The sequence below is a fragment of the Sminthopsis crassicaudata genome, chromosome 1 (genome assembly GCF_048593235.1).
Source record: "Sminthopsis crassicaudata isolate SCR6 chromosome 1, ASM4859323v1, whole genome shotgun sequence".
NCBI lineage: Eukaryota > Metazoa > Chordata > Mammalia > Dasyuromorphia > Dasyuridae > Sminthopsis > Sminthopsis crassicaudata.
In genome coordinates, this window is record NC_133617.1 from 119,390,968 (window position 1) to 119,463,056 (window position 72,089).

The window sequence follows — 72,089 nt, forward strand, 5'->3', positions numbered from 1 at the left end:
TAGGACAGTAGTTGTGTGAATGGAGAAAAAGGGTCAAATGTGAGAAACATTGTGGGGATTGAACTGACAAGGCTTGCTAATTTTATTGGCTCTGGAAGGAAAGACTCATGAATGACTCCAAAATGGCAAATTTGGTAGTCTAGAAAAATGGTGGTTTTCAGAAGTAAGAGGAAGAGGGATAGATTTTGAAGAAGTGATGATTTTTGTTTAATACATTTCTTTAAGTGTATGTGGGAAACTGGGTGTCTCTTGAAGTTTTCTTCTAATCATGAAATCTATAGATGGTTTTCCCTAGGGTCACTCCCATGGTGATCAAGCAAAGGAGTCCAAATCACCTACCACAATCCCTCCCTAACATCTTTGAGGACCAGATGCTAGACAACATATGGAAGAATAATTCTGCAAAGGAGACCAAAGTCTCTTTTGAGTCCAGCTGTGTAAAAGCTTGTTTTGTGGTCTTGGCAGAACTTTTGAGTAGATTGTGGAGCATCATAAAGTCATCTTCCTTTGTTGGTGTTTGCCTACCATGTCTGATGAAACAGTTCTTTTGGGGATAAAAGAGTCAAAATGAATAATGATGTGTCAATAAATGAAAATTGAATGAATGTGTTAGCATTAATTTGTTACACACTACATGTGCTGCTCTGAAGAAATAGTGCTCAACCTTGGGGCCAGCTGCAGGCTTCCAGTGTGGTAGAGTAAGGAAGGACCCAAGAGGAATTCAACTACCAGTCCTCTAGCTGCTTTCAGGCTCCACTGACTTTTCTTTCTCTTTGCTTTCTTTATTGTATTAGTTTTCTTTTTAAGTGTTCTAGTATTGGAGCAGACTGGCCTCTGCTCTTTGTTTTCCATATTTCAGTCCTCTTGAGTCATGAAGCACATTTCTGTCTCTTATACTTTATGCTGCTGCTAAATCTCTGCTACCATCACTGTCTTTTCAACCCACCAGATTTCACACTTGTTTGCCAGGATCTATAAGAGGAAACGACAGCAGAATTTCTCATTGGCTTGGCTCTTGTCCACAACTGAGCACTTATTGAGTTGATGTCTCCCAGATACTCTTCTCTATTTCAGGTGTCTTTGTTTCACTAGGCTCAGCAGATTTCATACATCTGTATTATATGGTGCTGTAAAAGGTTCAATATGGAAATGTCTCCTTCCTTTTTCTTGAATTAATGAATTCTCCTTCACTATCCAGGCAAAAAGACTTTCTGTAAGACTTTAGCACTATAATGATGCAGATTATATCATAGGATTATAGATCTTAAATTGAAAGGGATTTCAGATGCCATTTAGCTCATAAATACTCAGCATAGTGAAGTGAATAGGGCATTGCACTTGGAGATAAGAAGACCTGAGGCTAAATCATTACTTTCCAACAATGTGACAGGCAAGTCATTTAATCTGTAAGACTGATCCTTTGATTCATGAGCCTATGATCCATGATCTATGGGATATGTCCTGGCATAATAACAAGAATATCAATAATAGCTATCATTTGTGTTGCATTTTAAGGTTTACAAAGGGTTTTATATATGTATAATCTCATTTGATCCTCATAATAATTCTGAAATGTAAGTGCTATTATCATGCCCATGAAATAAATGGTGAGAGTTTCAGTCACTTGTCCAGTCACACAGCTAGCCACAAACCAGCTGATGCATGAAGGAGAATTCTAACACAGCTTTTCCTAACTCCAAAGTGAATATCACCCAACTATGCAGTGAAGAGATAGTTTTCCTTAGAACTAGGAAGATATAGATTCACATCCTACCTCTGATACATTCTGGCTATTTAGCTTTGGGCAAGACATGCAAATGTTCACTATTCTAATCAATTCTTTAGCAATTTTAAAGGTCTGTCTAGGATATTCCTGGACCAGGAGTCTTATTTTATGAGTAGGAATCTGGAAGATGTCAAAGTTCAGGTTGATGAGGTTAAATGCCAGAGGAACAGACAGGATGGGAACAATCAGGTGGGTGCTCTAAATTTTTCAAGCAGAATTTGGCTCAACCCAGTCTGATATGCAAGGTCAAGAAATTCTCAGCAAGTGATCTTGGGAGGTAAGCTAAAACAGGAAGAAATAGGCAACCTATTGACTCTGGAATGTTCATCAAGCATGTTAGCTGTAGTAGAATTTAGTAAGCAGAGTTGGCAAACTATAACCCTACGACAGAAGAAATGTACTTTTTGCCCTATTTTATATCAGTCTTAACTGTTGGCAAAATGAAATAAAAAGCCTGACAGTATCTTTTTTTTTTTTCTTTTCTTTCTCATGGTATTGCTCCTTAAAATCAAAGTTGGCTTATCTCTTAGGAGAATTGGCTCCTTATCATATTGTCAGATATGAATTAGTTACTCTAGTAAAGGACCAATTCCAAGGATGTGCTGGATCCAGTATGATTATACTGGCTTGTGAGAACTGATTGTTAAATTTTTAGTATGAGTGTTTACATCTTGGAAATCAACAAATACTACAAATTAGGGAGTGACTGTTTTTTCATTTTCTAAACTTTTAAAAGTGATTGTCATAATGTTAATAAAGCAGATTAAACTTGTACTTTTGTGTCACTTATATACATTTATCAGCTAACCTCTAGGCAGTTCCTTTCAACCCTCATAACTCCTTTAGCTATTGTCAGCTAAGTGGGTTCCATGGTTCACTAAAATCACATATGAATAGTGAGATTACTAAGATTACTAAGATTCTCTATGCTCTCAGAAACTTACTTCTGATGCCTAACTCAAATGACATTTTTTCCAGTTGAGCTTTTTTGAAGTTCACATATTTTTGACCTGTAGGAAGCTTCTGGCACTGCTTACTATCCCCTCCAATAGGATACTTTCTCTTCCATTTTCTTTAAGGACATCATACTTTACTGGTTTTTATTAGAATGATCAAATCTAAGATTTGGAAGAGACAAAATAGGATGGCCAATACTCCTATTATGGTGTCCATAATAAAGGGTTGCCTTTGTTTTAAAATATTCTATGAGGGGAAACCCACTACCTTCTGAGATAGCTTATTTTAAAATTGGATTATTGAAATTGTTTGATTGTGTTTTTATAACATTGAACTTGAACCTGAATCTGTAATTTCTGATATTTAGGACCAAAAAAAAATAATATTATTTAACATTTATATAGAACATTAAGGCTTGTGAAGCACTTTATGTATATTACTTCATTTAATCCTGTGAGGTAAATGCTATGAGCAACTTGTCACTTTACAGATGAAAAAACTAAGACTAGGGAGACTTTTACAGGGTCAAAGAGTAAGCAATATCTGAATTAAAACTGAATTCAAGACATCATGACTCCAAAGGTAGTACTTTATACATTATATCCTTTTACTATCTTCCTTGCCCTCTATTAGACATGTTCAGGCTTCTTCTCTAAAATTTGGCAATCAGAAGTACACACAGTGCCCTATAATCTTTCCAGGGAAGATTACAGCAGGACTTTTACCTACTTTGTTCTTGATAATGTATCTCAGATGCACTCTAGGAAAGTGTTATCTTTTTAGGCTGCTGTTTCATGACTGTGTCTCATATTGAACTTTAAATCCACTAAAATTCCTAGATCTTTTTAATGAGTACTCTTGTTCAGTCATACTTTTTTCCCAGTCTATAATTGTGGAAATTGCTTTTGAACCCAAATGTAGAATTTTTCTTTTATCCCTATTAAGTTTAATATTATTAAATTCAGCTAATATTCTAGTCTGTCTAAATCTTTTTTCAATAATAAAAATAATGCATGCATATATATAGTATATATACACACTTATAAACACACACACACATATATATATATACATATATATGTATATATATACATATATATGTATATATATATATTTATATATATTTCACAAAGCTTTGCACAATGTACTTATGGATTAGGCACAGAGATGGTTCACAATTGGGTGTCTTTTGCCTTGGAAGAATGACTGAACATAGAATAGTCCTTAATTGTCAACTGGAGAAAATGTTTGTAGTTATATTCCCAGGATCTGCTCTTAACCATTTTTAACTAAAAAAAAAATCTGTACACAAACAAACAAATATATTGAGAATAGAGCCCCACACATAGAAGGTCCTATGTGTGGTGAGAGATCTATTGTGTAGCTCAAAAAAAAAAAAAAAAAAAAAAGAAAGAAAGAAAGATATCTTTTATCCCACCCTTCTCCAAGAGAGACTTTTATTCCTGCCAGGAGGAAGAATAGGACATTGGGCTCAGAGGTCATCATTCTGTTCTCAGATAGATAGGGTACAAGATTAGAAGTCATTGCTTAGTCTAGGAGATATGGTTGGGTTCCATCTAAGTTCTGATTGTTTTGTCATTTCTGGGGCAATGAAAGACCTTAAAATCTACATCCAAGGCTTGACCCCTTTCCAACCAAATATTAGTTCCACAATGAACATGCATAGTAATAGTAAAGACATCCATTTATCCAAATTATAGCAAAACAGAATTCAGAGAAATTATAGGACAATATTTATCAGATAATACAAAGTGAAGAAACTCTCCCTTTGGGATCAAAATAATTCAGCCCAACAAAGAAAGAATGTTTTAGATCCCAAGGATCTAAAGGAAACTCAAAAGGAAAATCTCCAACATTTTTAGAGAAGCAATCTGGGAACAGTGGCATGTGATATCTACTTTCAATACTGGAAGCCAAGAACATATGAAGTGACTTGACACTCAAAGAAAACTCAAGCTTAGAGCGACCCTTAAAAGTCATATAATAAAAAAAGAATAATTAAAGAACTGGGGCTCTCTTGACAACTGTTTCATCCATTCCTCCTGCCCTGAAGATATGACCTTCACTTCTATTAATAAGAATATATACACAGAGAGGTAGTTAAATAGATAGATAGATAGATAAATAGTTAGATGGATAGATAGATAGATAAGATTTTTTTTTTAACAAAGGGCTAAAGAAAGATCCTGTTGTTATGGGCCAGAACTTGAAACAAGGTGCTAAGGCAGTGCAATTGATAGAGACAATAATTATCTAATTTAGCATGGTGCTTAACAGTTCTCTAGTTCAGTACATGCACTTAGTACTTACTATAGTTCTACGAGATTCACACCTTTGATAAGAAAGCATACATAAGCTAGGAGCCTCAGCCAAGATTCAGTCAGGGAGATTCAGAAGCCAGAGAAGCCAGGCAGGAGCTCAAGCTCTTGGAACCAAGGTCAGACTGAAAGGCTCTCCAGAAAGCTGCCCAGCCTCAGGAAGGAGATAATAAAGGCTATGGACTATAAGAAAACTAACCGGGCCTCAGGAGATTTGGAAAGAGATAATAAAGGATTTGAACTTTAACCCCTGGCTGCATTTGTGGTGATTACTGAACTGAAATGAAGGCTTCTTCCAGAGACCCCAAGAAAACCTCAACAGAGAATATTACATTTTAGAAAGAATATAATATCCTGGAATATTCCAATATAATTTCCCCCTATTTAACATTGATCAATTAAGGACTACTCTGTGTTCATTTGTCTAGATCCATATGCATCCAATGGTCATCTATCTTTCTGCTTAGTCCACAAGTATATTTGTAAAACTGTATTAGTGAAATCTAAATACACATCTGCAACATTTCTGCTCTACTAGTTTATTTACTTTTCAAAAAAAGAGGAAAATTAAGAGTTTGAAATGAATTGATTTTGATGAAGCTATCCTGATTTTAATGATTATTGTTTCTCTTTCTAACTGTTAAGAAATCATTCTCTTAATAATGTATTTCAGAATATTTCTAGGAAATAAGAAATTAACTTTCCTATTCTGCAGCATGTGGAATCAATATAGGCCCATCTCCTATGGGACTACTCACATTTGTCAAGATATCTCCAAGACGACTGAAAGCAATAGTAAAATCATATCTGCCAATTCTTTCCGTGCTCTAGGATGAAGTTTATATGGACCTGGTGATTTGAATTCATTGAAGGCAAATAAATGTTGTTTGACCACCTTAGTAACTATATTAGGGCCCAAATATTAGAAGTTCTCATATTTCTTCTGTAAACATTTTGCCATTGACTTCTTTTCTAGCCCCTCATCCTCTTCATTCCCCTTTATTGGAGCTGTTCCCCAAGATTTTGTCTCTATTTTTTTCCTACTCTTTCTATATTCCCTCCTGACAATATCTTTCGTTTTCATGGCTTCAATGGCCATTATTCCTATATCCAAATATCCAATTCTTACCTCTCTTATACTTCATACCTGCATATCTAGATGCCTATTATAGAATCTCTCCTATTGTATGGCTTTCTAACCACTGAAACTCAACATGAAAATTGTCTTTAAATATTTAAAGGACTTGCATTTAAAAGAACAAATAGATTTCCTCTAAGTGATCTCAGAAAACAGAATTAGGAGCTTGGATGAAAATTAGAAAAGAAAAATTTAGAATTAATATTGGGTAAAGAAAAACCAAAGTTCTTTATAGATAGAATTGTCCAAAAACACAAAGGGCAGTTTTAATCAGAAATGGATTTCCCCCTACCAATTCATACAAAAGATTGTCAGGTATATTGCAGATGGGATTCTTATTAATTATTTATTCGATTAGATGGTTTTTGAGATCCCACCCAGTCAAGACTCTGTGATTCTGATTTTGTCCCATATCTCAAACTGTTTATGATCATTCTAAAAAATCTTTTTTTGACTTTACTATCTCTCTCTATAACACTGCTATTCTCATCTCATGTTTAAAGAAAAGATAATTTTTGACTCTTCATTTTCCTTCCCTTCTTATGACTAATCACTTAAACACATTAATCACAAATGTACTAAAACATTAAAATAATAGTCTAGTAGGTTATTAGAGATTTACAACACCTATAGTAAAATAATAATGGTAGCCAGGGAAAGGAGTTTGCTATGTGTCAATAAAATGATAACCATGGTCTGGGCTTGGTTAGACAGAGAAAGTTAAATAAGCTTGCACTGAGAGATGCATTTCAATATAGTGCTCGGAATTAGAATTAGGGGGAGAATGATAATGTTATTCAAATATTTAAAGGGCTATCATGGGATTATGCTTCTTCTTCCTGGTACCAGAGAATAGAATTATAAACTGTATGGGCAAGTCATTTTACTTTTTCAGCCTCAATTTCCTTGTATGTAAAACTGAGTATAATATCTGTAATATCTACATTAAACAGTTGTAGTGAGCCTCAAATAACAAAATGTATGCAACTTATAAAGCCTGAAGTACTATATAAATGTCTCCTCCTCCTCCTCTTCCTTCTCCTCCTCTTCTTCCTCCTCTTCCTTCTCCTCCTCCTCCTCCTCCTCCTCTTCCTTCTCCTCCTCCTCCTCCTTCTTCTACTTCTTCTTTTCTCATTTTCCTTTCACTCTTCTTTTTCCTCTTCTTTCTTTTCATCCTTTTCTTTTTTCTCCTCTTTAATATTATTATTTTATTATATTTTAATATCATTTTATTATATCATTGTTGTGATTATCATTATCATTATTGATGCTGACATTACTGTTGCTATCCCTACTACCACTACCACTATAATTACCATTTATGTGAAGTCCTAAGGATGATCACAAGATATGTAGAAGAGATTCCTATTAAGTTTGGGATTAGACTAATAATAATTAATAATAACTAGTATTTATATAACATTTTATTTTCTGTGAAATGCTTTACAGAGATCTCATATCCTCACATTAATCTGGTGGTTGGTGTTATTATTAACTTGATTTTTTACAAATGAAGAAATAGAAGTTAAATGATTTACCCAGAATCACACAGCTAATAAGTGGTTGAGACCATATTTGAACTTAATTCCAGGTCCAGAACTTTGTCACTGTGTAACATAGACCCCTAAAATCTCTGATACATAATTCTGTAACATTCCAGAAACAGGAAACAACAAAGACAAAAATATGGGTCTGAGGAATTATGGAGCATATTTAAGGAATGGGATATGGTCTATCCAATTCAACTAAATCAACAAGCACTGAAAGGGGAGAAGTTGTGACAATATGGTAAAAATAAAATGGCTTCATTTTCCAGCAGGACCTTGAAGGTTTAGTCTAGGAATATGAAATTAAAAGAAAGGAGCATAGGAGTATTGTATGTTATTTGTATGCATATGAGAAGAAATCACTTGCTACTATTTTGTGGGTCAAGGCCATGGCAAGTTATTTCTTGCCAGTAAAATACCAAAGGTAATGTCAATATGTCCATAGATTTGTATCCTGCCCCTAGGTCATTTTTTGATAATGCATGACTATCAGCTCAGTGCAAGAAAATCAGTCCCTTTATCTTATAGATGCTTTGGCCAAAGAACTATTTCTACTTTATGAAATCCAGTTGTTTGAAGCTTGAGACCCATGTGGCTTTTGTGCCCCCAGAAAGAGAAGCGTTTTATGGGGGAAAAGAACCAAAACAAAGATTGCTTTTTTAAAAAGTCCTTCTTCAAGACCTTGAAAGTGATTTTCTTTCTTTGATTATTTTGCTAGTGGCAAGAATTCTTGAGTAAGGAACAGTCACTGGGGATTGATTTGGTTCCCATTTATTCTCTATGTAGCATGCTTACCTGTGTCCCTGTGACTTTGGTTATTGATAAATATAAATCCTGGCTTTCCATCTGCTTTAGATCTATTTGAAACTCAAAATCACTCAAGCAATAGACACAGCAGAGATATTTTATCCTTCCAGGAATGCCTTTACTTCTCAAGAGGGGACTAGTTTTTAAGATATGCCTTAAAAAGAAGATTCATTCAAAGCTGAAACTAGGGTGGAACAAGGATTTTGCCCCAAGGGGCACTATATTCTGGGTGTATAGTATTTACAGGATACTGGTTGCATTTGTAGTTTTTTTAGCTGCTAAGGTAGTAAGAATATTTAGTTAAAGTAGAAAGCTACTAGATGGCAGGCTTTGGTAAGCTTTTCTCCCACTCCATTCTGACCTTTCCCTACAGTCAGTATATTGCTATGTCTAGTTCACTTTCCCTTTCCTTATACAACCCACTTATGGGAGCCTGTTCTTGTGATACTTGCTGTGGCAACAAAAATTTTTATTTATGACTTTGAGTATATATCTTTTTCATAGCTCTATTTTCTACCTTCCATGACTCTCTTTGTTTGATCTTGTACATTCTTGATGGTAATAGTCTCAGACCAAAGAAGAATGTGGAAATTTCCCTGTCTTGGTGAAATTACCTCATTTAAGAATAATTGGTATTCACAGAAGTAATGCACATTTTCATCTACCTAGTAATGAACAAATTAACAAGACACCTACTGAGTTGTGTTAACAAAATTACCAAATAGAAAAGGAACTAATTACTCTTCATTTTATCCAGAGGAACACAAAACTGCATTCCTAATGGGCTTTTTAGCTGACTTTGTATCTGCTTCAGTGAAAGGAAATGAACAGGTGCCTGGTGATCAAAGACGTCCTTGCTGATTATCTGAAAAGTAGTGCTTCTTTATTCAAAAGCTCAAGATTGCTTCAAGATTTCTCCTTTTTGTTATTTTCCAAGATAGCAGATTGTTATCTGTAAAACAATAATGAAAACATATGGAGATATATGTTAGTAATAGGATTCTTCAATCTTCTTGTGAAAGAGTCTTAGGAATACAATTGCTTATGAACTTATATGTGGTTAGATAAACAAATTAACAGTGCTTCTAAGGCCCAAGGCCCAAAAAGAATTAGACTACAGGCTGGATTTTAATAACTGATGAAAAATGAATGCCAGCATAAGTATTGTAATTATTTGTGTTTATTAATATCAAATACTTTGTTGCTGAGGAAACAACAATGACAGATAGTGTTTTACCAGCCAATTGTTTGGTGCTAAATTCAGTTATTATATTCAATTCAATTCAATTTGACAAAGACCTATTAAAGCACTTAATATTTTTAAGACACTATGCTGGGTGCTTTGGGTCCAAAAAAAAAGCACAGTGTAGGGGAAAGAAATGGACCCTGCCATCCCTAACTTACATTCTACTGAATCATTACAAAATATTAAAAATAAAACATATACAAAGTGATTGAAAGAAATTAAATTAATCCTACTTTGATTCCTAAAGCTAATATTCTGGATCCTTGAGTTGAGCCCAGGAATTGAGCTTTCCCTCTAAGTTAATTTAAAGAAAAAAGTTATAGCTCCTGGGATACTTCCAATATAAGAGAGGGAGATACAATCAATCAGTAAACTAGTATTTTCCACAATATCTGTTATATGCTAGATGATATATTAAGCAATGGGGATAAAGAGAAGCAAAAAAAAAAAATCCCTGCACTCAAGAAGCTCACTGTCTAATGGGGGAGGTAACATGCAGGCAACTATGTACAAGCAATATATTCTGGGAATATCAGAAGGAAGTAGAGCACTAATATTTAGGACTGGAAAGACTTCTTGAAGAAGGTGGAATGTTACTGAGATCTGAAGGAAGCCAGGGGACTAGTTAGGTAGAGATAAGAAAACTCAATGTTTTAAACAAGGGAGACATTCAGTGAAAATGCTTAGCCAGAAATGGAGTGTCATGGGTGAGAATCAACCAGAAAATCAATGTTCTTGGATCTCAGATCCAAAAAAATACAAAGAACTTATTGTAGGAGTAATAAATATTTTAAAACTTGAAGGAACTAAGAATTCAAAGAGGCAGGAAGGCAATAGGGGAGAGTATTATAAATAGGAGCATATAGACAAGCCTGTACTGGGAACCACTTGTGAGTCATTTTGACTATAGAAAATATCAGAGGAAATAATGTGAAATCAGTGTGACACTATAGTGTGAGGACAAATTGTAAAATATTTTAAATGTTAAACAGAAAAGCTGAATTTTATTCTACAGATAAAAGACAGTTATCCAAAATTCTTGATCAAGAAATGACAGTTACATTTGTGCTTTAAGAATATTGCCTTGGCAGCTCTATTCAGATGGGATCAATTAAGCAGAAGAGACCAGTAATATGGAGGCAAGGTAACTAGGATAATGAATAAAGATGAGGAGATCAATACAAGAGATTTGTGAAAAGATACAATCAATGACTCAGGAGTTACAAATCTTTGGCAGCATCTACTCATAAGGATGACACTAAGATTCTATTTTGGGGAGTGTTTATTATGTCTATCTGGAATTTACTCTGTAGAAATTTCCAAGTATAGTTTACATATATCATTCTACAAATATGATTAAAAGGGGGGTTCCCAGTTTTGCAAACCATACAAATATTCAAGGTGCATATTGCATGTTAGGCACAATCCACAAAGAATATTGGGTAAGATCACCTTTATTTCATTTCACAGGAAATAAGATGAAAAGGTTTCATGGAATCTCATTTACCAATACAGAAAATGGCACAAAACAAAAATAGTAATTTTTATGAACTCAGGAATTTCCTCTAGGTGTAACTCTGATATTTAATGAATTTCAGCTCTTTTACTGGATTCAACACAGTCCTTTCCAACATTCTAAAATTTTCTGTGATTTGGGCTCCTCTTGGCTGTCAAACACACTTTGTATTGTTGTATAAGTAATCACTGTCTTATGACATATGCATTGCTTGAATCACTTATGAGAATAATAGGGAGATTGAAAATTCTTTGTGAAATTTAGGTAGTGATGTTCAGAAGACATTGGAAATATGTTGCTGGGCTTTAAGAAAGATTAGATGTGAGAATCATCTACCAAGAGATTATCATTAAACATGGAAACTGATGAGGTCAATAAGAGAAAGTATAGAGAGAAAAAAGAGCTAAAGACAGAATTTTGAGAAATCCCCACTTTGTGTTCTAAGTTTATGTTTCAAAATGTAAGAGTTTTCTGTCTCTTTGTATCATGCTCTTGATTGTATCAATTGTATCAATTTCCATTCTGACATCAGTAAAAATTCTCTCCATCTTAATACTTTAAATGGGAAACAAACAATGTTATCCCTACTTTGACAATAAGAAATTAAGTTATTTCCTAGTTTATAAGCTATAATGTCATGTCATGGACCTAAGAGACCTGAAGCCCCTGGTGGTAGTAGACTTTGCAACCTACTAATGTCATACACTGTTAATCAGTTTTAAAACCTTAGTACAAAAAAGAGGCAAGGAATAATGGAAAGAACACTAAATCTAGTCAGAAGAACTGGATTTCAATTCTGATTCATCTACTTGGATGCCTTTGCTTATGTCAAAGTTATTTTGTGAGTCTCGGTTTCTACATCTACAAATTCAGAGGAATTAATAAAATTAGAGGATTTAGAACTGGAAGAGATCCTATACATCCTCTAGTTCTTTCTTAGGATCCTCAGCTTGGCTCCTTTTTCAAAGCATAGTGAGCTTTATCCTCTTTTCAATCACAATCATCTTCTCCTTTGACTATTCTCCTTGATTCTCCCATTATAAAATTTATTAGAAGTTCAATTTGCTTGGGTTCTGTACCATAAAATTACAGAATCATGGAATTTTATTGCTGAAAAGCACATGAGAGCCCATAAAGGCCATCATTTACCAAAATTCTTTCGAATATGTTTGTTGTTGTAACTTAATTGCATTGTTACTGACTAAAAAACACTTGTACTTTTTACCTTGTAGTGTTGCTAATAAGGAAAAAGCCCTCATAAAGTGTTAAGTTCTTATAAAATATCCATTCTTTGAACAAAGGATTCAAGTAATTATAAATATGATTGTATATATGTATACATACATATATATATCTGATAATAGCTTAGATTTCTACTATCATATTTGATTTTTACAATAACCCTGTAAGGAAGACAGTATAAACATTAACATCTTCTTTTAAAATATAAATACAGTGGGGCTTCATGACTTCTACACAGTTATGGAATAAAAAAAAATAGCAGATTCTTCTGAGTTCTAAAGGCAGAATTCTTTCATACCACTGCTGTATTTTTTTCCCCAGGACTCTCTTTTCCTTGTGATGGATAGAACACTTCATCCTGAAATAGGGCTGCCATGAATGAATGAAAAACATTTAATAATGTTACTCTATGCCAAGTACTAAGTGTTGGAGATGCAAATACCCTCTTTACCCTCAAGCAGCATCCTTTCTAATAAGGGGTCTTAGAAGAGAATTGCATCCCTAGTAGTCACAAAAATAGTGACGATAATCAAAAGGCATTCAATTGTTAATCTCTCTCTCTAGATATAATAGTGGTATTAATTTGATTATTATTCCCAGAGCTGAGAGAAGAAAGCAGGGAAGAAATGGTGACAGACAGCAAAATATGCAGGATAGATTTATATGAAGAATGGTCCAATTCTGACAAGAAATAGTAGGTTCTGTGAGTTTGTACTCACTCATCATAGAAGATAGAGCTAACCATAAGGATTTAATGAGAGTCTGGGGAATAGATGTAAAAAGGGGTATCTTTCTGGAGGTATTATACTATACCATTAGAGGTGGGAAGATGAGCCATGGCATAAATATAAACATGATATGTCTTTGGCTGGTTCCTATTACTGAGAAATAAATTACTGCTGTAGAGAATTTTCGAACAGAAAAATATTGCTTTCTAAGGATCTGGGTGTCTTGACTATACTTTATCTGGACTGTTCTTGAGTTTTGCTTAGCTTCATGGTCAGTCCTATCATCTTTTTTCTCAGTTCATTATCTCCTGTTTTATTTCTCATTGTCTTATTTTGTGCATTTCTTGCTGAGACACCTGAGGTAGCAGTCTTATTTTTTATATCAAGCTGTGGTATAACTTGTGAGATACATTATTGATTCTTCTTTTTAGACTCTCTTGGAGCAACCAATTTTAATTAATTGTGGTTACTTGTCACTAGAGAAACACATGGAAAATGGTTGGCTGATTAAAGTGGCTCTGGTGCCTTTGGAGTGATTCTGTTCCCAAAATATAAATGTTGGAAATGTTCTTGTTATCATTTGGCTTGATGCACAGCATGTTGGTATCACAAGAGGTAGTTGGTGTTGGGTGTGATTGTGACATTGTTAGGACCAAATTTCATACCCACTACAGCAGGTTAGAGGGCACCACTACTTTGCAGACCTTTCCTTTAGTCTGTTGCTTGATGCTTTTATGTTGCCAGACTTTGTCTCCTCGCCTGCCAAAACTGGCACATTAGCAGATTTCCCAAATAAATAAAAAAGACAGAGCATAGAGTTTAATGCAACATATGATAAGATTATGAAAAAATGTTCTAAAATGTCTTTCCAACAAAGCAAGGGCTATAGGAAGCTGGCATGAAGAAATTGTGTACTTTGAATGAGGGACATTATGACTAAATGGGAATAAACAAAATCTGGTGGGATTATTTTCCTAATGAAGATATCACCATAAAAGAGACATGCTGCATAGAGTGATGGGTAAAAGGAATAATAAGACTGAGAGAGAATAGCTTTAGGGATTTAACCATTTAAGAAATGTTTACTAAGATCCTGTGTGTGCCTTCTCTTAAGGATATTATACTTTTTGGAGAGACAAAACATATACAAAACAGAATTTTGTACACTGTATGAATATATTGACAATGACAATAAAAGTGAAAGTGAAATACTTTTAATTAATTCATTTATTAAACAAAGATTTATTAAATCTCATTACTGTATTAGATTTCAGGGAGATGCACAGATGATTAAACATCATTCTTATTTTCAAGAAACTTAAAGTCTAATGAGTAGAAATAATAAGTATATATATATATATATATATATATATACTCAAAAATATATATACTCAACTAAAAAAGTAAATCCTCCTTAAAGTAAATCAACTTAAAAAAGGTAAATCCTCCAAGAATTACTATCCTCATGCCTCATTGTTACTTGACTCTCTAAGTCTATGGCACTGAAGTACAAATACTGTCATGTTCTATTAAAGTAGAAAGTAAGTAGGGGCCTGATTTCTTACTGTCAATTGAGAACTAATCTTTCTATATTTTGATGCTCTAATCACCATAGGGTTGGACACCAGTTGATGAACTTTTTTTGACCATAGCAAATCACTGAATCATCTAATGAGATATAGAAAGGTCGTCATCAGTATTGATAAAGAAAGTACCCATATCAATGAGTTGTCAGTCATTTTAAGTTGAAGAATGTGATAATTATCTTAACAATGTTAGAGGACAAGTGCTTTTAGAAGTTCAAAGAAGGAAGAGATGTTGTTGAGGAGATGAATGAAGGTTCCTAAGTGAGAATGACATTTGAGATAGGTAGATGCACAAAATAGAGAGGGAGAGCTTTTCCAGAGAATGGTAATGAAAAGACCTGGAAAACATAAGGCCGATTTGTTGAACAAAATATTGATCATTTTGGGGGAGTTTATACCAAGGTTAGGAAAGAAAAAACTGAATCAGTAGAGAAAAGCTATATAATGAACATTGTTAACAATAACAGCTAGGTGACATAGTGGATAGAGTGAAGGGTCTATAGTGAGGAAGACCCAATTTAAAATCTGGCCTAAGACACTTACTATCTGTGAGACCCTGGACAAGTTACTTATCTTTGTTTGCCTCAGTTTCCTCATATGTAAAATGAACTGAAGAAAAAAATGGAAAACCAATCCATTATCTTTGCTAAGAAAATCCCAAGTGGGCTCACAAAAAGTTGGACATGTTTGAATGACAGGACAACAACAACTATGCCAATCATTATAACAGTAGATGAATAATAGAAATTTGTATGATGCCTTGAGGTTTGTGAAGATGCAATTTATTTGATGTTTTATGATATGTAAAAACATACATTATCTCATTTGATCCTCATAACAATTCTGTGACTATATTTGGAAAGGAATGAGGGTAATTAAAGGATTTTGACTTAGGAAATGATGACAATGCATGATTCTGGAATATAATTTGGTGATTGCTTGTAGGATGAAATTGCTTACAGGAAGGGGAACTAGAGTTAAGGAGATAGATTAGATAATATTGCAGTTCTTTCAATTGAGAAAGACTTTCAGAAGGTGAATTAAAATGATGACAGTGAAATTAAAAAGGAATGGATGGATGTGAAGAATCAAAGCAATAATGGATAAAGAAATCAATATGGAAAGTGTATGCTAGTTAGAACTATGTGGAAGCAAGCATAGACTGTCATAGATGGAAAGGGGCTTAAAGACCATATTTGTTCCAACTTTCTCATTTCACATTTGAGGAGATATGGGTCAAGGCATTGTTGTTATTTGCTCAACATCACACCAAAAGTAAGTTATAGGATTAAGGCAAGGATCTAGAACTTCTGATTCTAGTGCTAATTCTATGATCTCATGTTGCTAATCTGAAACACCTTTTGTATCAAATCTTCATAGAACATAAACAATCAGTTTGCCTTTAGGAAGCAAAAGACAAAGAGATAAGGAGATAAAACCCCAACAAATGTTTATTGGGATAGTGTATTGGAAAGTGTGGTTTAGTATAAAGAATGCTGGATTTGGAGTCAGATAACTCGAGTCTGAGCCTTGGCAACGCTACTCTTTCCCTGTGTAATCTTGGGCAAAATCCACTAACATTTTTTTTTATTTTTCTTTGATCCTCGGTAAAATGAGGCAGTTGAACTAGATTGCCTCTCAGGTTCTTTTCAACTTTGTATCTATGATATTATAATCCCTCTGGGGTTGGAGTCACATAACTTGGGTATGACAATCCTGAGTATGACAATTATTTGCTCCAAGTCTAAGAGCAAACACTGTGCCTGTTTCTTCATTTGTAAATGGAGATGATATAACATCTGTACCATCTGCTTCACAGCCTTGGTTAGAGGAAAGATCACTTAACCCCCAGTTTTGCTTCAGTTTTCTCATCTGTAAAATGGGCTATAGAAGAAAATGACTTCTGATTGAATCTACTTTAGATTTATGCCATAAAAACTCAACTGGGCCCTCACTGCTACTAGGTAATTAGGTAATCCTTTATTTTTTTTTCACATTTTTAATCTTGTTTTTAATTTATGGAATAAAACAAGCATGTCCATAATAAAATTTAATAAGAAAGATGATTGTATTTGAATCTATTATGTATGATTTGCTATTCCTTTTAAATATTTAATAAAGTTATGATGTGTATTTCTTTTCTTTTTTCTTTTTTTCTTCCTTCTGACTTCCCCTGCCCTAGAAATGGCTACCATTTGACAAAAATGCAACTCTCTCTCTCTTTCTCTCTCTCTCTCTCTCTCTCTCTCTCATATATAATATTTATGTATGTAAATTTATTTTATATATACATATTTGTCAGTTCTTTCTCTAGATGCAGATAGCATCTTTCTTCATACCTGCTCTGTACCAGACCAGAACCTAACCTGTGGGTGTCTAGAATCAAACAAAGCAGCCTAGAGACAGGAGAGTTGGGAATCAAACAGAAATTTAATTATTTCAAAGTGAGGAAAACAGATTTGTAGATAAAAGTTTTCTTGAGGAAGGCATTAGGCTTGTGGTAGGGATAAAGCTTTTATGAATGAAAACCACAGTCATTCTTAGGTCTTAAGTAAAGAGTTTCCATGGCAGGCTCATGCAGGCAGACTTTTTTGGGCTTGAGTCCTAAAAATAGTCCTTAAGTTACTAGAATCATTGAACCTCATGATCGATTATTCAGTGGCTATGAAACCAGAGCTGGCATGATAGGAAAAGTAATATAGCTCCTGATTTGGTTCACTTAGTAATTATAAGCATGGGAGCTTTTCAGTGTATTAGGAGACAGAATTGATTGCTTTCTGCTACAGTACATAAATTCTTCTGGTTCTCAGGTCCCTGGGAAATAGGTAAGCTCCAAATCTAAATGATTATAAAAATTATAAATCTCTTTTGAGAGGGACTTCTGGCCAAGATGGCGGCATGGAGGCAGACAACTGCTTGAGCTCTGCATTTTTCCTCAGGACTTATTTCATGGCAAGCCTCAGAGTTAATGCTTGATTGGAAAAGAAACCCACAAACAATCTCCAACAGAAGACATCCTTGAAATTTGCCAGAGAAGATCTGTGTTTGCTCGGGGGTGGGGACAAACAGACTGGGCACAGACTGAGGACAGGCAACCAGAGCAAGGCAGGCAGCTCACCCTGCTCAAACTGAAGGAGGGAGGGGTGCAATCTCTGCCATTTCTGCAAAAAGACCCCAGTGTGGATGTTCCACCTTGGCAGCAAACCAGGAGCAGTGGAGAGCACTTGGGACCGGGCCACCCCCACCTCCATCCAGAGTGACTCAGCACATTCTTAGAGGCTCAGAGCACAGACATAGTGCAGCCATCACTGTCCTGTTAGTGCCTCGCTGCTGTCTCCCACAGTCTGTAGAGGAAACTCGTTAACACCATCCAGCTCATTCCTTCCACAAAACAGAACAATTGTTTCTCTTGTTAATTTGTTTTCTTCAATTCCCACTCTGACAAAATGGAAAAAAAAATTAAAAGGGCTCTAACCATTGATAGCTTCTGTATGGAGAGAGAGCAGACTTAAAACAATGAGGAGACTAAAAGCAAATTGTCTCCAGAGGAATCCCCTAAAGGGGATATGATCTGCTCCTCAATACATAAGACTCTCATAGAGGAAATCAAAAAGGCTCTCACAAGACATCTAGAAGAGAAAGGGAAAAGGAAAGGGAAGCTTGGCAAGATAGTCTGGAGAAGTCATCCCATGCATTTAAAGACAGAGTGGATAAAGAAATCAAATCACTCAGAAATAAAATTAGTGAGTTGGAAAAAGAAAACAGCTCTCTAAAAAATAAAATTGCTGAAATGGAAAAAGAATTCCATAGAAGATAAAAACTCAATTGGACAATTACAAAAAGATATAAAAAAAAGTGAGTGAAGAAAATACATCATTGAAAATTAGACTCGAACAAGTAGAAATGAATGACTCAAGGAGAAACCAAGAGGTTGTCAAGCAAAATCAGAAAAACGAAGCAATTGAAAAGAATGTCAAGTACCTTATTGGAAAGACAACAGACCTGGAAAACAGATCCAGGAGAGACAATGTGAGAATAATAGGACTCCCTGAAAAATGTGAGGAAAAAAAGAGCCTGGACACTATTTTCCAGGAAATTATCAAAGAGAACTGCCCAGATGTTTTAGAAACAGAGGGTAAAATAGACATTGAAAAAATTCATTGGTCACCTACTGAAAGGGACCCTAAAATCAAATCACCAAGAAATATACTGGCCAAGTTCAAGAACCATCAGACAAAGGAAAAAATATTGGAAGCTGCTAGAAAAAAGCAATTCAGATATGGAGGAGCCACAATAAGGATAACCCAGGATCTAGCAGCGTCCACATTAAAAGAACGAAGGGCTTGGAACATGATATTCCAAAAGGCTAAGGAACTTGGTATGCAGCCAAGAATAACTTACCCAGCAAAAATGAGCAACGTTTTCCAGGGAAGAAGATGGACATTTAACAAAATAAATGAATCCCATCTATTCTTGATGAAAAAAACAGACCTACATAAAATATTTGATCTTCAAATATGGAACTCAAGAGATTTCTAAAAAGGTAAAAAGAAATCTTAAGAACTATACTTCTGCCATAAAAATATATAAAGAACATATGTATAATTTGTCCTAGAAACTAGAGGTGGAAAGGAAATTATATCATAAAAAAAGTGTAAAGTGGTGGTAGTACATCTCATGAAGAGGCAAAGGTAACCTATTATATCTGAGAGAAAGAAAGGAGGGAGATGAACATAGTGTGTATCAATAGCCATATTTGATTTAAGGTGAAACTTCTTCCACTTCATTGAAAAGTGAGAGGGAAGGAGTAAGCTGAGGGAAAGGGAATACAGAAATTGTGAGGAAAAGGGGTAAAATAAGGGAAGGAACTTTAAGGTGGGGGAGGGATACTAAAAAGGGAGGGCTGGGAAAATCAAGTGGTGTTCACAAGTTTAATACGGGATAGGGGGGTAAGAGGGAAGGAAAGGGGAAAAGCATAAGCAGGGGTTAATAGGATGGCAAGCAATATACAATTAGTCATTCTAACCATAAATGTGGATGGGGGAAACTGCCTCATAAAGAGGAAGCAGTTAGCACACTGGATTAAAAGTCAGAATCCTAATGTATGTTGTTTACAGGAAACACACCTGAAACAGGGTGATACATTCAAACTAAAAGTAAAAGGATGGAGCAGAATCTACTATGCTTCAGGCAAAGCCAAAAAAGCAGGGGTAGCCATCCTCATCTCAGATCAAGCAAAAACAAAAATTGATCTAATTAAAAGAGATAAGGAAGGGCATTATATCCTGCTAAAGGGTAGCATCAATAATAAAGCAGTATCAATATTAAACATATATGCACCAAGTAGTGCAGCATCTAAATTCTTAAAAGAGAAATTAAGAGAGCTGCAAGAAGAAATAGACAGCAAAACTATAATAGTGGGAGATCTGAACCTTGCACTCTCAGAATTAGATAAATCAAACCACAAAATAAATAAGAAAGGAGTCAAAGAGGTAAATAGAATACTAGAAAAGTTTGATACGATAGATGTTTGGCGAAAGCTAAATGGAGATAGAAAGGAGTATACTTGCTTCTCAGCAGTTCATGGAACCTATACAAAAATTGATCATATACTAAGGCATAAAAACCTCAAAATCAAATGCAGTAAGGAAGAAATAGTAATTGCATCCTTTTCAGACCACAATGCAATCAAAATTACATTTAATAAAAATCCAGGGGAAAATAGACCAAAAAATAATTGGAAACTAAATAATGTCATACTAAAGAATGATTGGGTAAAACAGCAAATCATAGACATAATTAATATCTTCACCCAAGAAAATGACAATAATGAGACATCATACCAAAATGTGTGGGATACAGCCAAAGCAGTAATAAGGGGAAGTTTTATATCTCTACAGGCCTCCTTGCATAAAAGAGAAAAAGAGAAGTTCAATGAATTGGGCTTACAACTAAAAATGCCAGAAAAGGAACAAATTAAATCCCCCCCAGACAAACACAAAACTTGAAATTCAAAAAATAAAAGGTGAGATTAATAAAATTGAAAGTAAAAAAGCTATTGAATTAATTAATAAAACTAAGAGTTGGTTCTATGAAAAAACCAACAAAATAGACAAACCATTAATAAATCTGATTTAAAAAAGGAAAGGGAAAAAAACAAATTGATAGTCTTGAAAATGAAAAGGGAGAACTCACCACTAATGAAGAGGAAATTAGAACAATAGTTAGGAGTTACTTTGCCCAACTTTATGCCAATAAATTCGATAACTTAAATGAAATGGAAGAATACCTTCAAAAATATAGCTTGCCCAGATTAACCGAGGAAGAAGTAAATAGTCTAAATAGTCCCATTTCAGAAAAAGAAATAGAACAAGCTATTCCCTAAGAAAAAATCCCCAGGACCAGATGGATTTACATGTGAATTCTACCAAACATTTAAAGAACAACTAACTCCAATGCTATATAAAGTATTTGAAAAAATATGGATTGAATGAGTCCTATCAAATTCCTTTTATCACAGACATGTTTTTGATACCTAAACCAGGTAGGCTGAAAACAGAGAAAGAAAGTGATAGACCAATCTCCCTAATGAACTTTGATGCTAAAATCTTAAATAAAATATTAGCAAAAAGACAATAGAAAATCATCCCCAGAATAATACACTATGACCAAGGGGGATTTATACCATAAATGCAGGGCTGGTTCAATATTAGGAAAACTATTAGCATAATTGACCAAATCAATAACCAAATTAACAAAAACCATATGATCATCTCAATAGATACAGAAAAAGCATTTGATAAAATCCAACATCCATTCCTACTAAAAACACTTGAGAGTATAGGAATAAATGGACTATTCCTTAAAATAATAAGGAGCATATATTTAAAACCGTCAGTAAACATCATATGTAATGGCGATAAACTAGAACCTTTCCCTGTAAGATCAGGAGTGAAACAAGGTTGCCCACTATCACCATTATTATTCAATTTAGTACTTACATGAACAGATGCTGAGTGAAATGAGCAGAACTAGGAGATCATTATACACTTCAACAATGATACTGTATGAGGTTGTATTCTGATGGAAGTGGATATCTTCAATATAGAGAAGAGCTAATCCAATTCCAATTGATCAATGATGGACAGAAGCAGCTACACTCAGAAAAGGAACACTGGGAAATGAGTGTAAACTGTGAGCATTTTTTGTTTTTCTCCCCAAATTATTTTTACCTTCTGAATCCAATTCTTCCTTTTCAACAATAACAACCACAAAATTCGGTTCTGCACATATATATTGTACCTAGGATATACTATAACATATTTAATATGTATAGGAATGCCTGCCATCTAGGGGAGGAGGTGGAGGGAAGGAGGGGAAAAATTCAGAATAGAAGGGAGTACAAGGGATAATGTTGTAAAAAAATTACCTATGCATATGTACTATCAAAAAAAGTTGTAATTATAAAATTAATTTTAAAAAAATCTCTTTTGAGAGTCCTTTATAGTTATAATCCCTTTAATACCTATCTTATCAATTAATTCACTATCTTCCTTACCTTCGTTATTCTTTTAAATCTTTTCATTTCTTCTCAAACATTTCTTGGCCATCTGAAAACTTTGCCTCATTTTCACAGAAAAAAGAGGCCATGCACTTCAAGCTTCCTCCCCTTTTCATCATGTGATTGCCTTCTGCCATTATCACTTTATTTTTGTATCACATGATGAGGTGACTTACTCCTCACCAAGGCTAATTCCTCTACCTGCACAAATGACCCATTCCATTTTATTTCCTGTAGCATGTTGCCCTATTTTTCTATCACCCTGTACTCTAACACCTATTTTATATTTCTCCCACTCTACTTGCTTATTTTGTAATGTCTACAGACATGCCCATATCCAGCCAATATTGAAAAGAAAACCTCAAAAAAACAAACCAAAAAAACCCCTGCCTTACTTGATCCTTTCTTCCCCCATATCATCTTATATCTCTTCTCCCTTTTATATCTAAGCTCTTTGAAAAGGCCATCTACAATAGGTACCTCTACTTTCTTTCCTCTTGCCTCTCTTTTGTCTTTTCTTATAATCTCATTTCTGATCTTATTTTACTTGAAACTGCTCTCTCCAAAGTTACCAATGATCTCTTAGCTACCAAATTCAATGGCTTTAATCTTCATTCTCTTCAATTTTTCTTCAGCTTTTGACACTGTCCCTCTCTTTCTTGATGTTCTCTTTTGTCTATATTTTCAGGACACCACTCTTTCCTGGTTCTCTTTTTACCTATATGACTCTTCTTTCTTCTTTTCTGGTACTCCATCCAGATGATGCCCTTTAAATGAAGGTGTCCTATAGAACTCTATATGGGTTCTCTTCTTTCTCCTTACTCCTACTTCACTTGGTGATCTCATCAATTTCCATGGATTTAATTACCATCTCTATGTTAATGATTTTCAAATTTCCCTATCATTTTCTAATATCTCTAATGATCTCCAGTCTTACATCTTCAATTATCATACAGATAACCTAAATTGGATTACAAGTAGACATCCTAAATTAAACATGTTTCAAACAGAACTTAGTCTTTGCCTCTAAACTCTTCTCCCTTCCTAACTTCTATTACTGTTGAGGGCTATACTATCTTCATTTAGTCCCTCAGTCTCACAACTTAGGAGTCATTCTAGGGAGATTTCTAACTCTCTTTTACCTACTATATCCAATCTGTTTCTTAAGTATATAATTTTCACCTTTGCAATATGTCTTTCATATATACTCCCATTCTCTCATCTGATGACACTGTCACTACTCTGGTCCTTATAAGTGAACTATCATAGTAGTCTCCTACTCTCTCCCTACTCCCATTCATTCTCCATTCTTCATTTATACTAAAGTGATTTTTACTAAGATCTGGATTGGATCATGCCACTCATCCCCACTGAGTAAACTCCAGTGATTTGGCATTAAAAATTCTTTATAATCCAGCTCTCTCCTACCTTTCCAGTCTTACTTCCCTTCACATACTTTCCCATTCAGTGATACTAGCTCCATGTTGTTCTGGAAACATTGTCTTTTGGGGGAGATGATAAATAAAAAATGACATACAAACACAATTTATAAAGAACAAAATGAACATGCTCTCAGAGGGAAGTTACTAGCATTAAGGAGAATAGAGGAGGTAGGGAGCAGGGGGAATAAAAACAACTCCTGAAGAAAACCAGGGGAACCAGAAGACGAGGACAAAGAACAAGAGTATTCTAAGTATGAGAGACAATTTGTGAAAATTTATGTAATTGGGAGGTGGAGTGTTGTGTTCAGAGAACTGCAAGAAGACTATCATCTCTGGATTGTAGAATACATGGAGAGGAGCAAGAAAGGTAGAGTCAAATCAATAAGCATTTATTAAGCATCTACTCTGTGTCAAGCACTGTATTAATCACTGGAGTTATAAAGAAAAGCAAACATAATCACTGCTCTCAAGGAACTAAAAGTCTAATGAAAATAAGTATTAAGGATGTAACTTAAAAAGTTAGAAGATAAAAAAAAGTCTTAAGAGAAAATAATCCTCCAAGCAAATGTGAAAGGCCAGATAAATTTAAAATGGCTATAATTCGACATACATTTTTTTAAAATATGCTTTAAAAAGAAAAAATGCTGGGAAAAGCCACCAATTAGGAATTAATGAAGTCTTTGTGGGAAAAAAAAACATAATTGACAAAAATGGGTCAGACCAGACTTGAAAATGTGAAAGTTAAAAAAAAAATTAACATGCATCCTAGGGCAGGAGGGAATTGGCAAACACTTCCTGAGACGTTTATAATTATTTCTGGAAAAAAAAAAGCCAGAGGGCTGAAGGAAATGTAAGATGAGTAGAAAATGCAAAGAGTCATTGATTTTTGGAAAAAATAGGTGAGACATTAATTCTGGTCTTGACTAGTAAGTATGACATTAGAACTTAGTAAAATCAAGGGAGGAGGAAACACCTGTTTCTACAGGAGCTGTAGGTACACTAGGAACCATTGTGAGTCTCCTAAAAAGAAATGGAAACTGCTCACTATCTAAGAGTAAATTAGGTATTTTTGAAATTACATTAACTCCTTCAGGCCCCTAGGGTGCTACTGAATACCCTGAAACAGATTATTGAATGGCAGCCAATGAAGTTGGTTAAAGGAGTTAATAATGTACATTACCAAATCCTAAGACTCAGTAGAGGGGGAAAAAATATAGTGGCAGGTGTTGCTAAAGGGTCCTGGTATATAATGGCGAGGCACATAAAAATAGTATTTGAAATATTTATTGTTGTTCTACATGAGCCATTGTCAAGATGATGGGTCAGTCCTTATATTCACTGCTCCCAAACTGAAGGGGAATCCCTTATTTTCATAGGGACCTTGTAACTAGAGCAGTAGAAAATGGTAGTTTTTGAGCTGGAGACTTTAGGTTCATATCCCATCTCTGAAGGCCACTTATGAGATCTTAGATAAGTCATTTATTGGGCCTCGATTTCCTAAGCTGAAAAATTATGGTGATTACATTCTATGATTTAAGGTCCCTTCCAGTTCTATGTATCTATGATCCTAGTATAGATTCCAATACTGTCACCTTAAATTTCACTTTGGAATGAATTGCCATAATAGATACAACCCATTTCAGGTTACTTTCTATTTCAGAGGATTAATCCAGGGCAGGGCATCTTGCAAGCAAAATTGCAGGAAGGTATCTGAGCCTATAATGAAACAGATGTTTATTCCAAGAGGCACTGTATGTTTTCTAAAACTGACTTATCCTTTTTTTAGTAAATGGGTTGGATGAAATCTGCTATCAGGAAGTATGAACATTTTTGTAGCCTATCTTGTCTTTATTGCCACAAAGATACCAGACTTCTCCAAGTCAAGTATTTAAGGTGAATAATTCTCATCATTAGTAGAAGCTTTCTTCTTTCAGACAAAATAGGCAATCAATTTAATTAAGAACAGTGGTTCTTATCCTAGGGTCTGTGAATTTAGATACATAGATAAATAGACGGATAGATGGATAATTGATAGATTATAAAGCTATATAACTATTTCAATGTAATTAATTTTCTTTGTGATACTATATATTTTATATTATGCATTTAAAAGTTATTCTGAGAAGGAATCTGTAGCATTCATCAAACAGCTAAAAGGTTCCACAACACAAAGAAAAATAAAGATTCTTTGGTCTCTGGAATCTGGCTAAAGAAAACAATAGGATTATATAGGTTTAGAGCTAGAATGCAAATTGAATATAACCTAGTCCAGATGTTCTTAATCTAAAATCCACAGATTATTCCCCTCTGTTCCCCCTGTGGACAAATTTCAGGATATCCATGAATATAGGATGGGAACACAAATTTATATAGCTATTTTCACTAATCTCTATGTAAAGTTTAGTATTTCTTCAATTGTGAATTCAAGCAACAAACCATAGAAACATTAGAATTTGCCAGATTACCAAAGAGGTAAGTAGATAAAAAAAGTTTAAGAATCTCTGATCTCAGCTCAAACCTCTCATTTTACAGATATGAAATAGAGTTTTAGAAAGGCAACATAATTTGCCCAAGATCATATAATCATTAAGTTTAACAACCAGTATTGGAACCTAGTGCCTCTGATTCCAAACTAGTATTCTTTTCACTATACTATGCTTCTTTAATAATTTATCTTCCAGTGATTAGTAGATACTAAATTTTTTAATTAATTGGGTAATAAATTACAATGATACTTCTTTTCAGGGAGAGATCAACTTAAGTTATACAAATACTCTATGATCAATGGAAATGTGGGTTTTTCTTACATGCAAATTAATATTTTTTTCACCATTTCCTAAAGCACATTTTGAATGTGAACATTCAATTTTAAAGATCTGATCTGCTGACCATTTAATTCTACATCATTTACTAATAATTTCCCATTCCTAGTTTTTGTTCCTATTCTTGTTCTTTGAATGGATTTCAATAGACAGAGTAACCCTTTCATGTTGTTAAAAATGTTTCTTAATTAAATGTGAATCAGCAAGGAGCACTCAACTTAAGAAAAGGGCAATGTTGCTGTCCTTTAAAAATTGAATCAGATCTCATGTATAGCTAGAATATATCAGAGGTAGAATTTAAACTCATCTTTCTGACTCCAAGTAATTTCTTTATGCACTAAACCAGGCACCTTAAAATTTCTCTTAGGAGAAACAAGAAATCTATTTTAAATAGTTCATTATTTTAAAAGACTCAATATTTCACAGTCAATGTATTTTCTCCACTGATGTAGCTCCCAACTCTACATACCCCAGGCTATGGTCATCATGCTTTGCTGTGGCCAAAAAATTGATTACTGAGCAATTACTTTGTGGTAATGAGTTTCTCTGACTTAGGTTGGCTAGTCCATTGGGAATAATATAGAATTTGTTATTGAGGTTTTATACTATTTCAGCTTTGTAGAAACTTTCAGAGCTTGAGTAGATTCTAGGAGCAGGTATAGACATTAACAATCTTGATCTTCCCATCCAGTTATGAATTACTTAAATTTTCAGAGACCCAGTTTCCTCATCAATAAAATGAAGATAAGCACATACACCTTTCCAAATTATTTTGAGGAAAGTGCTATGTAAACCTTAGACTTTGCCTATTAACTTTTCATGTCTTCTACTTTATAAATTATGTAATGTTGTACATTACAGTAATCTGTGTTTGTGTCATTCTACAGATAAACTAAGTAATAGTCTATTTGGACTCTAAGTAGTGATTGTTTTTTTTTATCTAAATTGTTTTATTTTCTCAGTTTCTACTAGAGTATTCTCTATACACTGTAGAATTGAAAAATAAATATAAAAAAATCTAAAAAATGAAAATAAAAAAAAATGAGAAAAAATAAATCCAGTCAAAAAGCCATTATAGAACTTTTTATTTTTATTTTTTGTGTGAATCTTAACAAATAATTGAGAGAAATTATGACAGTAGTAGATGAAGAATGAGTCTAGAAGTCAAGCAGACCTGGATTCAAATCTAATCTCTATTATATAATAATTCTGACTCTGGGAACATCATTTAGATGTTCAGGTAACACCTAAGTTATAGAATTAGAGTCCATATGTGTGGATAGAAGTAATTTCTTCTTTAGGAATATTTTGTAACAATGAAATCATATATCTGATCTTAATTTCTTCCCCTTCTCCCATAGAATTACTTCTTCTAAAATTGTTTTCTACTGTTTGAATATGTCTCCCAGAATTGAATATGTCTCCAGAGTTCTCTAAAGTACTATCATGGGAGCACAGATTGTAGCAGATCCAACTAACCTAGAGAGTTCTCATGATGGACCATATAACTTTTCCAGAAATGAACTGAACTACCTTCATATAGCTTTGTCCCCACGTTGATGACAAGGTAATAAACTGGTCAGCCACCCAAAGCATCTCTCTAAGATGCTCTATAGACAGGATTTATCAGAAAGTTACACACTGGCAAGATTATAAACTCTTTAAATTCTAAATCATTAAAAATATTAAATACTTATGTATGTATGATTTTAATTTGTTGACATAGTTAGGCATGGCATAGTGTAGTGAGGTTGCATTCTGCCCCTGATATTTATTACATTAGACTTAATACAAAACACTTAAACTCCCAATCTGAATATGAATAAATAGAAAGTAGAATGTATAAAAAGCAAAAAATTGTAAAAATTTCAAAGATATACAAGAGTCCAGTTTGTCTTGAGGAGAGAGGATTAGACTCAATAACTAGAAGGAAAGGTATAGAACTATTCAAAGTTTTTAATCAATAACAATTATCATTTGCATTGGACTTTAAGCTTTGCAAAGCTTATCCAGGTACTGTTTTAGATCCTAGGGAAACAAACATCAACAATAGCAAAAAGAACAACAAGAAGACTTTCTTTCATCAAGAAACTTAATGTGGGAGAGAAAATGCACATACACCAGTATACCTGAAGCATACAAAATAAAGATGAGGTAAACTTTGTGGAGAGGTACTAGCAGCTAGAGGATCCAGAAAAGGTTTAAGTTGAAGGTAATATTTGATCTGAGAATTAAAGAAATCATGGATTCTAAGAGAGAAGTTAAGGAGTACTTTTCAAACATAAGGATCACCTATTACAGAGGCATGGAGATGGTAGGCAGATAATCACTCATGAAGGACAATAAGACTAGTTTGACTTGATTAGACAGTGTATGGAAGAGAAGAATGTGAAATCAAGCTGGAAAAGTTATTAAAAAAAAATTTTAAATTAAAAAGAAAGGTTTTCTCCATAAAATACGAGGCAAGGTCTTTAGCTGAGAAGGTAGGGAGAGAATATACTATAGGAGGCCTGAGGAGAGAAGAAAAGGTTTGGAACAACCCCTGAGGCAAATAGAATAATTCATTAGGGAGGAATAGAATGTTTGTTATGCTTCAGTGAATCCCTAGCTGAGGGATAACATCAATTTGAAATGGATGCTGGCAGCATGGCTTTGTGACTTCTTTCAGTTCTGTTCAGCACATGAGTACGACCAAAAAAGGCAGATGGAGTGAATAATCTAGAGTTGGGGTAGGAAAATTTGTAGTGCTCATTGGTCTAGGGAACCAATGAGCAGGGGACTGAGTAGACACTAGTACAGAGTAAAACTGAGTACCTAAAGGTTGAATTTGAGAAGGTAGGAAAGTGAAGTTAAAGCAGGGTTGAGGACATGGAAAAGTACTGAGAAATAAAGGGATTGAAGGTCATGATCCAAATGAAGAATATGTTTAGAAGGAGTAAGGCAGGAAGAGATGGAATGATAATACATTATTATCATGTTAAGGAATTTCAGAGCTTTTAATCATGGAAGAAACTCTTGTGAATGATGGAAAAATTGATCAGCCCAGTGTGTTGTTGAGGTGGAATAGAAAAATAGTTTAAGGAAATTGAATAAATTGAGGAAATTAGAATCATTGATTCTAAGAGATAGAAGTGAAGAAGTGCTTTTCAAACATATGGATTACTATTGGGAGATTAGGATGCTTGAGGGAATATTTTTTGATACTTTGAAGAAACAGATTTTTGATGGGGAAAACCGGAGTTTATTGCAGTGAATTAAGTAAGTATTGGTAAAAACCTGTTCTAGGTTGACATAAGAAGGCTTAGAAATACTATGGTGAAAACATGACACCAAAAAGGGACTTAATTATTTACAAGGTCTTAGACTAAAGTAAAGGCTTCCCTTATGAAGGGAACCACCAAGAAAACTTCATTTTATAGATAATTCCATCCCTATAGTAATAGTGTATCTCCTGTTTTGGAGATATTGTTTTGGGCATCTACACTGAGGAACTGTATTATTGGGGAAGCAATTTTTTTCCTTCTGGTACCTCCTCCCTCGTCCAAAAACAAAACAAAACAAACCTTTAATTATTCATCTCATTGTTCAGTATTTGGCACAATGTCTGCCACATGGTAGGCTCAATAAATGTTTATAGATTGGTTGATCAACTATCAGGTTTCATACTCAAAACAAAAATTCTTTATCACCTTGCTTTACATTAGTTCTGGGATTTTTCCAATCGCAAATGGATCAGACCAGTCAGTGTTGTTAAAAGAAGCCAACCTTTATTCAGAGTTCATTTTACCTCATAAAAGGGAAAGCTAAGATTTAAGATAACTAGAAGTGGGAACAAGGAGAGGGTATAATCAGGACAGTCACAGACAATTCTAAAAACAAGGGAAAAATACTACTAATGAAATTGTTTGGCCTTGGTCCAGTGACTTCAGGATGTAGTAGCACATAGAATAGCATTCAACAATGGTATTTATAGAGTGGCTACTCTTTGATCTTGAAGGATTCTGCTTTAGCTATATAGTCAAATCTCTTAGTCAAAATGGGAGATGGTGTTCTAGCTCTTCCACTGAAAAAGCTGAGCAATACCTTTCCCACAGATTCTACCACACACATCTGGCTCAGCTACTCAAAAACAGTGCCTTAGGGAAAGATCACACTGTAAATAATAGGACAATCCACATCCTTGGGCAGTCTGTAGGACTAGGACTGTATGTTCTGTGAACAAAATAGATAAGGCTTTTGGGTTTCCTAGTGATGGCACCATAGTTAGGAGACTGTTTCTTAGTGACATACTATTGTTTTTACTATTTCTGATGTCACAGGAAGGAAGTTACTAAGAAATGACCAGAAAGATTCCTTTGCTGTGTCATAGAATATGAAAGTTTAGAACATGGGGGCTAATATACATAGGAAGTTCCAACAATGAAAGATGCCAGTAAAGGGAATTAGGGAAAGAGATATGTCTAATGGAAAGACTGTATACTATAAAAAAAAACTAGGCCAAAAACATCAATACAACAGAATTTTGGGGAAAACAATTGCAGTAAACTATCACTATACTATATTATTGACTAATACAAGTTTGTAAAAAGCCGCATATCCAAGTAATTACTCTTTCCTATGAGTTCATCTATTTCACTCCTATGCTTTTGGAGAAAAAAACCTCCTTAAATATTTAGGGTGGTATGATATTTAAAAAATTAAAAAAAACAAAAGACCAAGTGTTCATCTATGAAATATGTGAAATACAAATATATCAAAGTAATTTTTATGTTTTTATCCATCAAATCTAGGAAGGACCTGTCTTAATACTCTATGTATAGGTTAAAGTGATCAGAGCTCTTAAAAGTGGGCTAAAAGATTCATTCTCAGGGATAAAAGTATAAAACTTCACAGAGGGAGCCCATCTGGGTTGACATGAAGAGGCCCCATAATACAATATTAATAATAAGAAACAACAACTGTGTTTTGTATATGCATGTGTTTTAGAAAGATGTATGCAAATGTAAACAAAACACATTAAATGCTTTTCTAAAGCGTAAACAAACATTGCCTTGTTTGGCAGAGTTTGCAAAATGCGTGTTGTGCGTTAGTTGTTTTTTTTTTTTTTTTCTTTACTACAATAGAAGTATGTTTTTTATTAAAGCTATTGTTACTAGGAAATTAATCCCAAAATATGCCAGCGTGGCTTTCCATAGAGTTGAGTCCTGGTCTCATAAGAAGAATGTAGTCTTCTCATAGATTGACCAATAAAAACTGAAAAGAACTTGTTTTTCCCTAAAAGCTGAAAACAAGCTCAGCAACAGACACTAAAAAAAAAAAAAAAAAAAAAAAAAAAAAAAAAATTGCAAGTATTGTAATTAGGATGGTAGATGACCATCAGACTTGTCCAGTGGATAGAAGTAGAACTAAGTATTTTTTCACCTGGAGTAAATTTATTTAACTGGAGCTTGAGGGTTTGAGGCAGGAAAGTAGCACACAGAAGACCTTTACCATAGAAAGAAATAGTGAGTCTCTCCTTGAGAAAGTGAGCTTGGGGAAAAGCCCTAATTCCTACTTATTGCTCTTCCAGTAGATTCTACATTTTTTGTTTGCAAGGGATAGGAAAAGGATATGTTATACCACAGTTCTCCTTTATTGTCCTGATTCAGTTTCCCTAACTATCCTGACTCAGTCCTGCCTGGGTTTCCCAGATTCTCAGTTCTGCAAAACCTCCCCTCCCTCTTTATCAGAATACTTGATAAGGATAAAAGAACTTATGTTTTAGAAAATCAGAATGCCTCTCCCCATCCCAAGCTATTAGAATATCAGATACTGTTTTATCAAGATGCCTCTCCCCATGTCAGAGTATCTCCCCCTGATTAAGTCATCCCCCTCTCCAGAGGCTCACCCCACCCTGACAGAGTCCTGTTCTGCTCTCAGCACCCTGACTCCATCCCTGCCTCAGTTTACCCCCTATGTCTGAGCCATATATATATCTTTGAGAAGTCACATTTTGGCTGGATTCTTGGAGACAATAGTCTCATTCAGCCCTGGGATCAAACCATGAATTCATTTGATCCTAGTATATCTCTCCATTTAATAAATTATTAAATACTCTCTAATCTCTATCTCGACTCAAGTTTCTCTGGCTTTACAGATGTACAGAATAGGGTCTTAATAGCACATCAGTAGTTTTCTAAATAAACAAATTTCAGACTACTACAGTGGAAAGTATACTGGCTTTGGAAATGGAAGTCAAGGTTAAAATATTTTCATGCTTCCTGCCTTTGTGATCTAGGACAAGCCATTCAATTTCCCTGGGTCTGAGTTTCATCATCTATTAAATAAGGGGACTTCAGAGATCGCTTCCAATTTGAGATTTATTAAGTTATGAATTTTGAAGTTATAGGAAGAAGCTATAATCATGCTTGTTCTTTGGAGGATCTGTAACTGACAGCTGCTGAAGTCACTAAGATGAATTCTAACAAACAAATCTATTTTTTCCTCCTTTTTGATGAAGCCACTAAATTGTCAGATAAAGGTAGCCAGGTTGACTCGATCAATCTCAATTTTAGTAAAACATTTGGACTTTGTAATCGTGAGGTCAGCATCTGCCAAGTGTACTGGTTTGCAGAATGGATGGATAACAGACTCAGTGACAGTAGTAGTGGACACTAATAAAGAATCAGGGGCCCTTAGGGCAGAAGATGATAAATGGCACTGCCACTCCTTAGAACCAAGTTCTAGGATTTGTTCCAGTTAATATCTATCCAAGAGACTGGAATGTGACATAGCTTTATATTAACTTTACCCTGGTGAGTCGGTTAGATTAATCCAGGCATTTTATGCCACTTGTCTTGAGAAAAGTGTTTCTGCATAGGGAGAAGAGGTTAAACAGAGGCTACATTTATAAATGAAGTGAAACAAAGAACTGAATCACTTAGCTGCAAAATTCTAAAAAAAATCAAAATAACTTTTTGATTCAGTTGAATTCAAGAAGATTGAGCACCCACTGAGAAATAACATTTTAGGTGCTAGGAATACAAAAATGGAAGACTTATGAAATTCTAGATTTATAGGTGGAAGAACTTTTAGAAATCATCTGGTCTGACCATCTCATTTTATAAATAAGGAAACAGTCCCAAGGATTTAACCAAGGTGATAAATTGCAGAGCCAAGATTTTACAGTCAGAGAATTGAAAGGTATAAAGAATATAAGCTCTTGTTTCATCTATTGTTTATTTGCTTTTCAAAAAATGTATTTGACTTGGTAGAACAAAATGCATTCTCAAAGGCTACACTCAATTGTGTCTCCCATTTTAAAATTATACAAGACTATTATAGATGTGACTTCAGTGATAACTTTGTTCCAAGATCCCATTAGTGTTGCCAAAAAACAAGGTGTTAAACAGGCAGAAATATGCTCATCTAAGTAGTTCACCACAACTTTGGAAGATGTCCTACACAAATTCCAAACAAAAGGATTCTCTATTCAAAGCATAATTCTTCAAAAGGATCTGATTTTAACAGCAGCTAAGTAGTACAATGGTTAGAGCTTCAGACTTAAGTTCAAATTCTCCCTCAGATACTTATTAATTATATGGGCATATAACTTGAACCCCAGACATATTACTGTTTCAATTTCCTCATCTATAAAATGGGGAGAATTATAGTGCTTACTCCTGGAATTATGAAGGTAATATGAAAATATTCACAAAGTGCTTTGCAAACTTTAAAGTACTATGTAAATACTAGCCATTATTATTATTTATAGATGGCACTACAATGCATCAATACCCAGGAGACTATAAAACTACAGTAAAATTCAGAATAGGACAAAAAAGATTTGTCAAAACAACAACAAAAAAGTTATTGTCCAAACTGCAAATGAATGGGAAGTCTATAATTATTTTTGGACAAGAAGCTATGACCATAGTAATTGGGCATATTATATTTTTTTAAAATTACAGTCTTTTAAATGGTCCCAAACTATTTGCAAAAGTCATTTCTTTAACATTTATATTCTCCATTAATGCTATGTGGCTACAAATCATGGAACAACATGATCTTAGAAGGCTGAAGATTACAAGTCTCATCATTAGTGGGAACATCTCCCCTTCCCCAATGAAATCATTACATCATCAAACTAAAAGCTTTAATGAAATGTACTATATGTCTCACCCTCAAGGATTTACATTCTACTGAGGAAAAAGAACTGCACATTGATAAAGGCAAAAATTGATGTAAAGTAAATATACAAGAGAATATGAAGTTTCTTTGACATATCTGGGTTTGGCAAGTTAAGAAGATCATTCAATTTAATTCAATTCAGCTAGCATTAGTTTACTGTTTATTACATACAAAGCATTATGTGTTACACTAGTATCTTCCAAAAGGCAAGAGAATAAGACACCAACAAGCTTGGTTTATTTTCTGCAATAAATTTATGAGAGGATACAGACAAAATTAACTTAGGAAAGTCAAGAAAGAATAGTATGATTGGGATTCCTTGGAGGGACCAAAAATAACAGAGTATATCTATGTAATCCCTGAAAGCATGGATCCCATCCAAATATTTCATTAATGCAAAGAAAATATCAATTTTTGTGTTTATTTATCAATGTGTATGTTATTTTTCCCCATTAGAATATAAGTCCTTAAAGGTGGGACAGTTAGCACATTGAATTAAAACCTTACCTTATTAGCATAATGGTTTCATTGAGAAAGGGGAGTGTTCCCATTAATGATCAGTTACTTGTAATCCTTCTAAGATCATATTGTTCCATGATTTGTTATTAATGAGAATAAAAAAGCATATATTCATTTACCATTACCATCATCAATGTTGCTGTCATCAAAATTATTACCTACAAGAATTTATCCAATACCTCCTATAAGTTATGCAGTTTCCAAGCCTCAACTTGCTTTTCCTAAGCTATACAAGCAAAAGGACTAAAGATGACCAGGATGTAGCAGGGGTTTATTAGACAAACTGAGAATGTTTCCTCCAAAGATAATGATACCACCATCCCGGCTTTGCCATGCTGAAAGCTTCAGTGGTTTATGACTAAAAAAGTAATGAACTATATCCATAATAGAGTGCTTAGTAAACTAGAATTGAATCCTCAACATTTGTACAAGGTAAATAATCATAACAAATGTGGAAACTTCGATACAAGGGGGATTTCCTAAATTCTGTACTTACTGGGACCTTCCATAATTAAAGACAAAAAATCCCACAACTCTTAAGCACTGGTGGATTTGATAAAAAAAAAAAAAGAAAAGAAAAGAAAAGAAAAGAAAAGAAAAGAAAAGAAAAGAAAAGAAAAGAAACAAGGAACAGTCAAAAGAGAAAATTATTTTGTATCATTGAAAAAGTAGAAGAGCCATACATACTTCCTTTTTTGTTAGGAAGTACAATGATTATTACCACCTAGGACCATCATTAAATTTGTCTCTAAACAGAGACTATGTCCAGAAAAAAAAGTTTCAAGAGAAATGACAGAATTGGGGATGATATATTAATTATTGTCTATTAAGAACACAATAACTACAATTTCCTCATGAGAAATCAGATTGCAATCCTCAGGATTTTTGAGGGGAAATAATTCCAGACACATCCTGGCCTTGCTTAGATTAAGGAAGAACTTTGGTCAGGCTAGCAAGAAGGAAAAAAAAAAAAAACAGCATTGGGAGATTCCTCATTATGACAGCACCTTTCATTCGAACATCTTGAAGCATTTTACAACTATTAATTAATTAACTCTCCAAAAACCTTCTTCCTTATTCTGAGTTACTAATGTCCCTCTAGGAGGTTAAAGGGGACTGGACTGAGCAGAAATAAATCTGACCCCTAAGGAAATACTAAAGAAGGGAAAGGGACCTGTATGTGCCAAAATGTTTGTGGCAGCCCTTTTTGTGGTGGCTAGAAACTGGAAAATGAATGGATGCCCATCAATTGGAGAATGGTTGGGTAAATTATGGTATATGAATGTTATGGAATATTATTGTTCTGTAAGAAATGACCAACAGGAGGAATACAGAGAGGCTTGGAGAGACTTACAATGAACTGATGCTGAGTGAAATGAGCAGAACTAGGAGATCATTATACACTTCAACAATGATACAGTATGAGGATATATTCTGATGGAAGTGGATATCTTCAACATAGGGAAGAGCTAATCCAATTCCAATTGATCAATGATGGACAGAATCAGCTACACCCAGAAAAGGAACACTGGGAAATGAGTGTAAACTGTGAGCATTTTGTTTTTGTTTTTGTTTTTATTCCCAGATTATTTTTACGTTCTGAATACAATTCTTCCTTTGCAACAACAACAAAATTCGGTTCTGCACATATATATTGTACCTAGGATATACTATAACATATTTAATATGTATGGGAATGTCTGCCATCTAGGGAAGGGGGTGGAGGGAAAGAGAGGAAAAACTCAGAACAGAAAGGAGTACAAGGGATAATGTTGTAAAAAAAAAATGCCTATGCATATGTACTGTCAAAAAAATGTTATAATTATAAAATTAAAAAAAAAAGAAAAAGAAAAAGAAATATATCTGACCACCTGAGAGGAAAAAAAAAAAAAAAAACAACAACTCTTACCAGTTCTCTGAATAAGTATCTGGAAAGAGAGAAACTTGCAGGCAGGCTGGGAGATGACTTAATGAAGTTATTTACATATTTTTCAGCTTGCAGGAGAGCAGGTTTTGGTTATTAATTCTTTACGGTATGGGGCTCCTGAATAGCTCCTTCTGTTGTTGGTAAACTCATCTGTGAATTCCATCATTATGTTAGCACTGCCTCCTGTGATCCCTTATTTACATGTTTTGTTCACAAAGGAAAAAAAAAAAAAAGCACCCATAATTCAAATTTTTCTGCTGTGTGACCGCATCTAAAGCCAGAAGGTTAAAACCTGGTTTTAACTTCTTGGAGAAGGAGAGCTTGCTCTCACTAGGCTCTCCTACAGTGAAGATTTTTTTTTTTTCTTCTTGGAGCCATGTGTACTTTGTACAACTACAGGATTTTAGACCCCAGAAAATAAACAAAGGTTTGGAATAATTGTTGTGGGACATATTTAGTAAATGACTGAAATTTATTCCAGATTTAAGGGTCTTCTGAAGACAAAGACAGACCCTTTCTGTCTGTTGTCTATCTGAAGAGAGAGATTGGAAAGCAGGAAGTAAAACAAAACCAAAAAAAGCTTTTTGCTATCACAGACTCAGTGCCATTGTACTCTGTATTTATTTAACATAGCCTTTAATTTTGGAGCCACTAAATAAATGATCTTGTCTTTAATACATTAGATAAATCCATAAAACACCTCTTTCTGTGTCTTTGATTAGGCATATATATGATTGGCTTATTTTATAACACTCAGGACACTGTGGCAATATCTAAGAAAACCCTTCTGCAACCTCATTATATCTTAAAAATGATTAAGTATTTTTTTTACTTGAAAATTATGGAGAAAAGAAAATATTAGACCTTTTTTATGGCCCTTGTCCTGGTGTTAAGACTTTGTAACCTTACTAAAAAGCTGTAAACCTGTGAGATCACCTCAGAATCAAACCATTCTCCATCATGAAGATAGAAAATAAATAGGAAATAGTGAAATCTTCATTTGAGTTATCAATCTGCCAATTTATCAACATTTGTTAAGTACTTATTATGTACCAGGACTGGGCTTAGTGCTTGAAGAAATAAAGAAAAGCAATAAAAGAATTCTTGCTTTCAAGGAATTCACAATCTGAAGGGACAGAGAGGAAAAAGAAAGACAAAATACAAATAACTATATGCTAATAAACTATATACAGGATAAATGGAAAATAGCCAACAAAGAGAAGGGATTAGAATTGGGGGAACAAGGGAAAAGAAAACCAGAGAAGTCAAATGGCAAAGATGAGGAGGGAAAACATTTCATGCATGAAGGAATCAGAGATGTCCAGAATCAAGAGATGGAGTATCTTGTTTGAGTTGTATTAAGTATTACAGTGTCTTTAAGTGGAACAGTACATGGATAGAGGGGAGTGTAAGATATAAAAAGATTAGAAACATAGATGTAGGGGAGGTAGATTATGAAGAACATAGAGTGACAGAGGCTTTTATGTTTGATCCTGGAGTAAATATGAAACACTGGATTTTATTGAGCAGGGGATGACACAATCAGATCTATATTTTATAAAATTGGTATTAAGCATGATTAACTTTTTACTATATTCTAGAAACTATACTAAATGCTAGGGAAACAAAGAAAGGCAAAATCATCTATCATATCATGCAGCTAAAAAGCTAATGGACTAAACAATATACAAATAACTAGGGGCAGTAAATGAGATAGAGTAAATAGAATGTAAAATCAGAGGAGAAAGGACTGTAGCTGGGTAAATCAGGAAAGTATTTCTGAAGATGATGGATTTTAAGTGGAATCTTAAATGAATCCAGGGAAGCCAAAAGGTGGTAATGAGGGAGCAGAGCATTCTATGCATAGAGCATAATCAGTACAAAGACAGGAGGGAAAGAGATTGTTGAATTCAAGAAACTACAAGTAGTTCTGGGTAATTGGAGTACAGAGTTTAAGTTCCTAATTTCAAACATTAGTTTATAGTATCTTCCCTTAGAACTTAATCCCTGCTTTAGTTGACATTCCACACACTGAAGTTTGTTGGACTGGCCATATTATTCAAATACCAAATGAACACTTGGCCAAAAAAAAAAAAAAAAATTATGGAGAACTTACAAGGTAGTCAAGAAAAAGAGATACAAGGACACAATCAAGGTATTTCTTAAGAACTTTAGAACTGATTGTATGACATGGGAGACACTGGCATGGGACTATTCAGTATGATGTGTCTTCATCAGAAAAAGTGCGGTGTTCTGTGAGCAAAGCAGAATTATATTAGTCCAGAAGAAACATGAGATGTGCAAAAATTAGAGAAGCTACCCTACATGTTTATATGAACAATCTGTACCCAATCTGTGGCAAAGCACTCTGAGCTTGTATTGGTCTGATCAGCCATAATTGGATTCACTGTAACTCAACTCTAATATAGTGATGTCACTTTGGTCATCTTTGAGAACAAAGGACAACAATCAACCAACCAACCAACCAACCAACCAATCACTCAACCAACCAACCAACCAACCAACTAACTAACCAACCAACCAACTAACCAACCAACCAATCACTCAATCAACCAACCAACCAACCAACCAATCACTCAACCAACAAACCAACCAACCAATCAAGCAATTAATCAAGCAAGCAACCTAGCAACCAAGCAACTAAGCAAGAAGCAAGCAGCCAATCAACTAAGCAAGAAGCAAGCAATCAATCAACCAACCAACCATCCAAAATGGACATATAACCTGTGGCTTTTGAACATGTCTGATAAACTCTTGTTTCAAAGTTTGGCCTTGAAACAGCTGCAAGCTTTCCATAATAGCAAAGGCTCATCTTTTTTAATAGAAATGTTTTATTGGTGCTGTTATATGCTGTGAGACCTAGAATATTGCTGCTTCTGAAGACAGGAAGAATAAGAAAATGCTTTTCCAAGAAAAAATATATGATAGAAGATTCAGATATCTAACCAGTGAATAACTGTGAATGAGTAAAGGATCTCATTAAAGAACTGTAAGGACCCTTTAAATGGGTGGCCACAGAGCAACAGGAGATTCCCCCAGAAGTATTCTCTGTGGATATAGGACTGCCCTATGGGTGGGATCCTGTCCATATTGAGATAGTTTCGTAATGGATGACGGCTCTCTTGCTGGTTGGCTGTATATGTGACCTCATAGGTCCTTTATAAGCCCACTGCAGACAGCAGTCACTCTCTTTAACCTGGCACTCTTTAACCTGGCTCCCTAGCCTGGGTGGCCAAGCCAAGCTGATGGATAGCCGAGAGGTAAGGAGTTTGGTAATGAACACGTGGGTCTTCAGACCAGGTGTTCACTAGGGAACCAACAAGTCAGGGCATTATGTGAGTAGGTATAATAAAGGCTTTTAAGATTATACGTGGCTATTCTTGAGTGTGCTACCGGTTATTAAACTATAGATTCAAGAGATTGTGGCCAGAAACCTTTGAAGGCCTCAGAGGAGGGGAGCCAGGTAGAGTTGACACTGCAAAGGTCAGTGGTAAAAGTTACTCTGTTGGGCCTAGGGCAGAATAGCAATTGTAACTGCCAGAAAGGCATGTTACAAATGGCCCCTGAATGTGGACGCATCAGGAATTATCAGGTTTTGAAAATATTTAATATTCAGAATTAAGATTCTGAAAGATCTGGTAGAAATGCCACTTAGGAGGAAAGGCAGAGAGGCAATATGGACCCAGGTAACCCTGGGATCAGGCTCAAGGATACAACTGAACATAATGCTTATATAAAGAGGTTAAAGAGCCAGATAGAACATCTTTTAACAAAGATCACCACTGAAGAACAACAGGAAGCTTGTAATCAAGCTCTGAGAAGGCTATCCCCACACCCATTAAATATATCTTGGAGAGGGAACAACGTAGAGCTAATGTGTTTGTATGAAAGTATAGAGTATAAAATGGGACAACTAGAAGTTGAGTTAAAAAAGAGTTACTAGAATTGCAGGTTAAACTACAGATTGAGATAGAGAAAGAAGAAAAAGATAGGTTACTACACAAATCAGTGGCTGAAGCTAAGGAGGAAAATAAAAGAACCACATGGACTTCAGTTGGAGAAATTCTTCTTAGAGTTTTGTTGGTTTACCTTGTGCATTATTGTTTTAAGGAATTTATAGATTTCTCTTCCATTGAGAAGAGGTTTAGTTCTTTTTATGTGCAAAGCTCGGGTTGGATTTTAAATCAGCCTTTGGGGAATTTTCCAATTCTTCTTCCCTCTGCCTCACTTTTGTGGGCCCAGGGAGAAGGAGGAGGAGGAAAAGGAAGGGTGATAATTATCAGCACTGCCCATTAATCCATTCAAAACCCCTGTGTCTTCATTTCAAAAGACTAGAGTAGGCTTATATGGCCCAAGGCAAAAAAGAATTGTGGTATTGACTATAATCAGAAAAATTTTAAAAATACAGTTCAGTTAATTTCTAAGAAACCTTACAGGGATAAGACCTTGCAGTTAGAGAGAGTGGAGTTTTATACTTGTAAAACTGCTAGGATCGTCTTTGGAGAGTTGGAACTCCTCTTTTCTTACCTCGTGGATTTTCTACTTCCACAGGTGGGCTTGATTTCCCAACCCCCTACGAGTACTTATAAAACAGTGTTTATGTTTAGAATGGTTTGGAAAATTGCTGTTTTAATCACTAGAATAAATAGACAGTGTGTGATCTTTGACCCAGGAGGAAAAATAATATCAGATTTATTGATTCACACTCCTGAAGTACAATTCGGTATCGGAAACTCAAACTTTGATTTTTAGGCAAAAGACTTCAGGGATATAGCCTAGTGTTTTTTGTTTTTTGTTTTTCATTACCTGTATTAGTGGCAGGCCACTGTATCAACTCTTTTAAGAACTTCGAGAGCAAGTGAGAAAGCTCTCAGATAAATATACCCTACATGTCCATTTTCAGAGTGGACCTTCAAATCATATCTTTTATAATCAGGCTGCTAGAATCTTATATTTGCGAATTGTGATAACTAAAGAGGAAGCTAAGAGCATGGCAAAAAGCTACATAGCTTATCTTTCTTTCACTCTCCTATATTCCCTATAGGACAAAACCCTTATGGTTTGAAATTTAACGTTTTAAGACCAATGGACATTATGGATTCATTCCAATCTGGAGAAGCAGCTAGACATGTGATCAACCATTTTTCCATTGTAGAAATTTCACATGCATTTAAGACAGTTTATGGATTGGTTTACAAATATTTTGCCTTTAGGTATTTTTGCATTGAATTTGACTTTGCCCATTCCATTGGCATTTCTTATAATCCTACTAGTAAAGTCATTACTGCACAGACTATATCCCCAAGATCTTCTCTTCTAAACAAGAGAAAGGAATTTTGGGATATGCACAATATGCTTGCAATTTTTAAATTTTGATTTTACATTTTTAAATTCTTTTGATTTTACAGTTTTAAGTTATTTTGATTTTACATTACTAAGTTATTTTGATTTTACCTTTTTAAGTTATTTTGGTTTTACATTTTTAATCTATTTCAGTTTTACATTTTTAAATTATTTTGGTTTTACATTTTTAAATTCTTTGCATTTTACCTTAGCAATGCACTTCGGGCATACACAGAAAGTGCAGCTAAGTGACAGACTGACTAACTTTTGTCTGACTTTTGTTAATCTTTTTGACAACAACTTTATTTCCACTGTGATGTAGAAAGGCCTGGATGGCATTTGGAAAGGCCCAAGTTGGGCCCTGGGTACATTCTTTCCTAGGTGCAGATCCAGCAGCAGAGTTCATCCCCACCAGAGACATTTGTCACCTGGGGATCCAAGAGAAGGACCAGACAACAGCCCAGAGGGACCAGCCAGATGTCAGCAGCCCTCCAGACGCAGATGGCTGCAATGTTCCTCCTGACCATGACACCAGAGACAGCAGACAGTTCCAGTGTTGCAGCTGAAATGGACTGTTTTGGGTGATATGCAATATAAAGACTGTAAATGGATGGGCCTGCTTGCTCCTCCTGTGGCTACTTGCCATATGGTGGCCTGGGGAGAGGCTTTGCCCTATGCTGTTAAATTAGTGGGTGAAAAACCAACTCACCCACCTGCCATTGTTATTGAGACAATGTTACTGGACATGACTTTGCTTATGTGCATCTGTGAAACTAGAATTGTTCTAGGATTGTGACAAGTGCAATTGAGAATTGTTGGAAACTAGAATTGGTCTAAAATTGTGATAAATGTAACTAGAATTATGACACCCTACCTCACTGATATTTAATTGTTAACTAGAATTGTGATGTTTTACCTTGTTGACTTCCCACCTCAGTGTTGACATCCTACCTCATTGGCATCCAACCTCTTTGGCTTATTATCTCTTTGAGTATGACTTTAACAAATGGGTTGAACACTTGGCCACTGTGAGCCTAGTTCTCATTGTCATACTTCTGTTTACTGATCTGCTGCTTTGCATCTCCTTGGGCATAACACTCTGTCATTTCATGAATCAAGTGAACTACAGCTGGTGCTAAAAGTTTAGCGTGATGAGATGTGAGGTTCCCGCAAAACAAGAGAAGGGAATTGTAAGGGCCCTTTAAATTGGCGGCACCACAGTGCAACAGGAGATTCAAGTGGCCCAGAAGTAATCTCTGTGGATATAGGACTGCCCTGTGGGTGGGATCTTGGCCATATTGCAATAGCTTTGTAATGGATGACAACTCTCTCACTGATTGGCTGTGTGTGTTACCTCACAGGTCCTTTATAAGCTCACTGCAGACAGCTGTCGCTCTCTTTAACATGGTGCTCTTTAACCTGGTTCCCTAACCTGGGGTAGTCAAGCCAAGCTAAGCCAAGCTGATGGATAGCCCAGAGAGGTAAGGAGTTTGGTAGAGAACACATGGGTCTTCAGACCAGGTGTTCATTAGGGAGCTGACAAGTCAGGGCATCATGTGAGTAGGTATAATAAAGGCTTTTAAGATTACACGTGGCTGTTCTTGAGTACGCTACTGGTTATTAAACTATAGATTCGAGAAATCATAGCCAGAGACCTTTAAAGGTCTCAGAGGAAGTGAGCCAGGTAGAGTTGACACTGCAAAGGTCAGTGGTCAAAGGTACTCTGTTATTGTAAATGCCAGGAGGGCATGTATGACATGTAACAAGATTGTGAGATACATTTCAGGAGAAAATGAAAAAGGCCTCTAGCATGTTGAGTGAATCTCCTGCCTTCTTATCCTATAATAAAAATTGGTTTTGTTTAGTCATCTCCAACTTTTTGTGACTCTATGAGATGTAGCATTGCTATTATTGTTTATGAGATTTTCTTGGCAATGATACTGGTTTGCTATTTCCTTGTCCAGTCTAAATCAAACAGGATTAAGTAACTTGTCCAGGATCACACAGTTTGTTAAGTGTATAAGGCAAGATTTGAACTTAGATCTTCCTAGTTGCAGGACAATTTATTGAGGCACTTAGCTGCCTCCATAATTACTGACATTTGCATAAGACATAAAAATTTGCAAACCATTTTATGTATATCATTCCAATTGTGCTTCACTAAATCTCTCATCTTCTGACTTGATTTTCCAAAGTTTGCACAATCAATAAATGTCAGTTCAAGGGGTAGAGAAGCCAGGTAGTGCAAACTCAGGTTTTTCTGACTCTTGATCCAGTCTCTTATCCAATGCCTCATATTTACTATGTGATTCTCAGTTGTATTTTCCCATAGAAGTTGATAGAAGGGCTACCTAGTGCATTAAATGCCTTCTTCTTGCTCTTTAATTTAACTATGAGATAGCAACAGACATGACCAACTATTGTTTCAAAGCAAAAAGTTTTCCATTTAAAAAATAACAACAAAGCACCATAAATTCAGTGTTTAATCAAGTGACTAGAAATATGTTAACTGCTATGAAGAACAAAGGAGGAAACCAAAAGATGTATAATTCCCCTGAAGAGGTAAGGCTAATTAATATTTATCAAGTAGAAATAGAATGTGTTATATAAAAACTTAAATGACAAATTGTATCTTTTTGATGACACATGTAGTAGAAATTAAAAATAAAGGGAAGTGTAATATGATGTTGTCTCCAGAAGCTGCTGATCGATGATCGATGAGATATTGTATATATTTTAGAGTTAAAAGAGACAAGTTCTAGAGCTGTAACTGGAAAGAATCTTATCTGTTCTACTTATCAACAGCTTGACCTTGAGAAAGTAATTCAATGTTTATTGTTTCATTATTCTCCTCTGTAACATGAAAGTTGAATAAGATGACTATCTTGCTCCAAAATTCTGTAATTCTGTGTTTTGTTCATTCTTCTGCCTATATGTGCTGCCCATCTTTTGTAGTAATAAAGAACTAGATTAAAAAAAGGACAGATCATCTATCCAGAAAAAGAGATGACATACATGTGCCTAAATCACACACACATACATACATACATACATGATACATGTTCAATATATAATTATATAATGAATGTGTAGTATACATATTATTAATGTCCTATATATTTTACATACACATACACATGTTATCCACATATACATTTAATAAAGTCAACTTTCTGCGTTCATGCTTGGTAAATTTGCATTCTGCTTAAGTTTACCATTAGACTTTCCTTTGCTAATAAGGCTATTTATATCTTTAACATTTTGTAGATTTAATTAAAATCACTAACTGCATTGGATTAAGAATGTACTAGAGGTATAATTTCCATCCTTCCGAGTTATCTTACTCTGATTTATTCTACCAGGACCTTGTGACACCGGATCATATATAGTGGGCATACTAAGTATTTTATAGGCGAATTTAAGAATCACCCCTCTCATAGAAAGTCATTATACTTCACTTATGTTCCAATTCCATTTCCATTTTATTCTTTCCTTTCGAATCCTTTTCTTCTCATTTTGACATGTACAATTTACTTCATTGTCCAAATGCTTTTGAGTACAATCAGTAAATTAGGTTATTGTGTTGTAGAAAAGCATTTATCACTGGCACAAGAATATCTTGTTTTACCTGGAGCCAACAGAGATAGCAAACATGTTCATCATCCAGTTAATAGTATTCCTTTGAAAACACCCAAGCCAAAGCTGCCCTGGGGAATTAAATGCTTTCAAGGGTGCACAAGCCAATTCCACTAAAGTTGGTAAGAGATCTGTCCCTAAAGATTCAGTGACTCCAATCTTACCTTCTAATGAACTCTAAAGGGTGGAATAATGGTGACTCAACTCAAAAACCCTGAGACCCTTTGTCTTCTTCATTGCTATAGCCGCAAAGAGGAGACAGTGTCCAGATAACAAATCTACAGAGGAGAGATGGGAAAACCAGTTTAATTTTTTATTTAATTTAATTTGTAGAGAATATACCAGACTTTAATTTACATTTCATAAAATGCTTTCATATACATAACTATTTTTATATTGCATAAGGTAGAGAGGGCAAGTGTTAGAATCAAAAGGTCATAGATTTAGTATTGTAAGGGATCATAGAGATGATCTAGTCTGGCCCCCTTAATTTGTAGATGGGAAGTTGAGAACCAGAGAGTGAATTGACCAGAGTTATATAAGCACTAACAAACAGAGTAGAATCTGAATCCAGATCTTCTGTATTCTTGGAAAGAATTGTTTTTACCATGGATTAGGGAGAGAAATAAAGAGTAGGTCTAATTTCATTGGTATAGAATAAACTCCCAGGAAAAGGAAGCACCCTTTATTAATACAGGTTAGCACTGCCATTTATATAGTTTTAAAGAGTTGCTTATTGCACTGAAAATTAGGTGACATAAATAGGGTCACACAGTATAATCATGGATTTAAGGCCAACTCTCTGAGTTAGATAATATTGTTCCCTTACTTCCATTTTATAGATGAAGCTGTGACCCAGAAGAAGGTGAAATTATTTTATTTTGCTAGGCAATTGGGATTAAGTGACTTGCTCAGGGTCACATAGCTATTAAGTTTTAAGTGTCTGAACCCAGATTAGAACTAATTAGAACTGATTAGAACTGAGGCAGAATTGGAACAGGATTAGCAAGACCAATGATCTATCTACTGTGCCATCTAGCTGCCCCTGAAGATTATTTTTTAAAAGGCATATATGTAGCAAGTAAGAAATGTAGGATTCAGACCAAGATTTTTTAACTCCATATTCAGTACTTTGTTTCATTATGATTATGCAAGGATTTATTATGAACTCTGTTTTTATAGATGAGGATATAGAGGCCCAAATGTTTTAGAACATAGAATTTATGTGATTTACCCAAGTTCATATGGCTAGTAAGTGGCCCATTTGGAATTAGAATGTAAACCTATCAAAAACAGAGGCAGCATGGGAAAATATATAGTACAAGCATAAACTTGCATTCTGGTCCCATATTGGCCATATTGATCAAATCCCTTGCTTTTTCTTAGAGTCAGCTTGTTTACCTATAAAATAAGGGTAATAATGCTTATATTGTTTCTCTCACAGCGAAGATTCAATAAGATAATGCTTGTAAAAATGAATATAAAGCACCATGAAAATATGTTAGCATTACTGGACCTTGAGTAATCCTCCCTGTACAATAGGTTGTCTCAATATTATTTTGTCTCCTGATAAGTTAAGAACCTTTAAAAATAAAACAAATTAAAATAATAGATTTTTATGTTATCTTCCTAGAAGTTGACATTAAGAATCAGAGCTATTAGAAGCTGTTTGCCAAGTTGTACTAAAATTTTGTGTAGAGTTTGATCTTGTATGAAGTCTAATATAGGTTTTCTTTCTCTCTCCCTTTCTTCTTCCCTCTTTCTCTTCTTCCTTCTCTCTGTTTGTTTGTCTGCCTCTCTCTTCCTCTCTCTGCTTCTCTCTCTTTTCCCTCTTTCTCTCCTTTCTTCTCCCTCTCTCCCCTTTCCTTCTCCTTTTCTCTGTCTCCCCTTATATATATATCATATTTATGTATATATTATCTATCTTCATTTATTATCAACTAATTATATAATCATTTATAATCAACTAATAGCTAATTATCAACTAATTGTGTAGCTATCATATATCCCTAATATTCTATGCCTGTACTTTCTCCTTCCCAAATTTGTAGAGTATTTAATCCCACAAAATTATGATTAAACAAGGACCAGAGAATATATTCTTATAATACCTTTGAAATGTTTCAACTCTAGATTGAACTAAATAATAATAGTGATGATATATCGCTTTTCAGGTTTATGCACATTCAACAATAACAATACCCAGTATATAATATACTTATTTCATTTGATCCTCAAAACAAGTACTATTATTGTTGTTTTCTTTCATTTTCAAAGAGAACCTATGGCATCATGGATAATGTCTTGACTTGCTTGAGAATTGGCTTTAAGTGAGGCAAAGTTGCATAGAGTCATTAGTCTCTCTGTCTTTTAGAGTCATCAAAATCTAGTGATGAGACAAAAATCAGGACTCTTGGCAACGACCCAGAATGCATTGAATGACTTGGATGTCTTGCCTCACCAAACTCTAATTACTTCATTGCCTGTTTCAACTGCTTTTGTGGCCTTTGGAACAAATTGTTCTCATATGCTCATTCTACCAGGGAAATTCTTCACAAGCTTGGAATAAATAGCCCTCTAACTCATCAACAGGTTTGAGACCTCAACCTAGTTTAGCTCATCTCCAGAGATGGTTTATTGTAGTGTGGTCACTATACACACTATTGCTTCTTGGACCCACAAGTGAGAATTAGGTAAAGGTGGATGCCAAAGGAATTTGAATAAGTGACTTATCTAAGCCACAATTGCCATAGGAATGGAAGCAACTCCTACATCATCAGTTCTGCTTCAGTCTAATCCTCATGGCCAGGGATATAATGCCTGTAAAGAAGGAGTCAACTGTCAACCAACTGTCACACAAGGCAAGAAAGCCAGCTCATATGAAGCAGAGAGGCACTCTGAGAGAGAAACTTTGGCCACCATATCCCCTCAGATTCTGATGGAAACATCCCAAACCCTGAACCTCAGACCTAGTGCCCTCAATCATCATTCTGGGCAACAATCCCTGTGATTATGTAACCTGGCACCTGCTCCTATAGATAAAATAACCACAGGTATTGAAAACCTCAAAAAGAAAGTTCTCACTATCAAAATCCTAGACACCATCAAATACCAACTATTGAACTGTCAAGTTCAACATTAAAAATTGATATCTTACTAATGGGAAACGACATTTAAGATGAGACATTAACATCTGTTTTGCATTGTACATACACAAATGACTATGGGATGTTTTCATATGACTTATAGCTGAAACCTTTTTATATATGCTGTCTCTTATTAGATTATATAAACTCTTTGACAACAGGGACTGTCGTACTTTTCTATTCTTAGTACTTGTCCTGTATATGTCATAGCAGTGCTTTGCACATAGTAAAATACAAAATAAATGCTTCATTTATTATTCATTTCATAGGGTCATAAAACTAAATATTTATCTAAAGCAGTATTTGAATTTAGCTTTTCATGAGTCCATCTCCTGCTATAGGAGTGAATGAGTTGTCTTGTCACTGGAGATTTGCATACAAAAGTTAAATGATCACTTGTAAAGTATGTTATACCTGTGTTTTCTTCTTCCTTTTTTGAACATGCATTGGATAATATAGTCAGTGAGGTCCTTTCTGACTCTTAAATCCCATGAACTATCTCTTTTTAAAATTATTTTTCCAAATACATGCAAACTTATTTTTCAACATTCACTCTTGCAAAACCTTGTGTTCCAAAATTTTCTTCCTTTTGCCTCCATTCCCAACAGAGCAAGCAATTCAATATAGGTTAAACATGTGCAATTCTTCCACAAGTATTTTCACATTTATCATGCTGCACAGGAAAAAAATCAGATCAAAAGAGAAAAAGAAACATGAGAAAGAAAAAATAAACCAATCAATCAAACAACAACAGCAACAAAAAAGGTGAAAATACCATGCTTTGATTCACATTCAATCTCCATAGTTCTTTCAGTGGATGCAAATGGCTCTTTCCATCAAAAGTCTACTGGAATTTCCTTGAATCACCTCTTTGTTGAAAAGAGCCAAGTCCATCACAGTTGATCATCAATAATCATATTGTTACTATGGACAATGTTCTCTTGATTCTGCTCACTTCACTCAGTGTCAGATTCATGCAAGATTTCCCAGGCTTTTGTGAAATCAGCCTGATCATCACTTCCTATAGAACAATAATATTCTATTACATTCATATCCCTTAACTTATTCAGACATTCCCCAATTGATGGGCATCCACTCAGTTTCTAGTTTCTTGCCACTACAAAAAGGGCTGCCACAAACATTTTTGCACATGTAGGTCCTTTTCCCCTTTTTATAATCTCTTTGGGATACAGGCCAGTAGAGACACTGTTGGATTAAAGAGTATGCACAGCTTTATCCCTTTAAGTATATGAACTACCTCTTAAAAGATGTAATAAGTTGTCTAAATTTGCGCAGTTAGTAAGTGGCCATGTCAGAACTCAAAACTCGCTCTTTTCACTCCAAGGTTATTTAGCACTCACTATTTCAGTAACTCAGACCCTCAGTGACTTAATCCCAGCTGCTCTGGATGAGAATTTCCTTTTTTAGTTCTAGAATCATGCCTCTAGCTCTTTCAATGTTACCTTGACAACTATTTAATGTCATTACTTAGAATAAATACCTAGGTCTAAATTCCTCAACTATACAAATCATAGTGAAACTCAGAAGCATATTAATTCCAAATTAAAAACAAAACAAAGCAAGCATACACTTTATCTCATTTCAGCACATCAGCAGGGAGATATTTCTTAATTTCTTTGCCTCTAATTCTGATAAGAGGCTTAATTATTGTCAGAAACTAAAAAAATTCTCAACTCAGCAACAATTTTTAGGCTCATACACACAAAGGATAAAGATGCCTGAAATGTACCCCAAATGTTAGGTTCCCTGGCAACCAAGAGAGCAGTCATTTAACCATAGTATCTCTGGTAATTAGCAGCTAAGACAACAGCAAATCTTTAGCTTTAGGCTCTAGCTTTGTTTATCCACAGCTGAGAAAGGACATAAGAGAAACAACACTGCTCATTTGCTACAAAAGAAATCCATGGCAGGTGTTCATTTTCAAAATATAACTAGGGAAAACAAAAGAAACATATTAAATTATAGTTATTCCTTGGATTCAAACTCCTCACATGAATGAGACCATGATTTCAACAAATGTCCCTGATCTTTCCATGAGTTCTTCTACCTCTGATCTCATTGCATTTTATATTCACCCAATGGAAAACCTTGCCTAACTAAAACTATGCTTGGTACAAATACAGCTTAAGGGAGAGGGATGGAGAGAATAGTAACAGGATTTAGAGCAATATACTGCTTTCATTCTAAGAGAGGACAATTTATCTTCCAAAAAGTTCTGCAAGGGTGGTTGTGTGAAAGGACTATGAGGTGGAGAAGTATAACAATATTTATCTCAGAGTCATTTCTGAGTCTGTCCTCACTCCACTTAATATCCGTTCCATTGTCAAATTCTGACAGTTGTATTGACACAATATCTCTAATTCTCATATCCTTCTTTCCCATTTTCATTAAAACTATTTTAGTGTCTGCCTTAATTTTTTTCTCACCTAATATATTGTAGGTCTCTCACTTGGTTTTATTGTTTCCATTCTATGCTTCCTGAACAATCATTCTAATTTGTAATTGGGATTGTGACCCTGCAATTGTACAATTTTTCTATTTCAAGCTTTCAGTGCTTCTCCATTGCCAACTAAATAAAATATAAAATGCTGACCTTGGCATTCAAGATGCTCACAAGCTGCCTCCAATTTTGCTTTCTAACCTTACATTGGACTCCTCCTAACACTTCCATATTCTAGGAAAAGTAAACTACTTTGCCTCTGAACTGTCAGACTTTTTTTGGAACCAGGCCTATGTTTATACTGTTCCCTGTGCCTTAAATGGTCCTTTTTCACCTGCTTGCCTGTTGAATTCATACCAATCCATTAATGCTTAATTCAAATTTCACTTTTTCTTTGAAATCTTTATTACTTTCCACTATTAGTAATGACTTTCCCCTGGGGTCTTGAATAACATTATTTTTGGGGAGGGAAGTGCCAAAATATAGACACTTTGGGGACATTTTATTGTAGGAAACAACTGGTTAGGCACCCTTCTTTTTCATGCACACTGGCAATTTAGAGCTTTAGAGACCTTTAAAGGGGGTGAGAATGAAAAGTAAAATACTTGCCTAGTAAGTCATGTTGCTAATGTGGGTCAGAGGGAGGACTTGAACACAGATCTTCTTGACTTAGAAACCTATTTTTTCACTTTCTACTTTACTACATTATCTAATAACCTTACTGTGTAATATGGTATATTATAGTCAGCTTTGTTTATGTCTTGTCCCTTGACTAGGCTGTATGTTCCATAAAAGAGATTATGTTTTACCTCTTTTTTTCTCTAGAATCTGGCACAGTAGTACTGATACACATGGCAAATGCTCAATAAATTCTCACTGAATGACTATTGAAAGTTCTACTTCGTGATTGATACCATCTGAGAACTTTCCTGTTTACCTCTGCTCATGTCCTACATTGCCTCCCACATAAGAATTATCACTTACTCATGAAATTTATCATGGTATTTTGCATAGATATCTCCTTTGTACTTATAGTCTCCATTTTATCTGCATACAAATATTTGTATTTCATACCCATTAGATTGTGAGCTCTCTGAGACCAAAATCTGTATCACATCACTTTATATCCTCAGGATCTGGCAAGGGTCCTATACATAGGAAGCACTGTTTTAGTCCTTGTTTATTGAGAATAAAATGTGGTTCCAGTAGGAGTTGAAGGTAATTACTGTCACTTATCTTTTTAATTTTCAGTGTTAAAATTTTCATAGTAACATTTTATTACATTTTATCAACAATCTTATAAAATAGATATATTCATTAAAATAAGGTAAAGAGAATAGTATTTATATAGAGCCTCTTATGTTCCAGGCATTTACAAATATTTGATCTTCACAAACATAAAGTCAAGTAAGTTTTATAGGTCAAAAAACTGAGGCAAACAATATTAAGTGATTTAACCGGGGTTACACAGCTAGTAAATGTCAGAGGTCAAGTCTAAGATCATTTCTTGATTCCTGGCCCAGCATTCTATCCACTTCATCACCTAGCTGACTTGCAAGGACTCACAGAATTTATGGCTCATAAAATTTTATATATCTATCTATCTGTCTGTCCATTCATTCATTCATTTATTTATCCATCCATCATCCATCCATCCATTCATTCATTAATTTATTTTTCTCTTTGGCAAAAGGTAGATTTATTTAGTGGAATAGGTTATAGATAAAATTAGGAGCTAAAATGGGCACCAGGAGTGACAAATATGAATAAAGAAAAAGACAACTTCCTCAGGAGAATTCACAATTAACCCAGTGGAAAGAGAATAGTCTATGAGGAAGGAGTAAGAAAGAGAGAGAAAGAGAGAAAGTGAGAGAGAGAGAGAGAGAGAGAGAGAGAGAGAGAGAGAGAGAGAGAGAGAGAGAGAGAGAGAGAGAGAGAGAGAGAGAGAAAGAGAGAGAGAGAAGGGGAGAGAGAGAATGAGAGAGAAGGGGAGAGAGAGACAGAGACAGAAAGAGACAAAGAGAATGAATACCTCATAGTGGACTTAGTCCTGAAAGAATTTAGAGCTCATAGAATTTAAATGACCATATTGTCCAAAACATTCTCAAAAAAACTTCCTCTATCATATACAAGTGGTCATTTAGACTTTGTCTGAAGACTTCCAGTGACAACCACTCATCCTCTCCTGAGGAAAACTATTGGACTTCTGGATAACTTTAACTGGTAAACAAGTTCTTCTTACATAAGACACTAAATTTTCCCCTTTGCATGTTCTGCTCCTTGTTCCTAGTTCTCCCCTTTAGGAATAATAGAAACACATTTAAATCCTTCTTCCACATAACAGCTCTTGAAATGCTTATCGAGAGCAATCACATCTTTCTCCCTTTCTCCCATCACATAGGTTTTCGTCCTCGATACTTAAATAAACCTGAATTCCTTTACCATTCAGATCTGTCCACTTCTTGTTTTTCAATTTTGTATTCCCCTTTGGGGTTTTCTTGGCAAAGATAAAGGAATGGTTTGCCATTTCTTTCTCTATCTCATTTTACATATGGGGAAACTGAGGCAAATGAGTTTTGACTTGTCAAGGTCACACACTAAATGTTTGAAGCCAGATTTGAATTCAGGAAAATGAATCTTCTTGACTATAAGCCTGACACTCTATCTAATATATTATCTAGCTGGCCTTTGTCGATTTTTAGAAACTCTCTAGCTTACCAATTTTCTTCATAGTGTATATGCCTAGTGGTGAGCCTGGTACTTCAGATATATCTGATCAAGTCACAGCCCCAATGGAGATATTATTAAAAGCTTACCTTTTCAAACTCCTTTGTAATAAACTATTTTGGATTTATTTGCACTTATTCATTTTATATTTTCAGTATATACTTTTATACTTATTTATTCATTTGTCCCACTCAAATGTGGGATTCTTGACAGTAGGTATTTTTTCATTCTTTGCATTTATATTTCCAGTGTCTAGCATTGTGTTCAATACATAATAAGTAATTTAATAAATGTTTGATGATTGATTGATTGGAGAAAGGTATGCATTTGGTCAATTTTTCAAGTTGGCTTAAAACTTTTCAGACAATTAACTCTCAAATTGATGACTGGAATATGCATTATTCAGGCTAGATCAATTAATGGACGATTTCGACATGTTACATGAAGACTAGTTTGGGAGAATTGCAATCTTATTGAGGTATTATGTTATCTCATTTTTGCATGGATTTCTATTTACTTTGTCTTTATTTTTCTGGCTACATGTCTTTATGTCCTCCTAAATGCAAATTCCATGAAGCTTAATTTTTGTTTTTGTTATTCCCATTACAATATCATACAGTAGGTGCTTAATACGTGTTCCTTCAGTTGAAATGCTGAAGCCTATTTCCACTTTCCAGGCCTCAGACTAACATTCTAAAAGGAATTTCACACATTACAGATGAGCCATCTTGAAAATTCTCCAGAGGTAAGTGCTAGCTTAATCCAGACAGCCTTGTGAATTGGGAACTCTTCTGGATAAGCATCACTGTTTTTGGATAATTGCTTTAGTCAGAAGCTAGACTAAAATTAAACACAGGCTAGTCTCATAAAGTGCATTCCAACAAGTGAAAACCACAAATCAGCTCAAATATGGGTAAATGCAATCAGTAACTTATCAAAAGGAGAGTGAAGTGGCCAAACATAGACAATGATTCATTTGAAGGTAAATAAATAAAAAATTCCACATAACTGTAGCCCAGCAGCAAGAGGATGATTCCTTCCATAGCAGTCTGCCCCAGAATAGTCTGAGCTAATTAATTCGTCACTAGTCCATCCATCTTTCACAAAAAAGATCCATCAGACACCTAAAAGCCTAAACTCCCTAGCACAAAGTGAATATTTAATAAATTACTTTCTGATTACTTGATTAATATTACTCTGATCAGGCAAAATTTAGAATATTGAAATCAGTTGTGAGCAGTGCAGTTTAGGAAGGATATTGATAAACCAGAAAGCATTCAGAAAAAAGTAACTAGGATGTGGAAGGAACACATATGAGGGTTGGATGAAGGAACTGGAGATATCAGCTTCTCCAGCCTACCCAGAGACTTGGGATAAATATCATAGTTATCTCCAAATGATTAAAGAGTTTATAAAGAATAGAGATGAGCTTTCTTAAGATTGACTTGAGTGGGAGCAATAGAGCAAAGAAGATAATTGCATTGGAGACTAATTTACCTGAGATGTGGGTGCACACAATAGAGTCATGCAAAAGTAGAGTGGACTGCTCTGACAGATAATGGGTTCTCTCACACCACCAAAAATCGAATGAACACTTGTTGGGCATGCTGAGAAAGGGGTACTTAATTGGGAATAAATAATTCCTAATAGTCTCTGAGGTCCCTCTGAGTCTCAGAAGTGTAAAGTAACTTATCTGAAATCAGACAGATTGTGCATATCAGAATCAAGATTGCTAACTAGGTCCTATGTCTTCCAATTAATTGTCCAATACAATATAATATGCTATGATCCTTGTATTCATGTTCAATTTTATTAGTTCTATCACCTTAAGTATATATTTTTGGAATTAATTTGGAGAGTTTATTAGTCTTGTAAGTTTCCCTATTTCATTTCTTATTTACAAAGAGAAAAATAGAGAGAATGGATAGATATGCACATAATTTGAGTTTCTTATAAAATAATCTTATGCATATGAGTGAGAATATGGTTTCATTATTTTTAGAGATCTCAAAAGTCTATTAAGCAGAAAATCAAATCACATAAAGTAATTTTTCTTAGTGAAAAATAAATATTACAATGCCAAAACAATAGCAAACACCCACCTCCCAAACAAAACAAAACAAAACCAAAAACCTACAAATAAACAAAAAATCTCAGTTTATTCTTGAAATGTTAGTGGCTGTTATTACAATTACCAGCTTTTTATATCATTTTCCATCACTCCCTATCAATCAGACAAAAAAAGCAGTCACCTGTGGCAGGATCTATATATGTCAAATCCTTGGCCTATGTGTAAATCTAGAAGTAGAAATAGTCAGTAAAGTGATGAGTTAGATAATTCTTTAAGACAACTCATCCAACTGAATCTATCTTCTTGGGATCAATAATAGAACTATCTCCTGTTTTCTTTTACAGGTCCAGATAACTTTGAAAACACAGCATTATGATTAAATAGGAGATGGGTTTGGAATCAGAAAGCTATATTGAAGACCTAGCTTTTCCATGGATTACTTATAGTAATCCTCAATAAGGGACTTGGGAAAGTCCTTTAAACATTTGGGTCTCACTTTTCTCATCTTTGAAATTAAGAGGTTAAAAGCAGCTAGGTGGGGCAGCGGATAGAGCCCCAGCCCTGAAATCAGGAAGATCTGAGTTCAAATCTGAAGTCACTTAACTCTAATTGGCTGGGGGGATTAAGAGCTTAAACTACCTGGCTTCTAAGATTCTTTTCAGCTTTAAGTTCCTTATCTAAAAAAAATTAAAAATAGGGATTGTTGAAATATCTTTTACTTACAATGGTTTGGTTTCTTTTAGGTATTCACTGATTTCTTTTGGACCCTAGAGCATTTAAATATGGAGTATTCACAGATGGAAAAGCTCACAGGGCCATTTACTATAATTTTAGTGTCCTATTGTTTTCATTTTTCAATCTCTTCACCTCTTCTAGTCTATGTTTGGGTCTTTATGTTTAAACAATACTGAATGGTCAGAGAGGGGCCTCTTAGTGCCTGGATAAGAAGAAGATTTCGTGTTTCAATAAGTTATCTCTAAATCAACACAATTTAGCTTGGGAGGAGAGCAATCTGGGAAGCTTTTCTTTTCAATTCTCTCATATGTTTTGTTTTAATCTAATGTGTTTGGCTGCTTAGACACCATGGTGATGAGCGTCATAGAAATAAATAGAAATAGATGAAGAAAAGGAATTAAAAATTAAAATCTTTAACAGGGAAAGATCCTCAAAGTAATTTTTTGTCTTTTTTTTACATTGATGAAAGGTCAAAGAAAAAAAGGGGGGGGGCTTTTTCAGATGACAGATCGGCTGATTTTTTTTTCCTTGTAGTGATATTACTATGATGATACCAGTATAGGAGGGAGTACATTAGTCTTTTCAAATTATTTAACATGAGTTAACTAGAATAGTTCTTTATGTTGTAATTTGCTAATTTTTTTTCTCTTTCCCATCTCAGAATGAATATAGTATCAATGGATAGACCTAATACCCATTTCTATAGTGCAGGAGAAAAAGGAGATCTAAAATCTGTTTATTTCAGTTATACCTATTTATCAAAGATAGCAAGGCATAACAAAATAAAGATCTCTAACTTCCCTGAAACAAGGAAGGCCTGAATTCAAATTCTCCTCTCCTTACCCTAAAGACATGCTGACTGTGTGATACTGAACAAGTCATGTGTCCTCTCAATGTTTTAGGTAATTTTCTGTTCTCTATCCTCATACCTTATCACTATCTTAACTAGATGGCTCGGTGGATAGAGCATGAAGCCTGGAGTCAGGAAGGTCTTGTTTCAAATCCAGACATTTACTAGCAGTGTGATCCTTGGTAAGTCACTTAATTCTGTTTGCCTCAATTTTCTCATCTGTCAAATGAGCTGGAGAAGGAAATGGTAAACTACTCCAGTATCTTTGCCAAGAAAAAATCAAATAGTGTCACAAAAGTTTGGTCATTACTGAAACAAAGAAAAATAAAAATTGAGTAAATTGGATTTTCTATTCCATAGTGAGCATGACAAACCTCCTTTAGGGCTAAAACATGAAAGCTATTGTTCAGTACAGAGAATCAGACTGGCAAAGATGCTTTAGCAGAGGCAAGAACACTGGATTTGGAATCAGATTTGAATGAAAATCCTGTATGACTTTGAGCAGAAGGTTCACTGTGTATGGACCTCAGTTTCTCCATCTTTAAATTGAGAATGATGGAATGAATGATTTTTAAGAAGTCATCCAAATATATGTATTATGTATGATCCCACCATTATTTGATCATCTAGCCCAATTTATTTCATTTGAGGATAAAAGAACTTAAGGCTATGTTAGAATTACTACACTATGAAATCTACCTTTTTATTGTTATTCATTCTTCTTTCTCTAAAATGATCAGTGGTATCACTATGATGATGTCTTGACTTGTGCATGAATTGGGTTGAAGAGAAGCAGAGCTGTACAAAGTCATTAACCTCATTCTCTCTTCCAGAGTCATTGAAGTCCAATAAGATGACCTGCATACCCAGCATGCAGTGGTGACAGTGATCTTTTAAAAGTCTTTTCTAATATCAAAGACTCATTTCAGTGCTATGAGACTTAGACTAGGAAAAAAAAGGCAGCAATCATTTACTAAGCACTTATGGGATACTTTAATAATTAGGTACTTCTCTAAATCCTGAGGATATAAATACAGACAAAAAGAAAGACAATCCCTGCTTCAAGAAGATCATATTTTAATAGGGGAAGACAACACAAAGAAGAAATCTGAAAAGTATGAGGGAAGTTAGTAAGACACATCTTACAATTGTAAATTCCTCAATGGCTAGTACCTTATATTTTTTCTGTGAATATTTGTATCTTTTGTTAAAGAAAAATAACAACCCAGAGCATGAAAATTAGGTGCAATTCTTACCCTGAACTTTCCCTGAAAATGTAGGAATCTTATTCCAGAGAAGCTACATTCAATTAAAAATCCATCACTCTTTGTAAGTAGCTTAGGTTATGCTTTTCTTTATACATCTTCTTGTACCTATTGCACTTCATGTCACTATACTTCCTGATAATTTTTTGAAAACAGCAAACAACTTTGTTCTGTTTGATTTTACACTCAAACTCTAATCCCCAAATAGCATCATTTCTAAACAAAATAGAGTTCTGGGCATGAGAGCTGAGAGTAATGTAATGGAATGTCAGAGAACACTATTCTTTAAGTTTGGGCTGATGCCGTTTGGCCCTGGGGTAGAAACAGCCTTCCTTCTCCCTTAGATTAAGAGAACATTTAGTCATACAGATGCCTGGTATTAATGTCCAAAAGCAGATTAAATGCACTATAACAATATTTTACATTTTTTAATGAGCATAAACTGTTGTTTAAGTTAGGGAACTATATTTAAGGGAGCAGGAAGAAATTCACTTTGGCTAGCTCACTATATCAACCAATCAACAAGAATCTAATGAGTGTGAAGGCCCTGTGGGAAATGCAAAAAAAGTACCAGATAAAATTTTTATCCCCAAGGATCTTATAGACTAATCAGAAAGACAAAATTAAAATATATAAAAAGTAGTGGTTTATTAAATATTAACCTATACTGTCACAGGCAGTTTAGCTATGAAGTGAATAGAACTATATATTGTCTTGGAATCCCAAAACCCTGGGTTTAAGTTCTAACTCTAACACATACTTGAGATATAGCTATTTATTGGCAAATCAGTCAACTTTTCAATACTCTGAGACACTCTTTAAGGTAATAAATTTCAGACAAGTTGCTAATTTTCATCAGTGGAGAGTTTCGACATTGGGTGTTTCCCATACCATTAAATCATTAGTCTAGATAGCTCCTTCTTCCCCACACACATATACACATACACAGATATAATTCTACATAGTTTTCATGTATGTATATAATATATATGCATCTATGTATACACATATATGTATATATGACATAGGACTGACCAAAATTAGAACAGGAATTCAGAAAAAAGAAAAATCATTTTAGGATAAGAGAATCCAGGTATAAATTGATGAAGGTCTGCTTTAGAGGAGTGACAATGTCAGGAGAGAAGAAGGTGCATTTTAGGTATGTTGCAAAGGTGAAATTGACAGGCTGTGGCTACAAATTGAATATGAAGGTAAGAGATAGTGAAGAGTTGATGATGATTCCTATATGATGAGCTCACTGAAGGACCAGGAGGATGGTATTGCCCTCAACAGTAATAGCATTAGGAAGTAAGGAGTTGGACTTCCGGCCAAGATGGCGGCATGGAGGCAGACAGCTGCTTGAGCTCTGTGTTTTCTCTCAGGACTTACTTCATGACAAGCCTCTGAGTTAATGCTTGACCGGAAAAGAAACCCACAAATAATCATCAAGAGACGACATACTTGAAATTTGCCAGAGAAGGTCTGTGTTTCCTCGGGGGAGGGTTGAACAGACTGGGTGCAGACTGAGGGCAGGCATCCAGAGAGACAGACAGCTCACACAGCTCAGACCAGAGGGGGGAGGGGTGCAATCTCTGCTGTTTCTGCAAAAAGACTTTTACCCCACTGTGGATATTCTGTTTTGACAGCAAGCCAGGAGCAGCAGATAGGGTGTAAACACCGGAGGTGAAGATTAAAACCCCGGAAAGCTAGCGTCCCTTGGAACCGGCCACCCCCACCACCACCTGGAGTGACTCCCAGTTCTCAGAGCCTCAGAGCACAGATGCAGCGCAGCCATCGCTGTTCTGTTAGTGGCTCTCTGCTGCCCTACCCCCAGTCTGTAGAGGAAGCCTATTAACACCATCTAGCCCCAGCCCCCCAAAAACAGACCAATTGTTTCTCTTGTCAATTTGTTTTCTTCCATTCTGCTCTTGACAAAATGAACAAAAAATTCAAAAGGGCTCTAACCATTGACAGCTTCTGTATGGAGAGAGAGCAGACTTTAAATGCTGAGGAGACTAAAAAAAACAGACTGTCCCCAGAAGAATCCCCTAAGGGGGATATGATCTGCTCCTCAATACAAAAGAATCTCATAGAGGAAAGCAAATCTCTCTTGTGAGAGAGAGCTAGAAGAGAAATGGGAAAAGGAAAGGGAAGCTTGGAAAGAGAGCCTGGAGAAGTTATCCAGAGTGGATAAAGAGATCAAATCATTGAGAAATAAATAAAATTAGTGAATTGGAAAAGGCAAACAACTCCAAGGAAAACAGGATTAGTGAGCTGGAAAAGGTAAACAACTCCAAGGAAAACAGGATTAGTGAGCTGGATAAAGAAATCAGCTCTCTACAAAATAAAATTGATAAAATGGAAAAAATTCCATAGAAGATAAAAACACAATTGGACAATTACAAAAAAGATATGAAAAAAAGTGAGTGAAGAAAATACATCATTGAAAATTAGACTCGAACAAGTAGAAATGAATGACTCAAGGAGAAACCAAGAGGTAGTCAAGCAAAACCAGAGAAATGAAACAATTGAAAAGAATGTCAAGTACCTTATTGGAAAGACAACAGACCTGGAAAACAGATCCAGGAGAGACAATTTGAGAATAATCGGACTCCCTGAAAAATGTGAGGAAAAAAAGAACCTGGACACTATTTTCCAGGAAATTATCAAAGAGAACTGCCCAGACGTTTTGGAAACAGAGGGTAAAATAGACATTGAAAAAATTCATTGATAACCTACTGAAAGGGACCCTAAAATCAAATCTCCAAGAAATATACTGGCCAAGTTCAAGAACCATCAGACAAAGGAAAAAATATTGGAAGCTGCTAGAAAAAAGCAATTCAGATATGGAGGAGCCACAATAAGGATAACCCAGGATCTAGCAGCGTCCACATTAAAAGAACGAAGGGCCTGGAACATGATATTCCAAAAGGCTAAGGAACTTGGTATGCAGCCAAGAATAACTTACCCAGCAAAAATGAGCAACGTTTTCCAGGGAAGAAGATGGACATTTAACAAAATAAATGAATTCCATCTATTCTTGATAAAAAAACAGACCTACATAAAATGTTTGATCTTCAAATACAGAACTCAAGAGATTTCTAAAAAGGTAAAAAGAAATCTTAAGAACTATACTTCTGCCATAAAAATATGTAAAGAACATATGTATAATTTGTCCTAGAAACTAGAGGTGAAAAGGAAATTATATCATAAAAAAAGTGTAAAGTGGTGGTACTACATCTCATGAAGAGGCAAAGGTAACCTATTATATCTGAGAGAAAGAAAGGAGGGAGATGAAAATAGTGTGTATCAATAGATATATTCGATTTATGGTGAAACTTCTTCCACTTCATTGAAAAGTGAGAGGGAAGGATTAAGCTAAGGGGAAGGGAATACAGAAATTGTGAGGAAAAGGGGTAAAATAAGGGGAGGAACTTTAAGGTGGGGGAGAGATACTAAAAGGGGAGGGCTGTGAAAAGCAAGTGGTGTTCACAAGTTTAATACTGGGTAGGGGGGTAAGAGGGAAGGAAAGGGGAAAAGCATAAGCAGGGGTTAATAGGATGGCAAGCAATATAGAATTAGTCATTCTAACCATAAATGTGAATGGGGGAAACTGCCTCATAAAGAGGAAGCAGTTAGCACACTGGATTAAAAGTCAGAATCCTACTGTATGTTGTTTACAGGAAACACACCTGAAACAGGGTAATACATTCAAATTAAAAGTAAAAGGATGGAGCAGAATCTACTATGCTTCAGGCAAAGCCAAAAAAGCAGGGGTAGCTATCCTCATCTCAGATCAAGCAAAAACAAAAATTAATCTAATTAAAAGAGATAAGGAAGGGCATTATATCCTGCTAAAGGGTAGCATCAATAATGAAGCAGTATCAATATTAACATATATGCACCAAGTGGTGCAGCATCTAAATTCTTAAAAGAGAAATTAAGAGAGCTGTAAGAAGAAATTGACAGCAAAACTATAATAGTGGGAGATCTCAACCTTGCACTCTCAGAATTAGATAAATTAAACCACAAAATAAATAAGAAAGAAGTCAAAGAGGTAAATAGAATACTAGAAAAGTTTGATATGATAGATGTTTGGCGAAAGCTAACTGGAGACAGAAAGGAGTATACTTTCTTCTCAGTACTTCATGGAACCTATACAAAAATTGATCATATACTAGGGCATAAAAACCTCAAAATCAACTGCAGTAAGGCAGAAATAGTAAATGCATCCTTTTCAGACCACAATGCAATCAAAATTACATTTAATAAAAAACTAGGGGAAAATAGACCAAAAAATAATTGGAAACTAAATCTTATATTAAAGAATGATTGGGTAAGACAGCAAATCATAGACGTAATTAATAACTTCACCCAAGAAAATGACAATAATGAGACATCATACCAAAATGTGTGGGATACAGCCAAAGCAGTAATAAGGGGATGTTTTATATCTCTACAGGCCTACTTGCATAAAATAGAGAAAGAGAGGGCCAATGAATTGGGCTTACAACTAAGAAAAGGAACAAATTAAAACCCCCAGACAAATACAAAACTTGAAATTCTAAAAATAAAAGGTGAGATTAATAAAATTGAAAGTAAAATAACTATTGAATTAATTAATAAAACTAAGAGTTGGTTCTATGAAAAAACCAACAAAATAGACAAACCCTTAGTAAACCTAATTAAAAAAAGGAAAGATAAAAAGCAAATTGTTAGTCTTGAAAATGAAAAGGGAGAACTCACCACTAATGAAGAGGAAATTAGAACAATAGTTAGGAGCTACTTTGCTCAACTTTATGCAAATAAATTCAATAACTTAAATGAAATGGATGAATACCTTCAAAAATATAGCTTGCCCAGATTAACAGAGGAAGAAGTAAGTAATCTAAATAGTCCCATCTCAGAAAAAGAAATAGAACAAACTATTAACCAACTTCCTAAGAAAAAATCCCCAGGACCAGATGGATTTACATGTGAATTCTACCAAACATTTAAAGAACAACTAACTCCAATGCTATGTAAACTATTTGAAAAAATAGGGATTGAAGGAATCCTACCAAATTCCTTTTATGACACAGACATGGTACTGATACCTAAACCAGGTAGATAGAAAACTGAGAAAGAAAACTATAGACCAAATTCCTTAATGAACATTGATGCTAAAATCTTAAATAAGATATTAGCAAAAAAACTTCAGAAAATCATCCCCAGTATAATACAGTATGGCCAAGTGGGATTTATACCAGGAATGCAGGGCTGGTTTAATATTAGGAAAACTATTAGTATAATTGACCATATTAATAATCAAATTAATAAAAACCATATGATCATCTCAATAGATGCAGAAAAAGCATTTGATAAAATCCAACATGCATTCCTACTAAAAATGCTTGAGAGTATAGGAATAAATGGACTATTCCTTAAAATAATGAGCATATATTTAAAACCGTCAGTAAACATCATATGTAATGGTGATAAAGTAGAACCTTTCCCTGTAAGATCAGGAGTGAAACAAGGTTGCCCACTATCACCATTACTATTCAATTTAGTACTAGAAACTCTAGCCTCAGCACTAAGAGCCGAGAAAGAGATTCAAGGAATTAGAGTAGGAAATGAGGAAATCAAATTATCACTCTTTGCAGATGACATGATGGTATACTTAGAGAACCCAAAAGACTCTGCTAAAAAGCTATTAGAAATAATTCAGAATTTTAGCAAAGTTGCAGGATACAAAACAAATCCACATAAATCTTCAGCATTTTTATACATTACCAACACAATCCAACAGCAAGAGATACAAAGAGATATTCCATTCAAAATAACGGTCGATAGTATAAACTATTTGGGAATATATCTACCAAAGGAGAGTCAGGAATTATATGAGCAAAATTACAAAACACTTGCCACAAAAATAAAGTCAGATTTAAATAATTGGAAAGACATTCAGTGCTCTTGGATAGGCTGAGCAAATATAATTAAGATGACAATACTCCCTAAACTAATCTATTTATTTAGTGCTATACCAATCAGTCTCCCAATAAACTATTTTAATGACCTAGAAAAAATAACAACAGAATTCATATGGAACAACAAAAGGTCGAGAATTTCAAGGGAAGTAATGAAAAAAAAATTAAATGAAGGTGGTCTAGCTGTACCTGCTCTAGAACTGTATTATAAAGCAAGAGTCACCAAAACCATTTGGTATTGGCTAAGAAATAGACTAGTTGATCAGTGGCTTAGGTTAGGTTCACAGGGCAAGATAGTGAATAAAGATAGTAATTTAGTGTTTGACAAACCCAAAGATCCCAAATTTTGGGATAAGAATTCATTATTTGACAAAAACTGCTGGGAAAACTGGAAATTAGTGTGGCAAAAACTAGGCATGGACCCACATTTAACACAACATAATAAGATAAGATCAAAATGGGTCCAAGATTTAGGCAAAAAGAATGAAGTCATAAATAAATTGGAGGAACAGTGGATGGTTTACCTCTAGTACTTGGGGAGGAGGAAGGAGTTTGTGTCCAAGGGAGAACTAGAGACCATTATTGATCAGAAAACAGAAAATTTTGATTACACCAAATTAAAAAGTTTCTGCATTCAAACAAGATTAGAAGGGAAGTAACAAATTGGGAAAACATTTTTACAGTTAAAGGTTCTGATAAAGGCCTCATCTCCAAAATATACAGAGAATTGACTTTAATTTATAAGAAATCAAGCCATTCTCCAATTGATAAATGGTCAAAGGATATGAACAGACAATTTTCAGATGATGAAATTAAAACTATTTCCACTCATATGAAAGTGTTCCAAATCACTATTGATCAGAGAAATGCAAATTATGACAACTCTGTGATATCATTATACGACCTGTCATATTGGCTAATATGACAGGAACTAATAACGATGAATGTTGGAGGGGCTGTGGGAAAACTGGGACACTAATACATTGTTGGTGGAGTTGTGAAAGAATCCAACCCTTCTGGAGAGCAATCTGGAATTATGCCCAAAATGTTATCAAAATGTGCAGTGACCCAGCAGTACTACTACTGGGCTTATATCCCAAGGAAATACTAAAGAAGGGAAAGGGACCTGTATGTGCCAAAATATTTGTGGCAGCCCTTTTTGTGGTGGCTAGAAACTGGAAAATGAATGGATGTCCATCAATTGGAGAATGGTTGGGTAAATTATGGTATATGAATGTTATGGAAAATTATTGTTCTGTAAGAAATGACCAACTGGAGGAATACAGAGAGGCTTGGAGAGACTTATATCAACTGATTCTGAGTGAAACGAATAGAAATAGGGGATCATTATTCACTTCAACAATGATACTGTATGAGGATGTATTCTGATGGAAGTGGATTTCTTCAACATAGAGAAGAGCTAATCTAATTCCAATTGATCAATGATGGACAGAATCAGCTACATCCAGAAGAGGAACACTGGAAATGAGTGTAAACTGTGAGCATTGGGTTTTTTTTTTTTTTTTGTTTTGTTTTGTTTTGTTTCTCTTCTCAGATTATTTTTACCTTGGGAATACAATCCTTCCTTTGCAACAACAACAACAACAAAATTCGGTTCTGCACATATATATTGTACCTAGGATATACTCTAAGATGTTTAATATGTGTGGGAATGCCTGCCATCTAGGGGAGGGGGTGGAGGGAAGGAGTACAAGGGATAATGTTGTAAAAAAAATTACCTATGCATATGTACTGTTAAAGAAAATGTTATAATTATAAAAATTAATAAAAAATAATACAAAACAAAACAAAAAAAGGAAGTAAGAAGTTTTTAGGGGAAAATATAATTAGTTCCATTTTGACATGTTACATTTGAGGTGTCTGAAAGATAATTGAAGATATAAAATTAGAGGTCATCAGAGAAGCAGAAGGGCAGAAGAGGTAAATTTGAGAATTTTCAGTATAGATATGATAATTAAATCCCAATTGGAAATATTTTAGAGAAAAAAAAAAAGAGAAGGCGGTTGAAGGCAGAACACTGTAGAATAACATTCTCCTAATCCCACAGGATTGCAACCTAGATATCATTCTCAATTCTTCATATCCAGTTTATTGCCAGAGGTATCATCACTTCACATGTGCACTCTTGCAATAGGCATCTGGTGCATCTACCTACCTCAAGTCTCTCATTTCAATCCTTTTCCTAATAACTTTTCCTAAAGTTAACATGAACTAAGGAAAGGAACTAGACTTGTGATTTCCAATTAAGGGAACTTTGCAATTGAGAAAACTCACTCTTATTAATACAGGTCAGCAACCTTTTTTGAAGTTTATTGTTTTAGAAAGTTAGGAATATTGAGTGATTATGTGAATTGCTTGGAACTTTAGCAAGAGATATTCCTGGCTTTCAACATGAGTTAGTATAAATCAAAAAAGGTAGAATTATTTCTCCAAGACTTTGCCCTGATTAGATCACCTATGGAGTGCTATTAGACTGATGAGCTACAGTGTTCAGAAAAAAGAGACCAGAATATAAGGGAAATGAATACCAGTGGTAAGGAACTGGAAATTGATTGGATGCCCATCACTTGGGGAATGACTCAATAAATTATGGTATATGAATTAAATGAAATATTATTGTTCAATAAGAAACGATCAGCAGGATGATTTCAGAAAGGCCTGGAGAGTTATATGAAGTGATGCTAAGTGAAGTAAGTAGAACCAAGAGAACACTGTACACAGCAACAACAAGATTAGGTGATGATCAATTATAATGGATGTGGGTCTTTTCAACAATAAAGTGATTCAGACCAGTTCCAATAGACTTGTGATGGAGAAAGCCATCTGCATACAGAAAGAGGAATGTTTTCATTTTTTTGTTGTTGTTGTTTGATTTATTTTCCTATATATACATTATATATATATATATATATATATATATATATATATATATATATATATATATATATATATATATATGTATCTTGGTATTCATTTTCTTTCTCAATTTTTCCCTTTTTGATCTGATTTTTCTTGTGCAGCATGATAAATGTGGAAAAATATTTAGGAGCATTGCACACGCTTAATCTATACAAGATTACTTGCTATTTAAGGGAGGGAGATATATTTGGAACATAAGGTTTTGCCAGAGTGGATTTGAAAACTATCTTAGCATGTATTTTGAAAATAAAAAGTTATTATTTTAAAAAGAGTTGCACAATATCTTATACACATTATTTTATCCCCATAAAAACAATGTGTAGTAGCTATTATTTCCATTTGGTTGATGAGAAAATTGAGACTGAGAATGATTAAAGGACTTATACAAGGCCATAAAATGGTAAGTATTTGAGGAAAAATTGGAATCCACCATTTTTTCCTGTCTCCAAGTCTACTGTTTTGTTCATTACACCATACTTCCTACTTGCTTCAAATGTTATAGAATGAATTCTAATTTGATTAGGATTGCATTAGAACATAATTATACAATATTTAAGAATATTTACCCTGTTTAAAGGAGGACAGATTAAGAGTTAGTAGCAGTTAGCTTTTTTGAGAACCACAGAAAAGCATAGAGCAGTTGGAGTTACCTAGCATTCTTTGGTGTAGAATGGAACACATGATAATTGATGCAAAGGTAATAGGGTCCTGATTACTGAATAAATCTTTGGACTATTGATAACATGAACAATATTCCTGCATGTAATGGATAGGTAAGAGAGAAGGGAAGAATTATTTACACAAAGATTTTGAAAATAGGAAACTCAGTTGTGCCAAAACTGTTCTACAGTTTTAGTGGAGATCAATATCTAGCTCTCAAGTTTACAATTTCCAAAATTTATCTCATTGACCTTAAAAATTGGGAAAACATTTTTCTATCTTCCAATTTCCTATTGTTTAGAATTATTCAAAATCATTGATGTCTATTCATATCTATACGTTTTTTCAGTATCATCAATTGTAATTTATCTAGGTTGGAAGGCTTTAAATTAATTGAAAACAGCTAATGCATTCTTACTATCTAGTGACAAAATCTAGGAACTTATTGGAGTTTTAGAAGTATAATAATAATAAATATCTATTATTTATACAGGAAAAGACTGCAGAGGTCACTTATTCCAACACCTTTATTTTTACACATTAAGAAATTGAGGTTTATAAAGGTCAAGTGATCTACCCAAGGTCACATAAGTTCTGACATTTGTCAAATATGAGATTGGCTCAGCCCCCATCTTACTTTTCTTCACTTAGTCCCTTTACTTTGCTGTGTTTCCTTCAATATTCAAAGTTCAAGGGCTTGAATCAAAATAAGAAAATTCATTAAATCAGTACAAAACTCTAGCCAAATGAAGTTATTATCAGTGAAATCAATCTGTATATTCCTCATCCTGAATTCTCCCTTCAATACTTGTATCTACTTTGTAGGGATAGGCAAGCCAGAATACTGGAAATTCAGTGCCTCCTATTGCTTCTAATAGGGAACACAGTAGGAGACCCACTAGAGGAATAGCAAAGACATTGTTCCAAGACTCCTTGTTCCAAGGCAAATAAGCCATTGATAAGATATAGGAACTCCAAGTTCTCTGTTTTTCCCTCTCCAATTGATTTTGGCTGTAGAAGCAAAATGGTATTTGGCATGGCTTTCTGCAAGCTATTTCTCCACTTTATTGTCTTTAAAATTATCTTATGCTTACATTTAAATGACTTTTCTGTTCCTATAACTATGTAGGAACAAGTGAGTTTCCCTATCCCTAGTTGTCTCCTTTTCCATGGGAAACAAACTATTTGGCCATCATAGTCCCCACCAAAGCAGCTCCAGAGAGGAAAAAACTCTGGACTTACAAGCAAGTTTTATTTCTTTTTTTTTCTTTCTCCCCTTATTAATTTATCTATACTCAATTTATGTATTTATTCATTTATCCATTTATTTATTCATTCATTAATTCATTTAGTTTTCATTCATTTATTTATTTAGAATAACTTTTCATTTGTTATTTTTATTTTGATAATAGCTTCTTGTTTTCTTTTTAAATTTTTAAAATTAATTTTATAATTATAAATTTTTTTGACAGTACATGTGCATGGGTAAATTTTTTTTACAACATTATCCCTTGTACTCACTTCTCTCCCGAATTTTTCCCCTCCTTCCCTCTAACCCTTCCCCTAGATGACATGCAATCCCATCTATGTTAAATGTGTTATAGTATATCATAGATACAATATATGTGTGCAGAACCAAATTTCTTGTTGCACAGGAAGAATTAGTTTCAGAAGGTAAAAAATAACCTGGAAAGAAAGACAAAAGTGCAAACAGTTTACACTCATTTCCCAGTGTCCCTTCTCTGGGTAGCTGATTCTGTCCATCATTGATCAACTGGAACTGAATTAGATCTTCTCTATGTTGAAGATATCTATTTCCATCAGAATACATCTTCATACAGTATCATTGTTGAAGTGTACAGTGATCTCCTGATTCTGCCCATCTCACTTAGCATCAGTTGATGTAAGTCTCTCCAAGACTCTCTGTATTCATCCTGCTGGTCATTTCTTACAGAACAATACTATTCCATAACATTCATATACCATAATTTACCCAACCATTCTCCAATTGATGGACATCCATTCATTTTCCAGTTTCTAGCCACTACAAAAAGGGCTGCCACAAACATTTTGGCATATACAGGTCCTTTTCCCTTCTTTAGTATTTCTTTGGCATATAAGCCCAGTAGTAGCACTGCTGGATCAAAGGGTATGCACAGTTTCATAACTTTTTGGACATAATTCCAAATTGAATAGCTTCTTATTTTCAAAATATATGCTGATAGTTTTCAACATTCACCCTTGCAAAACTTGTATTCCAAATTTTTCTCCTTCCCTTCCCCTCTCCCTCTCCCCTAAACAACAAGCAATCCAATATATGTTAAACATGTGCAATTCTTCTATACATATTTCCACATTCATCATGCTGCACAAGAAAAATATTAAAAAGGGAAAAATTAAGAAAGAAAAAAATAAGCAAATAACAGCAAAAAAGGTGAAAATACTATGTTATGATACATATTCCTCTTTCTGGATGCAGATGGCTTTCTCCATCCCAAGTTTATTGGAATTGGCCTGAATAACTTCATTGTTGAAAAGAGCCAAGTCCATTACAGTTGATCATTACCTAATCTTATTGCTGTGTACGATGTTCTTTTGGTTCTACTCACTTCACTTAGCATCAGTTCATGTAAGTCTCTCCAGGCCTCTCTGAAATCATCCTGCTGATGGTTCTTAGAGAAAAATAATATTCCATAATTTTAATATACCATAACTTATTCAGTCATTCTCCAATTTGTGGGCATCCACTCAATTTTTAGTTTCTTGCCACTACAAAAAGGGCTGCTACATTTTTGCACATGTGGGTCCTTTTCCCTTTTTTATGCTCTCTTTAGGACGCAAACCTACTGGAAACATTGCTAGATCAAAGGGTTATGCAGTTTGATAGCCCTTTGAGCATAGTTCCAAAAAAGCAGGTCCTAATTTTAATCTTC

General features: G+C 34.7%; 1 long non-coding RNA gene across 1 annotated transcript; it reads right to left on the reverse strand.

Annotated features, from left to right (window-relative positions):
- Positions 1–9,308: 9,308 nt before the first annotated feature.
- Positions 9,309–50,869, reverse strand: LOC141552875 (uncharacterized). Its single transcript, XR_012485253.1, has 3 exons — positions 50,737–50,869; positions 46,497–46,610; positions 9,309–9,526 (listed from the first exon to the last, which is right to left on the reverse strand). It is a non-coding gene; the product is annotated as an uncharacterized LOC141552875 (long non-coding RNA).
- Positions 50,870–72,089: the final 21,220 nt, after the last annotated feature.